Here is a 72,089-nt window from a genome sequence, read left to right on the forward strand (position 1 = left end):
TTGCCTTTATTTTAAAATCCTCGTCTCGAGAAAATAACATGTCATATCCAATACGTTAGGACACAGCGCGTCGAATTCCCGAGAATGGGTTTTTATTGGAAATTTGTATGTGAAATATTCGATTATTTAGATTCGACGAAGAAAATTGGAACCCAATACGTTAGGGCTCAATTCTCTCGAGGATTCCAAACTTCAAGCATTTTCGAAAGTTTTTGAATGAAATAACTTTGATACTTTTAATCTTTTGAATGAATAACGAAATAACATTGTACATCGGGAAAAGCTAATTTACAAACTAAAATCCATGCTAATGAGTTACAAAGAATCAATAAAATACAAATAGACAATGCAACATACATAAGGGCAACAAACCTATATTATACATGAACTTAAAATAAACTTGACATAAAAATGATAATAACATTATAGAACAATATTTTAAAACGAATTCGTAACAACTAATATACATTTATTAATTTCACAAAAATAGTATACAACATAACCATATAAATATACCATACACATACATATATAAATTTCATAAATAAGTAAATTCTTTTCTTTTTAAGGAAAAATAAATTACATATAAGTAAAATCGATTTAAAATACATACATAAACATATTAAAAACTCTTGAAATCCATAATCTTAATAATATCTAATATCCTAGTATTAACACATATCTTTAAAATAATTAATAATTTATGCGTATATGAAGAATAGTATATAAAAATATTATTATGAAAAATTTGAAGCTAAATGTATATATATACATATATGAATTTAAATATATATATATAAGCTATACTAAGATAATATAAAATGTATATAATAAAATGTTTGTGAAAATAAGCAATAATACATAAAAACGTAAAATAATATCATATAATAAAATAACCTATGTAATAAGATTAAGTAAAAAACTAGTAATAATAATAATAATAATAATAATAATAATAATAATATGAAAAGGCTAGAAGTAAATAATAAATAATAAAAAGATACAGTAAGGTAAATATATATATAAAAACTAAAAACTAAAAAACATTATGTAATGTAAAATATAAAAGGTAATGCAAGACTAATTTATATAATAATAATGATGAATAAATAAATAACAAATAAAAGGGGAAATAAAAACTAATAATAAATAATCATAATAATAATAACGTCACATTTATTAATTTAACAATAAAACAAACAAAATAACAAAAAAAGGGCTAAATTAGATTTTAAAACAAAATTCGGGGCCGAATTTATAAATAAATAAAAGGGAAGGACAGGGGACCGAAACAAAACGCGCTCAAAGCGCGAAGGACTTACTGGGAAATATTCCCGGCCCCGCACCGCAGCGTTTCAGCGCGGGTCAAAGTGAAGCAAATGTAAAATTTATGGGCCAAAATAAGAATAAACAGTAGGGACCAGACCGCATTAAGGCGCAAAAGTGGAGGACCTAGCGTGCAAATAGACCAAACGCCCCAAAGTGCGCAGATCCCTCCCTGGATCGGGTCACCGTACGGGTCGCAACCATTAAACGGCGCCGTTTTAGATTCTACTTAAGACTAAGATTAACCCAAAAAAACCCTATCATTTCATTAACCAAATCCTAAGCTAGGACTCTGCGCCGCTCGATGCCTCCGCTTCCTGAACCCCGATCCCCTCTCAACTCCGATGAAGACGGAGAGAACGAGGATACAGATGTCAGGCTCGTCCCCCTCTCCCCTCTTTTCTTTTCTTTATCTATCTGCTCCTATATTGTAATGGTAAACAAAAGGAAAGAAAAAAAGAATCGGAAGACAGAATGGGAAAAAAACCTTTCGTATTGATTTTTGTTACAGTATCTCTCTTCCCCCATTACAGATTCAATTTAATGGCCTATATAGCCAAAAAAAATACAAAAATCGCCCCTTTTTGTTTTTTCTTTTTCTATATTTTTCTTTCGATTTTTGCCTTTTTTTCTGCCTTCTCTGCTTTCTCTCGTGCGTGGTTTGTGTGTAGTTTCTGTCCTCTTTGTCTGCTTGCGTTCGGTGTGTGTTTTGCAGGTATCCTACGAGGACGTGGCACGGCTCGGCTTGGCGCGGCGCATGGACGGAGGTGTGTGGGCGTGGCTCGGCTCGGAGGCGGCTGAGGCTTCTGTGCGCATAGAGGCTAAAGGCTAGGGTTTTGGGGTTTGAGGCATATTTTGGTCTAGGCTTAGGCTAGTTGGGTTAGGGGTTTGTTTAATTTTGGGCTTAGTTTGTTAAGCATTGGGCTGTATTTTGTTTGTAATCTGGACATTATTTTTTTGGACCATTGTTTGTTTTATCCGGTTTATGGGCCGGGCAAAAATGGCCTACTACACTCTCAAATTTATTTTATTCTCTATCTAGAATATTTACAAGATAGTAATTAATCTTTTAATACTTTCAAGTAGTTTTTCCTAATTTGGTGACAACTCTCCTTTGTTTTTTTTTTCAAACATTACTAATCTCTAGAAAATTAGGATTGTGATTTTTCTTGCGATAGAGTAGGAATTTTTTTATGCAAGATTTAGTTTTTTTATTTATTAAATGAGTTTGAGATATTAATTTTGTATGAGATTCCTAACATCTTAACTGGGTAATAATTTTTAAAAGTTGATTAATACAAATCATTGGAAAAAATTAAGATTGATTGTATTTATAGTCTTGAATTTCTTTAAACATTTATTAGAAATTTGTAATGGGTGTAGAGGCCGTCGTTTCCACGTGAGATGCCAATATGGCAAGTTAACGGACCACCTCAGCTTTCTATTGCATTTGTAATGGTAATGACTGATTTGTTATTTTTCGAAAGTTGAATGACTGAATTGAAACCTGTGTGATTATTTTATCAGTTGCATCAAAGCAGAGTACTATTGGTGTAATTTACCGTAGATTTGAATTTTTAAAGATAAAAATATATATATCTTTGTTTACTAACTACTAAACATGATAACGTAGGATATTTTAAGATAAGAAAACTGTTAATAACTATTTAATGATATGGATCAAGATTATATTTTATATATAAAAAAAGGCAAGGATTTGATTTTTTTCTAAATAAAATAAATAAAATATCTTTGCTTACTAATGACTAAAGTTGATGACGTAAGACATATTAAGATGGGAAAAATGTTTCGGAGCATATAAGGTGGAATCTCATTTGCATAAATCATCATTAATTTAATTTGAGTTGATTATTTAATATTTTTCAGTTAAAAATATAAATTTAATTTTAATAAGGGTAAACTACACCCATGGTCACTTTTGTTTACCTTAGGTTACATTTCAGTTACTTATGTTTGAAATGTTACGTTTTAGTCACTTACGTTATTGTGTTGTAACATTTTAGTCACTGAGCCGTTAATTGTCGTTAATGGTGTAATGGTAAGCTGACGTGGCACGCTAAATTATCATTTCAAACAGAAAATTTTAGGTTAAATTATACAATTGGTCCCCATAATTTTTCGTTTTGAGCAATTTAATTCTTTTATGTTCTTTTAACTTTCATTATTTTTCATTCTCTTCTGCTTCTCCCTCTGTTTTCCTACCTTCTTTATTTATTTTAACATACCAGGAAGTCGAATTGGTAGTGAAGAAAGAAGCATGGTATGGGTTTATGGGTTTTGGTTTTAGGGTTTTGGTTATAGGCAAATGATGATGTCGATTTCCTACTTGTTTTTTCACTGCCAATTCGACTTCCTAATATGTTAAAAGAAATGGGAAAGATATGAAAACAGAGGGAGAAACAAAAGAGAAGGGAAAAAAAGAGGAAAGTTTAAAGAACATAAAATAAAAAAATAAATTACTTAAAATGAAAAAATATGGGGATCAATTGTATAATTTAACCTAAAATTTTGTTTGAAATGATGATTTAACGTGCCACGTCAGCTTACCGTTACACCATTAACGACAATTAATGGCTTAGTGACTAAAATGTTACAACATGATAACGTAAATGACTAAAACGTAACATTTCAAACATAAGTGACTAAAACGTAACCTAAGGTAAACAAAAGTGACCATGGGTGCAGTTTACCCTTTTAATAATTAGATTTGAAATTTTTAAAATAATTTTTTTAGTAACGATTAAACGTAATGAGTAGAATATATTATTAAGATAATAAAAATGTCTATTTATTAAGGTTGTAATTTTAAATGATTGGATTTGAATTTTTTAATAAAAAATAGAAAATATATTTGTTTAATCAACGTGATGATATAGGATATATTAAATTCCAATATAGTTGGTCGCAATTATATATGTGTCCTACATTTGGATAATCATTGTTTTATCAAATCAAGTTTAGTGAAAGTAGTGAGTTTTATTTTATTAATTTAATTTAATTTAAAATTTTTACCAACCTAATCTAATAAAATAAAATTTGAATTGAGTTGAATAAATTTTTTTGAGTTAAATTAAAAGAATTTAAATAAGTCAAATTAAAATTTTGTTGACAATTTAACTAAATTTTAAAATAGAGCACATAAATTTAAGACATTTTGAAAACTTCTTTTAAGAAAAAAAATAGCATATATATATTAAAGACTATTTTAAATTTTTTATTTTTATATTTTAAACTTTGAAAATTTGTATAATTTCTTTTGAATTTTTAAATAAAAATCTGTAAGTTTTTTATGTATTTATTTTAATTTTTATAATTTTAATAAATATTTTTGGAAATTATGGTTTTTTATTGAATTATATATACATTTAAAAAAATTTAATATTATATAATTTATATAACTATGATTGATTGAATTTAATAAAAAATAAAGGATCGCTTATTTCTGAAATTGAAAAGGACCCCAAGGGTATTCATAACAAAGAAAAATATATATATAATGCCTAAACTTCAAAACCACACAGTTTTGTTATTTGGATTACTAGATATTCAAGTTGTAATAATCAAACTCCAGTCGATGTTGGATAACTCGAACTAATTATTCAAGTTGATCTAATAACTCAAATTGATTAATTTGAACTTTTTTTTTAAATACTTACAAGTTGAATTGAGTTATACTCCTCCTTAATAGCCATTATAATTAATGGAGTGCACTAAAAAAAAATGTTTGGTATGATGAAAAATGATAATTGGTCAAAATGTAATTCCAATGTTTGACATGAAAAAAAATTAATTTACTTTCTTTGGAATGTAACATTCCATGAGAATTATGTACTTTCTTACAAGTAATACAAAGTGATTCTCTTAATAATTAGTGGGAAAGATATATATAGAAAGTTAAATGAAATTCTTAGGACAAAATTAATTTTCCTTTTATTTGTATTTAGGATATTAATTAACTTATTCAACCTAAAAGAAAAAAGAACAATGCAGTTGTTGCTTGTTTTCTCTTTTTTTTTTTTGATCTTTACAACTTCGATTCATTGTTTCAAAATAAATTTGTTTTTAATATTATTAGATAAATATCTATATTTTACTTTGTTATAAGTAAATTTTGTTTTTTGGCACAGAAAACTTAGAAAACTTGTAGAATTAAGTATTTGTGTGAAAAAAGAAAGAACATTGGCATCACCTAATCTCAAATTCAATTTTTAAACTAATTCATTGTCCAATTTTGTTATCAAGAAAGATACATGACATGCCACTATAACAAAGCTTATATGAAAATTCCTATGCGTTAAAAATGGAAAATCTGGTAACTATTGGGAAAAAAATATTATTAGAAACCTAAATCAAACTACTAATTTAAAAATTATTATTAAGATAATTTCAAGCCATCTATGTAGTAAGGAAAATTTAGAAATCATACATCTTCACAATCTTAGGTTTTTTTAATGTGCCATATAATTGATTAGATCAAAATGAGAGAAAAGCATACATTGTGAATTAATTCAAACAATTGTTAATAATAAAGATTATTGAAAAAGATTGATTTTGCCAAAAAAAAATGTAGATTGTACTAAACATATTCATGTAATTTTCTTAAAATTCTAATCGATACTTTGGAATATATACTAAAAGACACTTTCCCAACATTAACATTTTCACTATTCACATTTACAAAGAGCAATGAAATTCTCATGGAAAGCACCAAACATCCTTTAAATTGAATCTAATAGGGTGCCCAATTTATTGCTCCAATTCCTGTGCGGCTGGGTCATCGGGCAACGTAACTTTCAAACTTCATAGTTTTATGCTTTTTAATGATGTAATTATATTTTGTACGTCGAACACATATAAAGAATTAAGAATTCTTGAAATTACGAGGGCATATAGTTACTTTTTTTTACTAAACCAGAGCACACAAATACTATTAAACATGATGTCATTAATAATAAAAATTAATATTATTTTAAATAAAAATAAAATATCTTTGTTAACCGGGGATAAATATTAAATTTATACGTGAATTTTGGTTCAATGTGTAACTTAATACATTAATTTTGATTTGGAACAATTATATACATAAAATTTGAATTGTGGTTTATATATATACATGAAAGGTTAATTTTGATTCAATTGTACATATTTAAAGAAATGAATACATACATTTATTTTCATATTGAATTAATATAATTGTTTGTGTATGCAATATATGAATATAAAATGATGCTAATTCGATAATGTTATTAGTGATTTGCGAAAATTTAATCAAATTAAAATTTTATGTATAAAATTATATAAAATTAAAATTTATATATGATATTATTCATTGTATCAAAATTTATATATAATTTTAATATTTATGGATGAAATTTTAGGAAGCAGTTTACTGAAGATTAAAGAATGTTAATAATTATTTATTGATATTGATTAAGGTTGTATTTTACACGAAAGGTGTCATCATGCATTGTATTTTTCGAATTAATAGAAGCAATGAATCAAATAAAAAACCTTTTAACGTGGAAAACTAAAAATTAAGAATCTCATTATATTTCGAGAAGATAAATTAAAGTTTTAAATATTAATATATGATAAGTTAGGTGATTGATTTATTATTATTATTATTATTATTTAGAGTACGTTGATTCAAATGTGTTTAAGCGTGTGTTATCTTTTCTTTAAGAATTAAAATTAGATTATGTTTTATTTGGACATTGACTCATATATAATATATATTATGTTTTTAAGTAAATAAAATTAGAGTTAGAATTAAATTATCATGAATGAAAGAATATAGAAATATGATTTAATTTAAGGTATAATAAAAGAATGTAGAATAATCAAAAATATATATATATGTACATGAAACAAATATTAAGTGTTAAAATCTACATAAATGAATGATTAATATGTACAAATTTATCTAAATTTATAATACTTTGAAGGCAAAAAAATAAAAGTAATGTCAATACTATATGAATATATATATATATATTTACAAATTGAATCCGTATGATAAATTATGTAAAATATGATATAAATTTATATATAATACAAACAAAAAAATAATTTCTGTAAATTGAATCCGTATGACAAATTATATAAAATATATTACAAAATGAAAGCAGCATAAACTTGAAACACAAAATGTGCCAAAATATACACACAGCTAATTTCTAATGTGTGGAAATTATATATATTTAAAAAACATAGACACAATAAAGTTATGCGAAATATGGATGAATTGAGGCATAACATACACAAATGAAAATAATTTACATAAATGATATGAGTATAACACCAAATTTATGAATACATCAAAATAAACATAAACTTAATTAGTAGCATATAAAACTTTGAAAAATAACATAAACTCAACATAAAAATTATGAATGCTTAAGGAGGTTGATTTTTGGAGAGATGAATGGATAAAAAACCATGGGAAATTGAATATGGTATGTTTGAATCCATATTTACTACCCGACGAAACTCTGTCAGTTTGTAGTATGGTTAACAATAAAGGAGAATGAGATATGGATGTCTTAAAAACCATGTTGCCATCATTCTCTATTGCATATATTACTACAATTAAACCACCTATGGCAAATGATGATTTCGAGGATAAACTTGGTTGGAAATGGAACAAAAGAACTGCCTTCACTTCTAAGTCGGAATATGAGTTGTTGAGTGAGGAATCTGATCGGCAAATTGATAAGAGGTGGCAGGTGATTTGGAAGATTAAGGGGCCACAACGAGTGTCTTTGGCTCGTGGTTCATGGAAAATTGCTAACCAATGTGGAACGATGGAGATGACATATTACAGTAGACCCTTCGTGTAATCAATGTATTGGAGAACATAGATCATGTTCTGCGAAAATGTTTTCCAACGGCTGGCCATTGGAGTTGCGTGGTGAAGAGTGGCAGATTGAATGAATTCTTTGGCCTTAACTTAGCTGATTGGGTTCATTTCAACTTATCAAGGCCAGAATACTTTGCTCTAAATGATGAAAACTGGGAGGTGTTTTTTGGGCTGGCATGCTGGAGCCTTTGACTGTGAAGAAATCAAGTTATCTTCAATGATAATTTTTTTAAGTGGGAAAGCACGCTGGATAAGGCAAGGCGTTTAAGCCAAGAGTTTTGTGATGCGGCTCAAGCTAAAAATGGGAAAGATGATAGGGGAATGGAGAAGATATGGCAACATATTTGTTGGCAAAGCCCTGAATCAGGATGGCTCAAAGTGAACATAGACGATGCTAGACAACTCAAGAGTGGTTTTGCAACAGCTGGAGGATCAGTCAGAGATGAAAATGGTGTTTGGCACTCAGGATTTGCAAGAAATATAAGGATATGTAGTACTGTCGATGCTAAATTATAGGGTATCCATGATGGGTTGATATTAGCAAGGAAGATGGCGGGAAGAAGAGTGATCTTAGAACCAGGCAGCTTGGCAGCATTAGACCTTTTTCGTGGAAAGAGTGAGATGGATTACGATAGTGCTGTTCGACGAAATGTCAAAAGAATAATTGCCGGTGATTGAGAAATTGATCTCAAACATGTGTTTCATGAAAGAAATCAACTAGTGGATAATATGGAGGCTATGGCTTTTAATTTGGAACCGGGTCTTACTGTCTTCTCATAGCCACTTAATGCAATTCTTCAAATTCTACATGATTTAGATGGCTTTGTAGTGCCTAGAATGGTTATAGTTTAAATACCGGTGGTTTTCTACATTTACCAAAAAAAAAAGTTTAAAAGATAGATAAGTTTACATTAAAAAATAATCAAGTAAACTCCTAATATATATACATATCTTTTCTCCTAATATTTTTTCAAAAAATACGTTTCTTAAATTTTTTAAAATACCATAAATGCTCCTCATAAAATTTTTAAGGATGTTATTAATGTTGCTAAAAATTAGCCCTCTTTAATGTTCAATTAAACTATCCCATGCATTGTGATAGCTTTTATATATAGTTATAAATAAGATTCATAAGTTCAAATGTTACATGATATTATAAAATGAATCATCAATAGAACTCATATATATATTGCATTGTGAAGTAAATTACTCTACATATTTTACTACAAGTTATGAATAAATGACATCTTTTTTACTTAAAAAATAATAGTAATTGTATCACATGCGTATGTGATACGATTCGTGTACCAAAGCTCGTGATAAAAATGTGCTCTATTGATTCAAGTTGTTCTTATAGAAGATTTGAGCTTACTTTAATCCACTAGGATTGACCTAATACTTAGAAAGTTCTAAAAGATTCATCTATTTAAAGTCAAGTGATCTAGTAAACACTTTAGTAACTTGTATTTTACTAGGATAATTTGTATTCTAAGGATAAGAGTTTAAATTCCTTAGGATTCTGTATTGTAGATAGGTTTGAATTTGAGCTATTGATGTAATTTAATTTGTACAATTGATGTATGGGGAGCTAAAGGCCTTCCTCAACCCTATTTTTATCATTCACAATTGAGTAAGCAAATTGAAAGCATTTACTTTAAAAGATTTCTTGTCTTGTTGGTTGTTTCACTTAGTATCTTTCTAACTTCGGCGCTTTAGATAATTCTTTAAAATTCTCACCTTCGAGGTTTTAGGTTGAATTCGGCAATTTGAAGCAAATTCTCCACCTAAGGTTGCATGATTTGCTCGGTTAAAGCTTATACTTGTGCCAATTGGTGTTAGAGCAAGGTTCGGTTAGGGTGTTGAATTGAGATGGCGACTCAGGTAGATGATCAGAATGTCCTACTAGAGACCTAGAGGATATGTTGTTAGCGATGGATGATAGAGTTGCCAAACTTAAGGAATCCATGGGGAGTATGAAGGAAAGCCTCAAAATGGTTTAAGGCAACATCGAAGAGTTGGACTTTGCAAGAAAGGAGTCCAAGGGTGAGATGTAGGGTGCTTTTAATGCCATTAAGAACATGTTGACCTAGAAGAACAATGTTCTTAAAGTCGTGGTGGAGGCTTTGAAAAAAGAAATAGACGAGCTCAAGGGGAAGCTTATTTTATACAAAGCAACTATGGGTAATGCTTTACTAGCTGTGACACCCAAGCACAAAATTGAGGTCCTAAGCTGAAAAAATTTAAGGGGACTAAGTCTGTGAGGGATGTGAACAATTTTTTGTGTGGAATGGAGCAATACGTTCGAGTTATTGGCATCAAGGATGATGCGACTAAGGTAAATATTACTTCTATGTATTTTACTAATGTTGCTCCTTTGTGGTGGCATTGTATGTGTACAAATAAGAAACATGGTGCCATCGCTATTGGGACTTTGGTAGAGTTCCAATCATAATTAAGTAATAGTTTTACCCAGAATATGCTAAAGATGAGGCTCGTGCCAAGTTATAACAACTTACAAAATAAGGCACTATTCGAAAATATGTATAGAAGTTTAGTGAGTTAATGCTCCATATTTCTGACTTAGGTAAAAAAGAGGCATTATTTTTATTCATATGAACTTAAACCTTGGGCCAAGTAAGAGATGTGGTGGAGAAGTGTTCAAGATCTTACCAAATTCATGACTTACCTAAGTCCTTGATCGAGGTTAAAATGAAAAGTCAAACAAGTATGAGTCTTCCAAACCAATGATAAGGACAATAGAAGTGAAGGCTAAGAAGGAAAGTCCAAAAATGGCAATGAGAAGCTATCGATAGGGAAGTGGAAGTCCAACAAGCCATGGGAGAAAAAGATAAATAATAAGCTAGTGTAATGCTTCTTATGTGATGGTTTGCACAAGATACAAGATCGCCTAAAATGAGACAAGCTAACCGCCACCAATAAATAGAATGCAGAGCTTGAGAGTGAGTGGTATTCAATTCTACTAAGTTAAAGAGGGGTTGAAAGAAGAAAGAGTTGATGTTCGTAGATACCAACATTGCAAACAAATGAAAGAGGGCTCCAGTTAACACTAGAGCATTTGATCTATTTATATTCGAAAATACTATTAGTAAACTTGATCATAAGGTTCATAAGACAACTAGGTTGTTCAAAACTGTCAACTCTAATGAGGTTGTAATTGAGGGAGTGGCACAATGAGTTCAACTACAAATTAGAGATTGGAAGGACAAAGAAAACTTTGAGGCAATCCATTTGGAAGACTATGATTTTGTCTTAGGTTAAATTTCCTTGATCGGATTAATGCTCTTTTTGTTACTTTTATGTCTATAAATCAAGAAATAAGTGCTAGAACTATAACACCCTTCACTCGTCTCGATGTACGCTATGACTGAGAGATGTTATAGAGTGGATACGGAACAAAAACCTTAAAGATCCTTAAAATATTAAAATTTTAATACTTTTTATAAAATTACTAAATCAAATTTAGAATTGTTAGAAGGAAATAGAAACATTTTAAAATCATTTAGAAGAGGTTTAAGGATGATTGGAGGTGTCTAAAGCCTAAAAACGAGATCCCAAAAGTCAAAATAGACAAAAATAGTGTAGTGGGCCAAGTTTGGCCTAGATGTATCAGTAGCTTTTGGGAGAAGTATAAATTTTCTTTAGAATACCTCGATTTTGCTATTTGAATTAGTTGTTTTGAAAAAATTGTGCCAAGTACCGATATCTGGACCCTTAGAGTTGAAAATCAGTCCAAAAAAACACTTTTAAACATCCTCAAACACCTCCAATACATATCAATAAGTTTCAATTCATTATAACAAAAATTCTATACTTCTTAAGCTCAAAATACAAGACATACATACATTCAAAATAAATAATGAATCAAAGCTCAATTGATGACGTAAAAAGGGTTTGAAATACAAATCAAATTTACATTTTACAAACTCATATCTAAGTCTCCATGTACATTCCTAAGTCTTAATACAAATGATACTGAATAAATGAACTACCATATCAAAAATTAAAAAGGGTGATACGATGCTCCCAAGACGAAGTTCAAGCTTCTCGACAAGTCCACAACCTATGTGTTTAAACAACTAACGTATGGGCTCAATGAGCTTAGTTAGTACACAAGGATAATCTTATTAAACCTATTCCACTATTAGTGTTGAGCCCTTTAAATGTATTCATCACTAAGTTCACGCATGCCACATTTTTAATGCCACTAACATATTCTTTTTACCAAAGTATAATGGCTCAACTTGCATATTAATGGTTTATTAGTCAATCAAATTATGAAGTTCAGACTTGGGACTCTTATGTAGAGCTCAAATAATGTTTAATCAAACATATATCCTTATTTTGTTGTAGTTCTTAACACATTCACACATAAATTCCACTTTTTATCAAAGTTTTCTTAACACAGTCACACATAGGTTTGTTCTTCATATACCCAAGCATTCATTGGTTACATTTAGGAGTTAAACATTATGTTTTTATTTCCTCCATTAGGAGTATATGGTTTCAAAAGTTTTGTTTCTCGTATCGTGTTCTTATGGACTTAATGCTTATGAAGAATTAGTCTATAGTTTTTCCATTATTGAGGAACATTTGATCTATTGAATTAATTTACTTAAGATAAAACCCAATTATGCCACAAATGACCAAAATATGATATCACAACAAATTTATAATTATCATATTTATTTATTCCCGCCTTTTTTTTAACTCATTTAGCTCTTAGCACATACCACTTTAGTTCACATTTAACAATATATATATTCATAGACAAGTCTCATTATTGAGATTTTTAATTCATTTTACCCAAAGTAAACTCTAGTAAAATGTGGCTTTTATACTTGAGACCCATCTAGACACATCAAATAGAACATAAGTGCTTATCTATAAGGTTTCATATCACATCCCTCCAAACACACTAGAAAGCACATAAGTGCTAATCCTCCAAAACACCAGATAGCATCGAAGTGCTAAGACTGAAAGCATCAGAAAATATACATGAGTGCACAGCCCGAACACAATAGAGAGTGCACATAATAAATGCAAGGCCCAAAGGCAACGAAGCTCCAAATATCAACTCTTGGACCAAAAATGCATCTAATCCCTATTAGCAAGTCAATTATATATTAAACATTTCACTAAGTCTATTAAGACACCTTTTAACCACAATTAACTTATATAAATAAAAACCGATAACATATTCATCAATCATACAAAGGTAGATTTCGGAGTTTACAAAATTTAAGGTATTTATGATATTCATATGGAGATAGATTCAGAGTTTCAAAATTAAAATTTTTTCTAGAAAACTCATTGTTTAAGTACACATATAAGCACTTTGAGTGCTTTGCATATAAACAATTCATAAATGTTAGGCCTTTTATACAAATTCACTTTTCTTATTATAGTTCTGAATAAACGGAGGGTCAAAATTCCGTTTATTATTATCTCACACATGGTCAAATCCTATATTGGTCATTATGACATCATATATAAAAACTCCATTTAAGGTCACACACATGTTACCACATAAAAATTATGTTTGAAACAACATGTCGACTTTATCGACAATCTTTGTAGAATTAACAAATTATTCACATAATCAACTATTGTGACATATTAGTATGTTTTCTCATTAATGACACATTTCTTACTTAATCACAAGTCCCCAAATCACATTTATTAGTCATTCCATTGCATTCAAGTATTCTTAGCTTATTAATGGTTAACACTTAACTTATAACCAAGGCTTATTTAGCCAAAATCTTACAAAGCAAATAACATGAACACTTTAAGCATGAAATTTACACATATTTATTTTATAATCAATTTCATAATTTATTTCACAATTTTATTAATTTCCTAAAAATATAAGGATAGGAAAAATATGAATATCCAATGGTACATACCTCTTGGATGTATTATTACTCAAATTCCAACCTCTAATCATAAGAATCCATCATCATCCTAGCTTGAGATACCATTATCAATCATCACCTCATTATCTCATACACAACAATATAACCATATATTAGTACCTAAAATTTCCAAAGTTTCCCAAAGCAACCAATATCAAATAACAAATTAGGAGAGTTGGAAAATACCATTCCTTACCTTATTAAAGCTTTTTCTCACTAGCTTCAACTTTCTCTCTCAAGACCCCCGTAAACCCTAACTAAACAATAAAGGATTATAGAGTAGATTCAAGCTTAAAGATGCGTTTTCTAGTTTATTTATGCAAAAGTAAAAATTTTGGGTGTTGAGTTTTTGGTAACATTTGAATAAAAATAGTAGAGAAAAAAGAAAGATTTTTTCCCACAGAACAGAAGGGATTGGCAACAAGGGCCAATGAGCGTGAGGGTGATTTCCACCACTTTTACCAACTTAAGACACTAATTTGCATCCCAGCATAATGGGGATTAAAAAACGTCTTATTTTCACAAATTTGCATCTAGCACAAATGTATTGATACGATTGATCAGATTGAATATCATCATGGGTTAGGTGTTACGAATGCCATTAGAATTGAATAAGTTACTTGTCATTACTTCATCGATATTTTTCTTCACAAGGGTGAGGAGATCCAGGATGAATCCTATCAGGCATTCATACTCATGTTACTGATGGCATGAACAACTTCTTAAGGTTAGAGTTCAAATATGATATTATAACAATATGCACCTTACAAGAGCACTGGGAAATGGCTTTTTTACCAAAAATATTGGTATATTTTTGGTGATGAAGTTAGTAAATTTTTTTTAGCAATTCTAAATAATGGTTTATCAATTTCTGACATCAATCATACCAATATAGTCTTAATTCCTAAGCAAGCTAATCCTCGAAATATGACATATCTTTGACCAATTAGTCTATGTACTATTTTGATTAAAATTATTTCCAAGGCTATTGTTCATAGATTGCAGGTGATTATGCCCCATTGTATAGATGAATCACAACGTGCATTTATGCCTGGATGGCTAATTATAGATAATATTGTGGTGGCTTTTGAGTTGTTACACTCTTTCAAGAAAAGAAGAGTAGGATGGAGGGGTTCGTTTGTGCTTAAGCTCTATATGAGTAAGGTGTATGATTGTGTAAAATAACACTTTGTCGAGGAGGTCATGATTAAGATGAGCTTTGTAGCTGCATGGGTCGCGTTAATTATGAGATGAGTTAAACCAGTTAGTTACTCTATGGTATTGAATGGTAAAGCTAAGGCGTATATCTCTCCTTCTAGAGGGCTAAGGCAAGGAGACCCACTGAGTCCTTTACTATTTCTATTTTGCAGTGAAGGTAGGTTGAAAGGGGCCAAAGTTAGTAGACCTGGACACCTATTCTTTGTAGATGATAGTTTAATTTTTGGGGAAGTGACGCCGAATGGTACGAAAAATGTCAAAAAATCCTTAAGAAATACAAAGGATGTTCGGGACAATTAGTAAACTTTAATAAGTCCCTTATTTACTTTAGCTCAAATGTATAGACAGATGACCAGGATTTGGCCATACAGTTTCTAGCGGTATGGAGTTCTTTGGATCTTGAGAAATATCTAGGCCTTCTTATTATAGCCAAAATAAGAAGAAATATTTTTAGAGCCTTAAGGATAAGATTCGAGAATGGATCAATAGGTGGTGCAATCGAACCCTTTCACAAGGTGGTAAGATGGTATTTATAAAATCGATATTCTAGGCCATTCCCACGTACACAATGTACTATTTTTTTCTTATCGAGTACTTTTTGTAAAGAGCTACAATCAATTTTGTAATGCTATTGGTGGTGAAAATTACAGTTGCAACGTGCTTATTGGGGGTTTGTGCGACTTGAATGAGGTTGGAGGAATGGGTTTTCATGATTTGGCCAAGTTTAATGTTGCGTTATAGGTTAAGTAAGGATGACATCTTCTTTGTAATCCTACTTTGCTAGTGGCACAAATGCTAAAAGCTAAATACGTCACAAAGAAAGATTTCTAAAGTGCTGAGTTAGGAAGTCAACCTTTAGCAATTTGGTGGAGAATTTGGGCAGTAAGGAGCCTCCTTGAAAAAGGAATTAACTAACAAGTGGGAAGTAGAAGCTTAATCTCTATTTAAGATATGTGTTGGCTTCCTGGTGATGGACCCTGTAAAGTGGAATTAGCTCGAGTTAGTGGAATTCAATAGGTAACAGATCTGATTAATGCGCATAATAGGAAATGGAAATAGGGTCAGGTCTTGACCTTATTTCATATTTAGGGTGCAAAGAAAATCTTGAGCATTCCGTTGGTGCAAAATCATCTAAGCAATTGTATGAGATGGTTTCTCGAAAGCTCGAGAGAGTATACAATTCGAAGTGGTTATAGACTGCTAATTAGAGGCTTTCCTACGACTGATGATGATACATACAATCATACCGACCAATATATTTGAGGCCTTTATAGACAGATATGCCAAACACAAGCACTAGAAAAGATGAAACTTACATTATGACGATTCATGAATAATTTTGTGCTTGCTAAAGCTAATTTGTGCCTAAAAATATTAACGGCTAATGCAACTTGTCATCGTTGCCACCTTGGGGTAGAAACTGTTCACGTTAGCAAAGATTTCCCAATAGCTCTACAAATTTGCCAAAATTTAGGGATCAACTGAGGGATGAGCCAAACAAATAATACCACGGTAAATTGGGTTGGAAATCTGTTTAATTAGAGGAGTCATTCTCAAAAGCTACTTATTATTGTAGCGATTTGTGCAATTTGGTTCTTAAGGAATCTGCTAGTACATGAAAGAAAACAACAATCATGCATTGAGGTCTTTACCTTTATAATGGACTATGTGACCGCCTGCGTGCATGTGCGTTAAAATAAATGATTTTGGAAAAAACTATTATGAAGAGTTATAGTAGAACGCTAGAGTATTCCAAGGATCGAACCTAATGGATTGCCAAGTGGGTAAATGTGTTTATCAAGTTAATTACAAGTCAAGCAATTACTAATCTAATCAAGTCAAAAATTATTAGTGCAAGTCCAAATATAAATTAGTTTATGAACTAAAATGAAACTAACTAAGCTAAACTTTCTTCCTAACGTTTTAGATAATGTAAATGACTAAATGATGGTCGATTGATTATTTTTGTGTTAATTAAACTAATGAACCTATACAGATTATATTGGTTGCCACTTTTAGTTAGGAATATCCTCTCAATCTCGTCCTAGAGTAAAATATATCACCTAAGGTTACCTCTTGGTCTCACCTAAGCATATAAATTACCTCTTGATTTCACTACTCGGCACAATTATATCGAACTATTTAAGGATAAACTCTCCTCTTGGTCTCGTTTATCTAGGTTTTCAGCTAGAGGCGTTAATTTTAACATATTAAGCATTTCGATATAATCGAACAACCAATCAATCAAGAATAGACATTAACTTAAGCTAACAAACAACCAAAAAATTAACCATCCAACAAATTTAGCATATACTCAAACTCAAATTCCAAACAAGCATTTTATCAAACGTATGGTAAGCATAAAATGAAAGTAAAGGGTTTAAGAAAATTCTCATTCAATTGATGAAGATCTATTGAATCCCAAGAATTTGTTCATCCTTATTTACAAAATCTTTAACACTAAGGAAGAAAGAAAACTATCACACTAAGATGTAACCTAAAAGAAACAAAGAAAACCTAAACTAAAAATGAAAAGAAAAAGGAAAAGAAAACTTAACCTAAACTACGAAAACCTAAGGAGAGTTTTCCAACCACCAAAATCTAAAGTGAAAGGCTTATAATTTTTTTTATAGCCTACTAACATTTAACCCAACAATGACCATTTTCCCCTTAAGTGAAAAGAAGACATAAGCTTGTTTGGACACAAAATTGCCTTTGCAATTTTTTCACTCGTCGGGCAGCGGTATCACGATACCCAGGATTTTGAATCACAATACCTACAATAGTCTTGAGATTAGAAATCTTGGGGTCTCGGTATTGCAATACCCATAGTTTGGTATCGTGAAACCACAGTAGATGGTCTCTATTCTCCTTATTTCAACACTGTTAAGGGTATCACAACTTCCATGCTTCAATATCGTGATACCCCATTCTAGGTGATGTTTGCTTCATGTCCGGGCTACCGTCGAATCCTTACAACACTCAATCAACTTGTTAGGTTCTCCATGGCATGGTTGGCTAATTTGGGTCTAAAAAATGGCTTAAAACTAATAAAAACAACTTATTAACAACAAAATTAAAAATTGACAAAAACATATAAAAGACACTTAAATTACTTGAGAATAAGCTCCTTAAGTGTAATGGAGAGCCTAGTTTGGCGTATCAAATTATGGCAGATCAAACTGCCTCACACTTAACTCTTTTCTTGTCCTCAAGCAAATACATATAACATGTAAAAATACGACCCTTGGACTAAATTGAACAATTAGGTCACATAGTGGTAAAACATTAAACTTGTACGAGAACTACCTCACATGCAACTTAAGAATGATATTTATGTCACACCCCAAAATAGAGCTTAAAAGTTTTAAGGTTAATTTGGGTATTTTAGCTCATATGTGCTCAGAAATTTCGTAGCATGGTAAACTAGAAATGTGTTCGTCTATGGCTTTTTGAAAATCAAACCAATTTTTGAAAAACATGTTCAAAGAACATTTAATTTCAAAAAGAGGACTGATTTGTAAAAGAGGCTAAATTTTGATTGTTTATAAGCCAGTTAAACCAAAACTTTAAAAATCAACCTATTTCCTTCTTCACCTATAACAACTCATGATACAACTATTCTCTCATCTTTTTGTGTCACCCATTGAAACCTCGAACTTCATTCATTCATTTTAACATTTCAAACTCTAATCTTTTTAATTTTCATCAAGTTTTATACACCAAATCCTTCCAAAATAAAAAAGAAAGCATTAAAAACACCATTTCATTCACTATACTTTGTAGGTTTTCTAGATTTTCAACCAAACGTCCATTTTTATTTAGTCGAAGGTAATGATTCATTTTCTTATTAGTTTTTAATGTTATCAAGCTTTCAAAAATAAGTTTTTAGGAATTAAATCGTATGTTTTGAATAAAAGCCAAAAATTAGGTTGTTAATGGTGGATTTTGGGATTTGGAATAAAAATATGGTTTCAAAGTGTTTTTCAATTAGTTTTGATGTGAATAAAAGGTTTCTAAACCTAGTTTAAATTTTTGCTAAAGACTTCTTAAGTTTTAGTGAATTTTCATGAAAATTATCATAATATGTCAAAAAAATTTTGATACCATAAATTGGGTAATTTTGTGTAGTTTAAAGTTTGGGAATCAGTCGTTGGTGAATAATTAGATGAATGGAATCAGTTTTAGGCAAAAATATTAAGTATAGACCGATATAATTGAGTTTCAAGTTTGCTATGTCGAAAGTTTCGATTACTAGAGAATCTAGCTTAGGCTTGTGTTTTTGTTTGATTTAATAGAGTCTTTGGTTGAATGTTGATTATGCTTGTTGTGTGACTTGTTGAAGCTTCGAATTCGTTAGGACCTTTTACAAGTTAATGAAAAGGTAATTTGAGCTTTCTACATCTAGGTGAAAGCGTGAACGGTCAGTGTTCAGAATCAGTGCTCGTAGACATGATTCATTACATTAATTGGGAATTTAGAAGTGGCCTAAACCCCTACACTAAATTTTTAGTGTAAGCTTTCTTGTACCCATGTTTAATTTGTGAAATATGTGCTTATGTGATTGTAAAAATGAGAAGATGTGATGCTAAGACATCTATGATATGCATGTGATGACTGTTGTGAAAGTTTAAATGTGGGCATGTTATACATGCCAAATGGCAGTGATAATATTATGCTAATGATGCAAATATGAAGTAATAGCGAGTGGAAAATCAGTAAGTAAATGTGTGTTATAATGTGCATATTTTGGCCGTGTGACCAAATGAAACCGTTAGATATAGTTGGTATGCCATAAGATTGTAAGTACTCACCTTTGTGTTGTGTTTTTGGGGCGTTGAGGCTCGAGAAAATTTTGGAGAGATAAGAGAATGTAAGTTAAACTCCATTCACTGGAATATGTTGGTGTATTGGAGAGTGTTAGCTATATGCTACACTTTTGGGATATGTTCAACTCTACGAGTCATTTGGTGTGTTGGAGATTCGTGTATCCAATGTGTAGTGATAAAGCCCCCTTTTATGTTTCATAGTCTCAAGTGTCAAATTATCATAAATGTGATTATGTGTAATGTGATATATGCCTAGATGAGTATGTGACTACTATGTAAATGAACCAATGAATAATGCACGAATAAGTATAACATGAAATTAAAGTTGGAAATGTTGTAATTGTGCTATATGGTTGCTTCGTTAATGCATGATGACATGTTTGCATGGTAGATATTCTGATCATTCATTGAGCTTGTTTAAGCTCACCCATTTCTTTTTAAATATTTGCAGACTGTTAGCGTTGCGGTGTAAGTGGTGCAAAAATTTTCCATGGGATTGATCCCAGTAGTTTAGCATTTGAGTATTTGTTTTATAGATATTATTTTGGAATTGTGGGAACAAGGTAATATGGTAGACTTTTAGCTGATTTTTTTGTCATGATGTTTGGATGTTACATGACTCTATTGCTATTAGGATTTATGGACTTGGATCTTGATATATTGATTTATTGCTTGGACATATTTACAATGTTTTGAACTGTTATTATATTCGTTTTGATGATGGTTTGATGAGGTAATAGATCCATACTGAATAGTTATTAGTTAGAATGGATTAAATGCCTTAATATGTTGTATTTTTGTTGTCTAGAGTAGAGGTATTGATATTCAGGTTTTAAAATTGATACCTCCATGATATTTCTAATGTGCAGAAAGTCAGTAACGCAATTTGGTATCGATACCATGTCACGAGTATCGATACTCAGGGTAATTAAATTGATACCTTTTGAAATGTACCGATAAAATTCTTGTGTTTTAATTTCAAGCGAGAAACAAAATGCTGATTTGGTATCAATTTTCTAGGTGGTATCGATACCATCTATGAGAAATATCGATACCATTGTATTAGTACCGGTCCCTACATGATTTGTTTTGAAATTTTTCTAAGTGGTTCAAATGTATGTTGTAATTGTGTAATAAGCTCGTTTAATGTTTGTTTAGCTAAATTTAATGATGCTTTGAGTATTCATGACTTAGGAACTCTATATATGTTAAGATTAATAATATGATATTATTCCCATATTTGATGAGATGATTTGGCTATGTTGCTGATGATACAGTAATGTAGCGTCCTAATATTCGGGCTAGACGATCGGGCCTAGTATAAGGTGTTACATTTGGTGGTATCAGAGTTAAGTTCACTAACACTCAGACCTAAATGATTGTTGTGTGGATTGGGGTTGCGAAACCCAAGTTTTTAAGTTACTGTGATTGCTTAAAAGTGTTTGAAAATATCTCTATTTGAATTGCATGTGGGGTAGGAATAGGAACACATTGCCTTAATCCTAAAGTTTTCTTGCAAGAATGTAACTTGGATAATTTCCCCTCCACTCACACCTCTTATTTGTTTGAGTATGCTAGATTATTAGATTCGATATGCCTCGTAAACGTGTGAATGTGAATGCTAATGCTCAAGAGGATGGTACATCCTCTGCAACTCCTATTCCGTCGCGTAGGGAGAACATACCTGATGAAGGTATTGGCCCTTTGATGGATGCTATGATTGAAGTGTTTTAGAGGATTGTTGGTGCTAACTCTACTCCTACACTTATGAATCCTACGCCTTTTGATCGAGGGTTGTAGCTTGAACATCTGCGGGCATTGGATGGTAAATAGTTTTTTGGGGTAAAAGGAACTGATCCAACTGTAGCTGAGTGTTAGTTGGAAGAAGTTGAAAGGATCCTTAGTAGATGCCCTATTCTGACAAGGAAAAGTTGGGTTGTATTATGTCCCTACTTGACGGTGAGGCTCATTGTTGGTGGAATACGGTTAAGATAGGTACTATTGCTGATCATTTGACTTGGGGTTATTTTCTTGAGGTTTTTAAGAGGACGTTCATGGGTGAGCAGTACATGATATGTTGGAGGTTTTTAAGAAGAGTTTTTGAGGTTCAAAAGGAAGGGTAAATTGAATCCAAGATATGTTGGACCTTATGAAGTTGTTGAGAGGATTGGACCGGTAGCTTATCGACTCAAGTTGCGGTCGTAACTTGAGAGAATTCATGATGTTTTCCCTGTGTCTATGCATCAAAAGTATCATTTAGATCTGTCGTATATTGCTCTAGTAGAGGAGGTCGAGGTTCGACCTGCTCTCACTTATGAAAAGGAACTGGTTGAGATTCTAGCTCGTGAAGGTAAGGTTTTGTGTAACAAGAGGTTTCCATTGGTTAACGTTTTGTAGAGCAACCACAGGACTGAAGAGGCTACTTCGGAAGCTAAAAAGGCGATGAGACAACAATATCCTTATCTGTTTAGTACAGGCAATTTCGAGATTAAATTCTTTTTAGAGGGGGAGAATTGTAACACCTCAAAATTGGGCTTAGAAGTTTCAATAGTATTTTAGGAATTTTAGCTTATATGTGCTCGGAATATTGCAAGGTTGGTAAACAATAATGTTTTCGACAATGTCAATTAGAAAATTAAGTCAATTTCTGAAAATGAGTTTTAAATACCTCTAATTTTAAAAATATGAATGATTTGTAAAAGAGTCAAAACTGAGAGTTTTTATGAAGTAATTTACACAGAATTTTAAAATCAACCTAAAAACTCCCTATTTTTTCAAATTGTTCATGATAGAGCTCTCCACAGAAGCTCTTGTCATCCCCTTTGTTTTCTTTTGCTATTTTATTCTATTTTTATTTCCAAATCTTAATTACTATTGGTTTCCAACATTCTTTGAACCATAAATCTCCATTGAAAACAAGAAAAACACCCAAAAACCTCACTAATTTCATCATCTTCTTTAAGAGTGGGTTTTCTCGAATTTGCGTCAAGACTCGTATTTCTTCCATCAAAGGTAAGCATTCATCCTTCTAATAGTTTTAAATGATATCTAGTCTTTTAAACTTAATTGTTAGCCTTTAAAACATATGTTTTAAATAAAAGTCAAAAAGTTGGTTGTTAGTGGTGAATTTCGGGATTGTGGATCAAAATGTAGTTTCAAAGTATTTTTCAACTTCTTTTAATATGATTAGAAGGTTTCAAAAGCTACATTGAAGTTTCGTTAAGGATTTCTCCAGTTTTAATGAATTTTCGTCATGATGCCGAAAAGTGTCGATACCTTGAAACGTGTAGTTATGTGTAGTTTAAAGGTTGGAGATTAGTCGTAGATAAATATATAGATGAACATAATTCGTTTTATGTAAAAAGATTAAGTGTAGGCCGAGATATTCAAATTTAAATTTTCTATGTCGAAGGTTTCGGTTAAAAGAGAATGTAGCTTAGACTATTTTTTTACTGTTTAAGGTGAGTTAATGACTAATTGTTGATTATATGTTTGTGTGGTTTGTCTTGTTGAAGTCTCAGAGTCAATAAGACCTTCAACGAGTAGAGACAAAGGCAAAGAAAAGCTTGTCTGAGCTTTTAGCTTTTGGCGAAAGCATATTTTGGTGAGTGTTTCAGAATCGTCACCTGTAGATGATTCATTATGTAATTGGGAATTTAGAGTTAGCCTAAACCCCTATTCTAAATTTCGAGTGTAAGTGTTCTCACGCCTATGACTAAATGTAATATGTGTGTTTGTGCAATTGTGAAAATATGAACATACATGAGATGCTATGAGATGTGCCATAAGCTTGTGATGGTTGTTGTGAAAGAGAATATGTGGGTATGATATTCATGCCATGTGACAGTAAATATGTGGGTATATTTTCATTCCATGTGACAGTGATTATAATGTGATAACGATGTCAATATGCAATGAATATGTGCGAAAAGTCGGTAAGTAAATATGTGATAATAATGTGGATATTTTGGCCTTGTGATTTTATGAGACCGTTAGATATAGTTGGCATGCCATAGGATTGTGAGTACTGACCTTTGTGATGTGATTTTTGGGTGTTGAGGCCCAATGACAGTTTTCAAAGAGATTAGGGAATGTGGGCTAAGCTACATTCACCAGGATATGTGTGTTTGGTGTGTTGGAGAGTGTTAGCTATACGCTTCACTTATGGGACATGTTCGACTCTATGAGTCATCTTGCTGTGTTAGAGATCCATGTATTCGATGTGTGGTGATAGAGTCCACATTATGTTTTATAACCTCAAGAGCCAAACTATCATATAAAATATGACTGGATGTGATTAAATGTGTTTTATATGTACTATGATATATGCTTAAATAATCATGTGATTAATGTCTACTTAGTTGATGCATAATGACTTGTTTGCATAGTGGTTGTTCTAAGCATTCACTGAGCTTGTTAAGCTCACCCACTCCTTTATAACAATTGTAGATAAGTAGTGTTGGTGTGAGCGGTGTGGTCTCAAGGGGTGATCCAAGCCAGAAACTTTAGTTGCTATTAATAGGTGTTCTTTTATTTATTTGTGTTTTGCGAATAAAAGGCAATGTGGTAGATGTTATATTGGTTTTGCTATTAGTTTTGGTTGTTTGCATACCTATTATGGTTAGAAACTTTGTGGACTTTAAATATGGTGTTTAGAAACTATTTGGAATGATCTAAGTGATGATATATGTTATGTTTTTAAGGTTTGGAATAGTGGCATTGATATTCTTATTTTAAAAATGATACCTCTACAATTTTCAAAGTGCAGGAAGTTAGTTTTGCTAGTTGGTATCAATATTTTGCCATGAGTATCGATACTCGAGGTAAAATTATCGATACTTTTTCAATGGTACCGATATTTTTAAAAAGTTGGGTTTTTTAAGATGAGAAATAGTAAGCTAATTTGGTATCGATTTTCCAATCGGTATCTATACCACTTAAGAGAATTATCGATACCACTCTACCAATATCGATACCTATGTAACATTTTTGGGAAATTTTGCTAAATGGTCATAATGCATGTTTAGTGCTTGTCTTATGATTATTCAATAAATGTTTAGCATGATTCAATTTCCTTAGAGTGTGAATGAGCTAAGTTTCATATAAATGTCATAATAATAAAGGAAACAAAAGGATGTATGTTTAATAATGTGTCAACTTCTGTTGTATGCAATGTGAGACGGTGGTGTAGTAACCTGTTATTGGGCTCGGTGAATGGGACGGGTATAAGGTGTTACATTTGGTGATATCAGAGCCTAGGTTCATTAACACTTGAACTTATGAGATTGTTGATGATATGTTGATTAGGGTTTCACAACCCATGGGTTTAGAACTTCAAGTGATTAAATTATTTTGATTGCTTGAATTGCATAAGGGTCTCAAAAATGACTTAAAACTAATAAAAATAATTTATTAACAAAAAAGCTAAAAATTGACAAAAACATATAAAAGACACTTAAATTGCTTGAGAATAAGCTCATTAAGTGCAAAGAAGAGTCTAATTTGACGTATCAAATTATGGCAGATCACTATGCCAGAGAATCAGAAGCACGAATAGAGCATAATTTAGACCATACGCCATGGGAGCTAGTGTGGTAGCGACCTCCTCTGGAACCTTTTGTTCGTGTAAACTTCAATGTGGGCTTCTACAAGGATCTAGAAGCATCAAGTATATGCATTGTTATAAGAAATAGTGATGGACTTATCGTGGGAGTAGCTTGTCTATGAAACCCTCATATACCTGATGCTTTAATAGTAGGAGCCTTAGCTAGCACCCGAGCAATTAGATTTGCTTAAGATATGGGTTTTCAGTTTGTGGAAATAGAAGGCGAGTCCTTGTTAATGATAAAGAAGCTAGAGGCAACATGAATTAACAGATTGATAATAGGTAATATTATTTGAGACGCGAAACAATTCTCTGTGGATTTTGAAAGAATCAAGTTCCAACATATCAAGAGGGGCGAATTGAGCAGCCCACCTACTCGTCAAGGAAGGATTTTATTGTAAACGGGATGTCTGGTGGATTGAAGAAGCCCCAACAGTGATTCAAGAGATGGTAGAGGTAGAATGACAATACCTTTATCATCTCAGATACGTTTCCAGTTATAGGCATTTCAAGAAGCTAGAAAGTCTTTTCTTTTCTCTAGCAGAAGTTCATTTGTCTCAGACTTGAGCCTGGTCATTGTTTCCCCTTGGTGTTATAAGATATATTTACTAACATAGAGATGTACTTAGGGTAAAGAGAAGGAAATGACTTGTTTTTCTAGTCTTTGTTTTTCTTTGATTTCCCAAGGTGTTTCTTGGAACATTTTATGACTGTTTCTATCATCTTTCTTTCTCAATAAAGCCTGCCAGTTTGCATTAAAAAACACTAATAAAAATAACCAAGTCAAAATTTGATCAAACCTCAATTAAAATGTGCAGTCCACTTTTAATCTCTTCATGAAAATCACATCCAATAGTCCAAATTAGTTATACATATAAAATATCTCATAAAAAATAATATTTTCAATATTTAAATCTTGAAAAGTGACCAAAATGCCCTTATGTGGTAAAATTATCATTTTTCCTTTTTTTCACCTTTTAATTACTTTCTTCATTATACATAGAGATTTATCGAACTCGGATCCCATAGATCAAACTTAACCTTTAATACAAGTCCTTGAGAGCTAAAAACCACACTTTTTTTTTATCTTTTCTCAGTAAAAATGTGAAATTTACGATTTAGAGCCTAAACTTTCTAGTATTTTCAATTTGATCCAAAAGAGATTTTTTATCACACCAATATATATTCCAAGTTGTTCCCTTGCCAAATAACCAATAATATCTTACATTGCATTGATAAAAAAATTAATATGCCCATTTTGGTCAAATTGCATTTTAATCCTTCGACTTTTTAGAATTTGCAATTTTATTCTTTTTGCTACATGCTCACCTCCATATTTCTTTTCATTGCTTTTCTTCTTTGAAATCATTTTTTCTTTCATAAGAATCCTCTATTTGACTTATTTTGAAATTTTCTCAAAATTTCACTATATCTGATCTTGAAACAGTGTGAAATATCAAATCAAAATTTTTGAGGCATTACAAGAACCAAGATCTTACCTGCAATCCAACTAGCCAAAGGTGTTCATAGTGACAAAAACATAAAATTGGCAATTTTGAATGTTGATGAGACCCCCTTAGCAGGGCTAGATATGCAATAGTCCTTTACTAATATGAAGTCTATTAAGTTACTAGTGGAACTACCACCTATGAGAGAGGTGGATTTTGCATCAAACTTTATGGGTAAAGAATTGTTGGTGTAACATGGGCGGTCAAACAGACTAAATGCACTAAGGAAGGTACATCTCATACATTATTCTAGTGTTATATAGTGTGATTACCTAAACCATAGAATGTAGGTTACATACAACCAAGTCTAGCAACTTGTGGACTTAATATGACTTGGCAAAGATACAAGGGTCCTTTCGGAGTTCCTAAATGAGTAGGCAAGGAGTCTTACAAGTTGAAGTTACCGAAGATACTCAAGGTTCACCCAATATTCAATTTAAATGCGCCTAAGCATTTTCTTAAGTATTAAGAAGATTGGACCGAGGTAAAATATTTATTTTGATCTTATAATTAGTGTCTAAAATAAGAATGAATTTGTGTTTAGTCTCCAAAGTTTCTAAAGTTTTTTAAATTTGATTTCTTTTATAGAATTTATAATTTTTTTATAAGTTTAGTAACATTTTTAGTTTAGTTTAAGTAACTAATATAGAGTAGTATCTAAATATTAATTTGATAAAAATAAATTTAATAATTGCAATATTTAAATATAAATAATATCTAAATATTAATTAAGTAAAAATAAACTTAATAATTAAAAGGAGGAAAATATCTCATATTTAGAAGTAAGCCGAATTTACTGTAACCATGTTTATTTTATATAAATATCCAAAACCCCCCATTAACATTTCTAGCTTGACCTTGGATACCGGCCAGACCCACAAGTTAAATAATCCATTTCACATCAACAGCAAAAAGTAACGTAAGCCCACAATGATCAGATTGAGAACGATAACAGACAGCAACCCTTCCCTCGAGAAATAGGAGCAAAAGGAAAGAAAAAAAAGGTATCTTCTTCTAACGCCGTAATCTATCCATTTGTGATTTTTCCATTGACGTGGTCCAATCAGAGAACGACCTGCCACTTCAACTTCAATCCTAGAACATTGCTCTTTGCTGTCCCCCTCCCCTGTAATAATAAAAACCTCTTACATACAAATGAAGAAACAGTTTATTTATATGTAATTAATAATAATTTTTGGGTTTTCAGAGAAAAAAAGGCCCTTTTTTTTCTCTCTTATTTTTAAGTTTGGATGTTCATTTTCTATAGACAAAACCTTTATTTTTTTTTATAAGAGTATATAAATATAGTCTTGACGGAAGGTTTCGACACAGTCCACTTAGTATCATCATCAAGCAATAAAGCAGGGTGACATGACGGTGCAATAGTCAATAACCAAATTGTCTATAAATCTTTCATTGATTGGATAGCCTTTCATTCTTGCACTCAAAGAGTGGAAACTTTTCTGGGTTCTTCTCGTTTGTGCTCTTAGTCAGCAGTTGCAGTCCTTTATTGCTCTTTGGAGATTGTATAGTCTTTAGTCATGGCCCTTTGTGCATCTTCATTTCCTGCCATTATCAACTGGGGTGCAGCTTCAGATCCTAAAAAATCCACTCCTTTTGCTTCTCATTTTCTTGGTGGATCAGATCTGGTTTTGCAGCCATTGAAGAAGCTCAATCAGGTTCATATGAAATAACCATAAAAAAAAAAGGAAAACTGGTTTTGTTTATTTTTCTTATCAGAATTTATAGTCGTTCTTTGTTTTAGATAATACTTTGTTTAAGTGTAAGTTTTTGAGTTTTGTTTAATGGGTTTAGTTTAGTTATAAGAAAGGGATAGCTTACCAAAATTTGGGTTTTCTTTTGATTTGAATTCAATTACTTAATACATTTCAGTTAAAATAAATATAAATTGAAAATTTTGGTGGTTTTTTGTTTTGATTTGGTAAAGGTCAAGAAAAGGCCAGGTGGGGTTTATGCATCACTATCAGAAGGAGCTGAATATCACTCCCAAAGACCAGCAACGCCTCTCTTGGACACTATAAACTATCCAATTCATATGAAAAATCTCTCTGTCAAGGTATAAAAACATCCAAAAAAAAAAACATGTTCTTTTCCCTTGCCTTCTAGAAATTATTATGATATGGGAACTTTTCATGCAGGAACTGAAACAACTATCTGAAGAACTGCGGTCTGATGTGATTTTCAATGTTTCAAAAACTGGGGGTCACTTGGGTTCAAGCCTTGGTGTGGTTGAACTCACTGTGGCTCTTCATTATGTCTTCAATGCCCCTAGAGACAAGATATTGTGGGATGTTGGTCATCAGGTTTGGTTCTTGCTTTTCTTGGTTTTATGGGAAAAGAAAGATGTTGACTGATGGTGAATTGATCTTTATTTCGGTAAAATTCTTCATTTGATTTGTAGTCTTACCCTCACAAAATCTTGACTGGGAGAAGACATAAGATGCATACCATGAGGCAAACTAATGGATTGGCCGGATTCACGAAACGGTCGGAGAGTGAATACGATTGCTTCGGGACTGGTCACAGTTCAACCACAATCTCTGCAGGCTTGGGTATTAATCCAGTACTTCTGCATTCTTTTTTGCATATTATATGTATGGTTAAAACATTGAAACAAGATAACTCTTATCGAACCGTTATCAAGTTCTTTGATGTTGCTTTTAGCTAACATGCGATTTTGTTGTTTTTTTAAATGAACTTTTTGCTTTTGATATGGTCAAATACTATTTTCAATTCCGTTATGCAAACCTAGTTTCACTTGGTCTTCAGAGATTTAACTGTCTTGATGTTTCGGGTGGACAGGGATGGCTGTGGGAAGGGATCTGAAAGGTGAAAGGAATCATGTTGTTGCTGTCATAGGTGATGGTGCTATGACTGCAGGACAAGCTTACGAAGCAATGAACAATGCCGGATATCTTGATTCTGATATGATTGTTATTCTTAATGACAATAAACAAGTTTCTCTGCCAACTGCCAATCTCGACGGACCTACACCACCTGTGGGAGCTTTGAGCAGTGCTCTCAGCAGGCTGCAATCAAACAGGCCTCTTAGAGAACTAAGAGAGGTTGCAAAGGTAAGTAGAAATGAATAGAACCCAGAAAACTAGTATAATTTTTACTAGAAACTAAAACTTACTAAGACTGGATGTGGTTTTATTGCAGGGAGTTACCAAGCAAATCGGTGGGCCTATGCATGAACTGGCTGCAAAAGTTGATGAGTATGCTCGCGGAATGATCAGTGGTTCTGGATCAACACTTTTCGAAGAACTTGGACTATATTATATTGGACCTGTTGATGGCCACAACATCGATGATTTAGTTTCTATTCTCAAAGAGGTGAAGACTACTAAAACAACAGGTCCGGTCTTGATCCATGTTGTCACTGAGAAAGGCCGAGGTTATCCATATGCAGAGAGAGCTGCTGACAAGTATCACGGTAACATACAGAATAAGCCTTTTTAGAAGAGAGATCATTTCATATGATTTAATTTACTGGTGCCTCGATATCTGACCTTAGTTTAGGGAATAAAAGAATAAACTGTACCTGGATTTCTTTTCTCAGGAGTGGTGAAGTTCGATCCGGCAACTGGAAAGCAATTCAAAGGCAATTCTGCTACCCAGTCTTACACTACATATTTTGCTGAGGCTTTGATTGCGGAAGCTGAGGCAGACAAAAATATTGTTGCCATCCATGCCGCAATGGGAGGTGGAACCGGATTAAACCTCTTCCTCCGCCGGTTCCCACAAAGATGTTTCGATGTGGGGATAGCCGAACAACATGCTGTCACCTTTGCTGCAGGCTTGGCCTGTGAAGGCTTGAAACCTTTTTGTGCAATCTACTCATCATTCATGCAAAGGGCATATGACCAGGCAAGCTACTAAAGTTACCTCGGGTTTTCTTTTTTACGAATTGTAATCAATTATTATTCCGTGTATTAAGTTAAACATGTTGCTTTTTAAAATCATTACGAATGTGTTGATTTGCTGCAACAGGTCGTACACGATGTGGATCTGCAGAAGCTGCCTGTAAGATTTGCAATGGACAGAGCTGGCCTCGTTGGTGCAGATGGTCCAACACATTGTGGGGCTTTTGATGTCACTTTCATGGCTTGCCTCCCCAACATGGTGGTAATGGCTCCTTCCGATGAAGCTGAACTTTTCCATATGGTTGCGACAGCTGCTGCCATAGATGACCGTCCTAGCTGTTTCCGTTACCCAAGAGGAAATGGGATCGGAGTTCAGTTACCACCTGGGAAAAAAGGGGTTCCACTGGAGGTGACTTTCGAGAAAGCCTCAAAATATTCCTTTTTGTAAAGAAACAAAGACTAAAGGGAAAAAACTAACTCGGAATTCGTATAATATCCTTACAGGTTGGCAAAGGCAGGGTACTGATTGAAGGGGAAAGAGTGGCACTATTAGGCTATGGAAGTGCAGTTCAAAGCTGCTTAGCAGCTGCCTCTTTATTGGAATCGCATGGCTTAAGGCTGACCGTAGCAGATGCACGGTTTTGTAAGCCATTAGATCACGCCTTGATCCGGAAACTGGCAAAGTCACACGAAGTACTGATCACAGTCGAAGAAGGATCAATCGGGGGCTTTGGTTCTCATGTGGCACAGTTCCTAGCACTTGATGGTCTTCTCGATGGCAAAGTAAAGGTATGCGAATCCAAAACCATGTATCCATATACTAATAACTATTTCTTTGCATTAAAATATTTTCCCGATTTGCAGTGGAGGCCATTGGTTCTTCCCGATCGATACATTGACCATGGCTCACCCGTGGACCAGTTGGCTGAAGCTGGTCTTACGCCATCCCACATAGCCGCAACGGTGTTCAATGTGCTTGAACAAAAAAGAGAGGCTTTTGAGGTCATGTCCTCAAGAAACTGAAGAAGTCGTCGACTCTGTACAAAATTTTACCTTTTGTTTTCTTTTCAAATCAATGATGGTTAAATATATAATAATATAAATAATCTTAGTTACCATAAATAATTATTATGTAACCCAACAACCTTACGAGTAATATCACATATCTGAGTTCACATCAACGAATTCTACAATATGTTATCTGTTTATTTATAAAATAAATTTGGTAGGCCTGAGTTATAACATTGGAATCCTAAAACAATTATTTACTCAAAAAGCAAAAGGAAATGAGCTTTATTGACATAAATTGCGTGTCCTGTCGAGAAAAGTTAAAAACAACCCAAATTAGAGGATCCATGTGTCAATTTCCATGTCCAAAGAATGTGGGATTTGGTTGCATTCCTAAAGTAAGTTGGTTCACCAAACATTAAAAATGTTTGTCCACATAACTCAATCACATCTATATATATTATTATAGCTTTTCGGCTTTTAAGAATTTAGTCTATTTACTTCTCGAATTTAAGAAATCAAGTCTAATTATTAATATCTGTAAAATTATTTTGTTAATCTCGTTTGTGTCATGTTCTAATTTTTCTATTAAAAAAATTCATTTGGTAGCCATATGACAAAAATATATATGTATTGTAGTGAACTTGAATTTCATAGAGAATTTTAATGGTGTTAACAATTTTTAAAATTTACATCAACATTTCAATTAGAATTAAGTATTAAGACTAATTAATGACAATATAAGTGTTGAGGTGTCAAATTATGTAAAATAAATTAAAGTATAAAGATTAAATCTTAAATTTAAGCGAAATATACAGACTGAAATTAGAACTTGATTATTTTTATATAATCTAAAAAATAGTATAGGGACCAAAATTAAAAATTGATATTTTTATATAATCTAAAAAGATAGAGAGATTAGAATTGAAATTTAATCCTATGTTAATAATGTCAAAAAGAAAAAGAAGAAAAAAAGTCATGACACTTGTCATAAAAGGAAGGCTTAGGGGGCCTTCTTTTTACGCATAGTTGTGTCGATTTTGAACTATCTAAATGATATATATATTTATTACAATTAATCAATATATAATAAGACATATTGTACTCTTTAGGAGAGAATTTAAGTTCAAAATTTAGAGACGACATTGTTGTGAGAGACAATTATGAACTATGAGTGCAATACGATTCAGTATATTCATAGATTTTGCCTTCCATATTTTTGTTCAGTTGCAATTAAATAAACTTACTAACATCTAAAAAATAGAGATGAACATAAAAGTTTGATTATACAATTTGAAACTTAACTACACCAACAAGGTTTAAGTTAAACTCACTTATCAAATTTAACCCCACTCCTATACTTCAATTTAGAGCACTCTCTTACTAATTTTTTCCCTTGAAAACTTAATTGCAAATTGATAAATAAAACAATTTACTTACAAAATATGCACTATAATTTTTTGTAATTCTTCCTCTCACATACATTAACCCTAAACAAGTTGTTGTATATAAACATAGTATGGCCTACTAAAATATAATCAAGGTCTATATCTAATTCCTTAAAAATAACTTTCAAATATATCTTCAAAGAAGCTTCACTTTACCATGGTATTTTTATTTGACATATTTTTATCACAATAATTGTACCTATCACTACAATAAATTTAGCTTTTCATGACGTTTTTTTTTCGCGACTTTTCCGAAAACATCACAAAAAAGGTACAACTTTGTGACAAATAAAAAAAATGGAAAACTCGATGGCGGAAAATCATAAATATTATAGAAAAGTGTACTTTTAGTGACATTTTTGTATAATGGTCAATGACATTTTAAAACACACCGGAGTGAATATTTTGTGACGCTTTTGAAATTTTCGCCAATGTTAAAATTTTTTGGCGATGTCTTTAACATCGTTTCAATTTTAAAAATGTCACGAAAATATTATTTTGTGTCATGAAAAGTCAATTTTAGTATAGTGCATTAGTAAGTGAAATTATAGTAAATTATTTTGTATCAATCATGTACATATTGTGTTCATATGATATATATTTTAATTATCTAAGTACATCTTCTTCTTTTTTACTTTATAATTATAATTATTTATTATTATGATTTTATAATTGTTTAGGTAATTATTGTTGATCACATAATTAAAAAAATCAATTAACATAATTGATTTATATTTCTTTATAACAATATGGTGGTATGATTGTTATGAATAATGCAATAAAAAAACATCTGCTAAAAAGAATGGAATGAAGTGCAAAACATGTGGTGATTCTAGCCAATGAACATGCAAAAGAGGGGTTTTGAATTTGAAGCAATTGCTTTAATTGAGTTATGCGTGTCCCAAAACCGAAGGCGGAGGAAATTGACGCATGACTCCACTTTCAATTCCAATTAATTATGCTGGGATTAGTTGCGTTGCTAACCACTAAAAATGGGGAAAAGGGAGTTGGTTCATGGAACGTGAAAAATGATAATGGAGATAAGACATTTGTGTCAATTTATTTTCTTTAAATCAATGTAAATAATAGATATCCTATCCATCACAATCAATGGAAAAATTAGGGTAATTTACCTGGTTGGTCATCTGACTTTTAGGCTGTTCTCATTTTGGTCACCCAAAATGAAATCTTGTAATTTTGTCACTCAACTTTTAAAGCACTTTCATTTTAGTCAACCAATCGTTAAATCTTTATAATGCTTAACTATACACGCCGCATCATGTTCTCACTTTTATTTTAGTCACCCAACTTTTAGGTCGCTTTCATTTTGGTCTCTAAAAAAATCGTTTTTTAAAGTATTGATTCGGGTAAAAAAATGATTAAAGTGAAAAAACAGGAAAAAGTAAAATAATGTACTAAAAAAATTATCAAATTGCACTTGTTTATCACATTCTTGAAATTTCTAATTTTTCAATATTGAAAATTTTAATTTTAAAACATAAAAATCAATTAAATAAATTGTTAATTTTTTTATCCCTTGATAATATTAATTGATTTTGTTACTGTAATATTAAAATTAATTAAATTTCTCATTCTAAATTTTAAAATTTTATTTTATATTTCCATATTATCCTTAATGAAACTTCATATTAACCTCATTCTAAATTAAAATTAATTTCATATTTACTAATTGTCTGCAAAACTTAAATTTCTTTTAATTATATAATCTCCAATCTTACAACAAAGCCAAAAACAAAGAAAAATCATTGCAATTAATTAAATTAAATTTCTTGTTTTTCGTTTGAGTAAAGAAGTAATAAAAAAATTTTGGGTTTTGTTTGGCATGGAATATAAAATTAATTAATTTAATTAATTGTAAGGATTTTTCTTTGTTTTTAGCTTAGTATGAAAGACTCGAGATCATATAATCAAAAGAAATTTGGGTTTAATGTATAATTATTAAAGATGATTTATTTGAGTTGATTTTAATTTTAAAAGAAAAAAATAGAATTTTAATATTTAAAAGGAGACTAATTTAATTAATTTTAATATTATAGTAACAAATCGGTTGACACTACCTAATCCCAGCCCAACTGAAAAGTGGGAAAGTTTGAATAAAAATATAGACCCAAAAAATAAGTTTCGAAAAAAAGTAAGGCTTGGCCAGGCCTCAGGTAAGTTTTTTTTGGCTTGAGCCCATCCCGGCCAGAATTTGCAAAAAAAAAAATGATGTTGTTTTGCCACTATTTTTTCATTGTTTTGCTATCATTTCACTATTATATTGTTACTATTTCGTTGTTATTATTTGGATACTTTATAACTCTTGTTTTATTATTAATTTTACTACTATTTTAGAGGAATTTGTTTGCTAAATTGCACCTATCTTAGTGTTATTTAAGTATAATTTTTTTTATTTTTTCTCATTTGTTGGGAAGCATTTATTTTAATATTTTTAGTGTATTTGATGTATTATATTTTTAAAATTTTTATATAAAAATTAATATAATTTTTTTAATACGAGTGGGTTGGGCTCGGGCCTAGAGAACGGGCTTAAATTTTTTACTTGGTTCGGCCCAGCCCATGATCAGCTCTAGTTGATGCTATCAAAGGGTAAAAAATTTTCAATAACTTATTTAATTGATTTTGATGTTTTAAAATTTAAAATTTTAATATTGAAAAAGATAGAAATTTAGAACTTTCGGAAAGGTGGTAAACAAGTGCAATTAAACAATTTTTAAAAAATTATTTTAGTTTCTACTATTTTTCACTTTAATTCTTAGTGTTTCTTTACTCTGATCAATATTATTTTAAAAAAAAGATATTTTTGGGTGATCAAAATGAATGGAACCTAAAAGTTGGGCGACCAAAATGAAAGTGTGAACATGATGTGGTATGTACAAGTTAATTGTTGATACGAGCAGCTTAATCCAATTCAAAGGTTATAATAGAGATAGACTTAGTTTCCCTCAAGGCCCAATCACGAGATCCAAATTCAAGCAGCTAAAGTCAAAACTTAACTTATTTGTTCAAGACTTTATCACAAAAAAATTCAAGAAGAGTTGAAACTTCAAGACAATGGATTTTGGAACAAGGATGAATTAGAAGGGACTAATTTTGTTTGTGGGCCTAAACTCTCGATCTATGATGACAAACCCATGTGGAAAATGTTAACAAGTTTGGCGTTTCATATTGGGTTCGGGTTTTAGGCTTAATTTTTATTATAAATGAGTTTAATATTGTATTTATCAACTCTTATTATTTTATTCCAAATTTTTTATAATTATTAAGTATTTTAAGCTATTTAGGTGTTTTATGTCAACAAGAAAGTTTAGTTTAAAACTACTTTTTGTTTAGGTTAATTAGAGTCCTAGTATACTTAAGAGTTTTATTTAGATTTATTTAGCCAACCTATATAAAGGCCGTAACATTGTACACAAAACTCAATTCATTATTATTCAACTTCTCTTTTGAGTTAATAAATTCTCTTTGAGTTTTTCTTTTTTCAAGAATTTTTCTTGAGTTTCTTTTAGAAGAGTTTTAACAATCTTTTCAGATTGTGGGGATTATCTTCAAACTTTTTCTTGCCAAGTTTTCTTTCTTTAAGGGGAAATTAGAGTCGCTTGAAGGGAGTTGTGGATTCTTCTTATTTCTAAGGTTTCTTAGGACTTCTACATGCTACGTTTCATCTTTTCCATCTATCTTCTTTATTTTTATTCGTTATTATTCTAATCTTTGATTTATTGTTCTATTTTATTTATTGTATTTATTTAAATTATTTTTCTTCAAATATTTATTTGACTTGGATTTAGTTGCGGTTCAGGTTGTGACAAAATTCAAGTTTCATTCCAAATGTCTAGAGCCTTAAGTCAAAACCGCGACTTGAACAAACTTTACGATCCTGTATCTGCATTCATCCTTATCAATTGTCGTAAGAGATTTAACAGTTGTGTGACTAAAATGAAAGCACCCTAAAAGTTGAGTGACGAAATTGTAAGGATTCCATTTTGGTCCAAAATGAAATGCCTTAAAAGTTAAGTGACCCAACTAGGGAATTTACCCTAAAAATTAAAGGGATAATGGTCACACTATTCCTTTCCTCCTATCCATCCATAAAGGGTTAATGTTTATCTTTTTATTTGCAATTTGTATTTAGTTGCTACATAAAATATTTTTGGACTTATTTGACACATGAATTGAGAAATAATTAACTAAGTTGATACATTTTTAAGTATTAATTTTTTATCGTCACATGGCTTAAGAAATTTAAAAAACATATGTTTTTAAAAATTTAATATTTTTTATTTCACATGCATAATAAATTTGGACAAATAAATACCAGATCATACATTTTTTAGTTTTAGTAGTTTTATAAATTTATACTTTTAAAAAATAATAATATAAAAACCTTATATTTTAAGGGTATATTTAGAAAAAATTCGGTGTTTTTAGGTTTTTCCTGATAATTTTAGTATTTTAAATTTTTTTATAAGTTCTATAAGTTCTATAAATTTTAGAAATTTATATATTTTATATAATATTTTTAAAAATTTTAAAATAATACATATCATATTTCATAATTTCAGGCTGCCACGATGTTGTGTTATTGAATATTAATGCCAAATCATCAAAAATTTGACAAAATTAACGAGACACCTAAAATAATTAGCATCTTAATTAACAATTTGAATTAGTATACTTTTTTTTATGAAATGAACAAAAGATTACATATTCATATTTTTCTGTAAATTGCCTCTAGTGTTATCTTCTCTTATGACTTCTTGAATCTCTATAGGGGGATCTTCGATCATGTGCAAACCTTCAACATTAGAGAGAGCCATTTTCGCTAATGCATCTGCAATCTTGTTATTCTCCTTGGGAACATATCTCAAGCACCACCTCTCTTCAACTGATAGAATTTGTCAAATTTGCCTAACCAGGGTAGAGTTTGACCCTTCAAGTTTCCTATTGCTAATAGCAGCAACGACTTCAAGGTTGTCAGATTGAATGATGACTTTATTGTATCCTTGCTTTTAGAGTAGAAGCAAGCCATCTAATATGCCCCACAGCTTAGCCACAAAGACTGTACACTTCCTCCAAGAAACAGTTCTATCCCATGATCCATTTTCCTTTCTCATTACATATTACTCCACCTACAATAGACAAACTAGAGACTGAGTGAACAACACCATCCGTATTAAGGAAAAAAACAAATACCTGAATACGGTTGTATGGGAGTCTGTTGCAGTTCCATCACCAAATCTTCTTTGTAAACTGAAGAAAATTGTTTCTCCCAGTTGTAAGAGATCTTAATAATTCCCTTAGGATTCATAGATTTCCCTTAGAAGATATTCAAGTTTCGATTCTTCCAAATTCGTCAAAGAATTAAACTGAAGAAACAGGCCCATACTGAACCTCTCGTGCTATTATCTGACTGGTCACGTAGATTACAGAGTAACCATTCCGATAGATTACCGTTGAAGAACCATCTATGTTGATTAGAAGGGATGACTTGATTCCAAATATCCTTCGCGAACAGGCAATCTCTAAGGACATGTAAAGCATCCTCAGTATTATAACCACATAAGTGGCATGACTCTTCTTGTCCAATCCCTCTCCGAACTCTTTCAGAGTTAGTTAATAGTCTTTGTTTAAAGACCAACCAGATGAATTGTCCAATCCCTCTCCCAACTGTAAGAGACCTTAATAATTTCCCTCGGATTCATAGATGTTCCTTAGAAGATATTCAAGTTCCAATTCTTCCTAAATTTCCAAAGAATTAAACCGAAGAAATAGGCCCATACTAAACCTCTAGTGCTATTATCCGTCTGGTCACATAGATTAGAGAGTAACCATTCCGATAGATTACCATTAAAGAACCATCTATGTTTATTAGAAGGGATGACTTGATTCCAAATATCCTTTGTGAAAGGGCAATCTCTAAGGACATGTAAAGCATATTCAATATTATAACCACATAAGTGACATGACTCTTCTTGTCCAATCCCTCTCCAGACTCTTTTAGAGTTAGTTAATAGTCTTTGTTTAAAGACCAACTAGATGAACTGTCTGACTCTTTGAAGCCTCGGGGTTATCCAAATGGTGTTCCAAGTATCATCTCTCAGACTCCAACACTCTTCCATAAGCATCCAATAGGTGTTTTTGACTGAAAAAATGCCACTTGTTGTAACCTCTCAAACCCGGCCTAGATGTTATGGTCGAATTGTGAAGGTCACATTGGACACCTTAGTGTCAAACCTATCCTAACGATAGTTAAAAACCTTCAACTACTCCCTTTTATAAAACTGTGGTTTCTATTGTTAGCTTTGGAAAAAAAATCATTTACTTAGTCCAACCATGTTTAGGTCAAATTAGTGAATTAGGTGAATTTTTATAAAACCCAATTGTCGGTGTTGCGTTCAAAAAATCATTTTGTTATCAGCTTAACAGCGAAAATGTACCATTACTAGTCAAATTATTAATTTAGCCATATATCATGCATAGTCCATTTCAACATATTTATAAAAACTGTGTATCTATACCAAATATGTGTGTCATGCATGCATGAAAAACCCCAAAATCTCAAATAGTCTTAAACCACAATTTAAAGAAATTTTACAATCCAAAACCGAATAATAATAAAATAACCTAAAATATAATTAAATTAAAATAATATGACAAAATAAAGTCCAAAGTTCGTCGTACATCCATATGCCAATTCCGATCCTAAGTTCGATCATTACTTGAGAAGTTGAGGTCATGGGGTGAGCTTAACAAGCTTAGTATGAGGCTAAACAAGCAAGTATTAAGCATTCATACAAGCAATTTCATAGAGGTACCAATAGCACAATTAAACATTATCAATAATAATTTCAAATGCACATGCTCGTGAAAAATGCACATGTGAGATCCTACCCATACCATCCGCTACACACCACAAGTTCCCCAGAACCCGTCTACCAAAATCCAACGTATGTGAGCAAAGCTCGATATGGTAAAACAACCAATAATAAATAATGCAGTCTGCCAAAAAATAATGTGATATAATCGCCAATCCCCTCGGTACTCCAAATGCAGTGCACTGAATACAAATATATATAGACTTAATATGCCACCAGTACTCAATGGAACTCCTTCGCCAACCACAAAATCCCTTCCCAATGCACATCAATATGTCATACAAATTCATACGAAATCATATTTCAATACTTTTCACATTTATTCCACCTGTTCAACATGTCCTCAATAATCACATACTTTCAGTAAAAGGAAGTAGTGTTCCAATTTCAAATTACCATTAAGACGGTATCTATCAATATCGCTCAATTCACATACTTTACAAATTTCATTGTGCACCAATAGCAACCTTACGTATATATATCATAACAAATATTTCATGCATTTAAATCATGCATAAACCTAATATCTTAACATTTTATACCATTAAATCAAAAATTCTCATATCACATAATATAATTATGCATAACAATTTTAATTACACATTTATACAGTCAAACTAACAATTTTGCCAACACATCAATTTTTTAAGGCTCGAAACATACTTGATTCGGCCACTCACAAAACTAATATTTTGGCTATTAAGCCAAACCAATCAGCAAGCTAATTTATCAAATATAACATGAGATTTATCATTATCAAACAAATTTTACAAGTTTAGGACCCACACCTTATTTTTCGCTTTCTCACAGCACCTTAGTGAATCTTCCAATTTTCCTTAATAAACCTTTATACGATCCTAAACCAAAATTTAGTATAAATTCAATCAATTTACCATATAGAAAATTCCCAATTACCCACTTATGGGTTCAAACCAATTTTTGAATTAATTACCAATTTTTGAATTAATTACTATTTTATGAAAGCCGTGGCAATTCCAGGAAGACCGAGTCAACACTTAATGCATACCAATTTCAGCCCAACTATACTTGTTGTAGAAAAATCTGCCTAAAAAAAAGGAGAAAATAAACTTGGGTTGTTGGTTTTTATCCTAGAACAAAAAGAATTTAAAAAAGGAGAAGATAATCTTGGGTTGTTGAAAAAAGAATTTAAAAAGAGGAGAAGATAAACATGGGTTGTTGGATTTACCTTAAGAAAAAGCCTATAAAAATCCAAAGGAGGAAACCCAAAAAGGACGAACAAGTAGGAGAGATCCTTCGGCGTGAATAAGGGTTCGGCTGCGCAAAGGAAAAGAAGTCGAAGGCAGTTCTTCTTAGCCATCATAGAACGCTGTGCTATCGAAGTGTGGACTGGGCAAGCGAAAGTTGCTTCCCGAAGTTCTTCAATTATTTCCATTAGTGTTCCTTCGAAAGATTGAATTGAAGTAGTTGAACACAATGTCAGATAATATTTTGGTTTGAAATTTTATTTCCCAACCCATTAGCTAAATCTCATAGGGTTGGGATTACTTTCGATGAAACCTTAAACTATTTTTATGGATGCAGTAAATCTCTAATTTACTTTACTTTTTCATTTGATTGTTCTTATTTCTTAATTAAAATGCAAACGATCTCTAGACATAGAAGACTATTCGTATACTTATAAATTGATTCTAATTGCAAAAAGGTTGGATTGGTTGGATTAAAATTAAATAAAATGAGCAAGTATTCGACAGACACTTGCATTCAACTCTAGACATAGAGTTACGATCATACAGATGCAAGATATCTAAAAAGCCTATAGACACTGGCAATGTAACTTGAGGTTTTTCTTTCGCGAAAGGTAGGCCATTTTAGAACTCTTTTGTCTTGTAAAGTAGATATGATTTTGCGAAGGCATTATTGACCGTAAGGGTCAATTCTGGGTAATCTCGACCTTCCGAATCAACACCACTCTATCCTTATTCTTTTTCGTAGTAACTTTGCCATAATATATTTAGTTGTTTACTTCTTTGTTTACATGCTATTCAGATAATCATTCTCGTTATTGCCATGACATTTCTGCTCTCACTTTTGCTATAGCATTTCTAATTTTTCATCTATTTCGTCTATCGCATACTTCATCATTCCATTGAATTATCACTTCATACTTACCTTAGTTTACCATAGCATCTTATTCGTCAGTCTTGCTATAACATTAACCATATTACAGTAACTTGACCAAATTTGTGCCTCAATTCGATTCACGTGGGAACGATACTCACTCATCACTTTATTACTTGAACCGACGTGTATACTTGCACAAATCGCATATCATTTCACACGTGATAGAGAGCTTATGGATTATCTACCTTTTAAGAGTATTAAGGTGGCCATAAACACATTTTTTTTAATTGTTGAGTTTATCAGTAAAGCCAGCTATCGTACTAATCATGTGTCCTTCAAAATTCCAATTATCCTTTACAAACTCTGAAAAATTCGGATGCTTCAACCAACCAGCTAAAAACAAAAAGGGTCAACCTGAGGAAGAATTAGAGTCAGACTGTAAGCTAAGGAGTGACCAATGATCTGATTTAATTCTTGGCAGATGAGTTACCAAGCAGTTGGGAAAGGTCTTCATCCAAGCTTCATTACCTAGGCCCCGATCAAGTCTCTCAAAAAGATTACCCTGGTGATAGCAATATAAATTCATATTTTTAATATATTTATTTTTGGCTAATTATCAGATAAAATGCTATTAAATTTGGGTTTTTCTTATCAGGAATGAAGTTGGTGTGTTGAATTCAAACTCATACAAAAATGGGGCTAAATTAGAACAAATAAACCAAAGAGGAGGGCTTGATTGAAAGATTGAAGATTTAAAGTTGGCTGGGTAAAAATTGAAGGGTTGAATATTTAAAAAAGTGGCTAGATAAAGATTGAAGGATTTTTTATATTGTTAAAATTCTGTAATTAGTTTAAATTTAATCTCTAGTTTAAATTTAATTTTTAAAATTTTGATTTATTTAGTGATAATATTTAGGAACAATCTAGCTAAATTTTAGCACTAAAAGTGTGTATAAATACCTAGTGGCTACAGCCAACTAAACACACACTTAGCTTCAGGCATTTAATAAAATTCTTTCCTTTTTCCCCTGATTACGTCTGTTCTATTCTACCATTTCAGTTTTCTTTCTTTTGCTTTCAACGTTTTTGGCTTATTTGCCTTTCAAGCCCCCTCTCTTTCCACTTTCTACAATTCCATTTAAACCATTTCTATACACTTTCAAGCTTGACTCTTTTCATGATTAACTAAACCCTTTTTAGCCTTGGCCCGGTAATCGCTCCAACAAAATAATCGTGCCATACGAACCCGTTTAAAAAACCCTCTCAACGTAATATTTTCTATCTCTCAGGTATATGGGATAGTACAAATTCGTCCCTTAAAGTTGATTCAGCGTTGATTCAAAAAGTGCACGTTGGGTTAGAGTTGTTTGGCATATAGTTGGGAAGTCAAATTGCCCGTGATGTGTTAGAATTCCAGCAAATAAATTGGCTTGTCTAGGTGGAAAAAGCCAGTTGGATTCCATCAAGGGAGATAGAGATCGGATTTAAACGACCCACACAATTGAGGCCGTTGATTCGAGTTGGGCTTTTCAGATCGTAAGGCTGTCAAAATCTTAAATTGCGAACACGTGTATCACAGTTAGAAATTTGGCAAAAGTCGATTTGCAGGTCGTACTGGGATCGACTACATAAGGAAAAGTTGGTGATTGAGACGTTCCTGGTCACTATAACCAGCTTATCGTTTGGAAAGAAAAATCTATTTCAAGGATCGATTCAAGATTGAAGTACATCGAGGCTAATGCTAAGCTTTAAAAAATATTTTATTTATCCATTTAATTTTATTTAGCTTAAGTTATTTTGCAATTACGTTTTTACTTTATTTATTATACATATATATATTTCTTTTAATATTATTATCTTTATCCAGTAAAACCCCCTTTTTATTTTTCCAGCATTGCAACTCACTGGTTATGGGCACAACTGTTACCACGACAGTAATTCTGGTCATTAGAAAAGGCAAAATTAGACAGCTAGTCCTTGTGGATTAGACCCTATTGCTCTATATTTCAATTTACTGTTATTATGTCGTAAGAATTTATATTTGGTGGTTTCAACGCCCATCACTTGGTGCCAAGTAAAGGGAGGACCCTAAAATCCCAGATCTTGAAGTTGAGCCTTATCCTTAAAATCACCAAAAAAGGGGCATATACATCCTTTCACAAATCCGCTTTTTTTCTCTTCCGAAGAGAGAATAGCATTAAAATCTGCGATGGCCAACCATGGACTTTGCCCAAATGGAATAGAAAGACTAAGATCCCTCCACAAAGCTTTCCTTTTTTGCCTATTAGGACTACCATACACAAAAGCAATAAAAATCAATTAAGGGTGGAGAGTGGAACGAATGCACACCAGAATAAATTGTGGGAGATTATCAACCACCTTCACATCAATAGATTTTCTCCATCCCAACCAAATACCACCAAAAAAACCAATTGCTTCCACTCTATGTGATTTTTCCAGGCCCAATTTAGCAATAATGGCATCAACTTTAGACCCACTAACTCTTGGCTCAAGAAGACTGACTATATTCGACTTATATTGATTACTATACTCATGAAAGACTCGTAGGAAATTAATAGTCGCGCACCCCTGCGCGTCTCAAAATAGAATAGAGAAATTCATAATAATAATTAAAAAAGCGAAAAAGAAGAAACTTATCTCACTATCGACCATTGATAGAATTGTCTGATTGGTCTCCTCCTCCCAACGACAGTTCATTACCGGCATGCCCATCTAACTCTGATGTAATGAGATACGCTTCTCCCTTCTTAGGATTCGTTTGTTTGATTGAAAATGGTTTCCCAAAAATGATTTATTGGAAAATAGCTTGCCTTTCTGGAAAAGCTAATATTTTTTGGTGTTTGGATGAATCTGTGTAAAATATTTTATGTTGTTTAGCAGATTTTCTGAAAACATTTTATAATAATTGTTTTAAATGAAACAAACATACATTTAAGAATTTATTGTCTTCTCATTGTTTAATTGAGTTTATTTTATATCTATTAAATTTATATTTTATGCAATAATTTATTTATAAATAAATAAATCAAATTAAACATTAAGAACCAATGCCAAAAAAAAAGGATTCAAAGAGAAAAAAAATAATTACAAAAAGAAATCCCCTAGTCTAAGAAAATAGATTACAAAATAATATGTATACACAAGAATACATAGTTTAGACACATCGTCTATGCACAAAAGTCCATAATTCCATTTCCATACCAGTCATTTACATCCAACTACTATGTTAACATGATTATAACTTACAACAAAAGAGGTAAACAGAGAGACAAAGTATACAGATAACTAAAATATTTAACACGCACAATCATTCTTATCGTCAATGGGCGCATTTGGATGGAAGATAGAGAGAGCACGAGCAAACTCTTCCAAAATTAGAATTCCATTATGCTTTGTATCAAACAAGTCAAATATCTGCAGTGAAATCAAAAATATATTGAGAACACTCAAGCAATATTATGCTAACAAGAATTATTCTTTCAAGGATTGAGACATTATAAATTAACATTAGATAAAAATACCCGATTAGCAAGTTTGTTTTGAATAACGGCAATTGGAACTCCTCTTGTCAAAAAGTAATATAAATAAAACTTAAATACTACAAAAATGAGAGAGAAAGAACCAACTCAAGATGAGGAGTGATCATAAAGCTAAAACACTTGACAAACATAACAAAAGATATCAATTATATAACAAAATGGGAACTATGAAAAAACAAAGACCTTGTTGATTAGCCCATCATCTATAATAGCATTGCTTATCTTCTTGAAAAGCTCACAAAGTGCTTTTATTTCACTTACACTAACTGCATGAAGATGAGCAAAAAACAAATTTCAGTGGAATGATTCAAGAATTAAAGTAACACAGGCAAAGACTGAACAAATGTTAAATCAAGCAAAAGCATTTATCACATAAGCAATATAGAATAATATTTAAAAAGAAAAGAAAAAATGATAACATACAAACGATCTCTCTTGCAAGAAGTTTAGGATCAACAAGACCTCTTGATTGCTTGTACAAATCATTATCACATCATTGTAGAATTGAAGCAAATAAATGCTTCAATCTATCTATGCACTGCAACATGATATTCTCTTCACATCAATACACTCCATACCTAGGCAACAGCAAAATTTACCAGAAATCCCATTCATGTCATTCTTTCCATACACTCGATCATTCTAAAAGCAAACAACAGGACTAACCTTTTAACCATTTACTGATTCTGCTGACTGAAGACCAAATATTGGAGTTGGAATCTGATAAAGCTGGAGACCTCAAACTCAAAGTGAAATCAGTATCTGTCTTATAAAATCAAACCATGATATTAACCTTTTAACCTACTTGAATTTTCTTTTGTCCTAACAAATTTAAAAGTATTCCATAAGTGTTTCCCCTTCTTTATTTTTTGTGCAAGGAGGAGCACATAAAGAATTAAGTCCTCAATGTCTATTTCTCATACATGGGAGATCAATTAAATACAATCAGGCAATGCATACAACACTATTCATCATGAATCAAGAAATGCAAAGCAGGGGATAAAAATAAGTAATCCTACCAAATAAAGAATTAGCCATTTCATCCATTTTACAAAATTAAGGATGACCACAAATCACCCATCTTAGCTAATGGATGACCACAAAGCGTTGTAGTATAAAACAGACAATCTAATAAAGAGAAGTGGTTCAAAATCAAATACCCATAAAATCAAACACATCAAAAGGCCCAATTCAAACACAAAATCATTAACTCCATCACAAATTGAACCTGATCAGGATCCCATCTAATCAATTACACAAAAAATAAACTTCATTTAAAAAAAATATACAAACAAACTTAATTGCCAACTTAATAGATCTATTGAAGCGCAGGAATTAATTAAAACTACCTACTTTAATCTCATATCAATTCAAAAAGGTTTCCTTTCTATTATTATCGGAGAACAACCAGATGGAAAAATGAATATATGAAAACAAAAATGTTATTACATTTTGCTAAGAAACAAACAAACAAATCATATAATTCCAAAACGGTTCTCAATTTCTCATTATTTTCCATAGTTAATTGTCTCACTATCTATTTTGACAATTGAGTTTCGAACTTGAATCGACTGATTTCGCTTGAAGTGACAAATTGCTAAAGGGAAATAGACGAAAAAAATTAAAGAGAAAAAAATCACCTAGTTGTTGAGAGTTTCATTTTTGAAAAGACTAGAAATGACTAGAGCTTTTTTTTTATTTTTATCAACGAAACTATTGCTGGTTGTTTTTGATACAGAGATGAATCCTGGGTCAGGGACGCAATGAAGGGAAGGGGAAGGAGGAGAGAGCGTTTAGCAAATTCTGATGGTGGGATGTGAAGAGGAAAAACTTGGGCAATTTACCAATAAAATCCCTTTTTTTCAAAAATTACCGAAATGGGTCAATTATTTTATTATTTACCGGAATGGTCCTTTTTCGGGAAATCGCGTCCACGTCAGTGCAATGTCAGGTACGCGCCAGGAAATCGCGTCCGCGTCAGCAACTCGCGCTGACGTGGACGCGATTTAAACCGCGCGTGAACAGTACCCAACGATCAAAAATTTGACCGTTGCCCCCCCAACGGTAAAAAAACTATAAATACCCCCACCCCTTTTTATTTTTTCACAAACAAATCCTCTCTCATATTTCCTCTCAATTCCTCTCAATTTCCTTCCAAAATTCTCTCAGTTTCCTTCCAAAATTCTCTCAAATCCATATTTAATTTCAATTTCCTTTTTTAAAATAATTTTAAAATTTTTTATATTTTTATAAATCGTAAAAATTTGTACGATTTCATCAATGGCCGCATCATTGACTCGTCTTGATAGGCATCAGATATCGGTGGAACAAATGACAATGGTAAGTGTTAAATTTAATTTTTAAATATTATTTAAGAATTTTTTATTTATGCATTTTTAGATAATTATTAATTTATTATTTGTTATAAAAGTCTGAAGATCGGGTATTGGAATGCAATATCCGGAATATGCATGCTCCTCCATCACCGTTGGTAGAGAACTACCTACGGGAAGCGGGTTTTTGGCATGTGGCGACGGTGGGCCGGGGATGCAAGTTGGACCGAAACTGATCAGTATGTTGATCGAGAGGTGGAGACCCGAGACGCACACATTCCATCTTCCATGTGGAGAGTGCACTATCACTCTAGAAGATGTTAGTCTGCAGTTGGGATTGCCGGTGGACGGGCACCCAATCACCGGGTCTGCCCAATCTAGCAATTGGGAGACGGTGTGCTACGAGCTTTTGGGCACTATTCAGGAGAAAATGGAGGGAGGTAAGGTCGAGATGAGCTGGTTACGTGACACATTCCCTGATCCGGATGAAGATTCAACCGAAATTGAAAGAATCTGATATGCTCGGGCATACATTCTTTAAATAATTAGAGGTTATCTGATGCCCGACACGTCATGGAGCCACGTACATCTAAGATGGCTGCTAAAACTCGTTGATTTTAGAGCAGCCGGTGAATTGAGTGGGGGGTCTATCGTCTTGGCAACATTATATCGGGAGATGTGCGGGGCGACGCGACCGAGGAGAGCAAACATCGGAGGTTGCCTGTCACTACTGCAATCATGGGCACAGTTTCGCTTTCCATTTCTACGTTCTCGAGTGAACCACCCATATACATTCCCACTCATAACGAGGTAAATTTTATTATATTACATTTTACAACTATTATGTAGATTTTTAAAAATAAAAGTATGCTAAAAATTTATTTAATTAGGTGGAACCATCCGGCAAGTTATGCTCGATTACCGTCCTCTCTTGAAGATATACGACTTCTATTGGACCAATGGTCGGAAGCAGAAGTAAGTATTATTGCAAATAGATATTTCCATACATTCGCTATTCGATTGATATTTAGTATTTAGTATTTAGTATTATGTATATAACTAATATTTCTATCATGTTCATATAGTTTCAATGGACACCATACGAGGATCCGGCAATTCGGGCAGCAATCCAGGAAGAGTTTTTACAAAATCCACAAGCTTAGCACGTGAAAGTCGAGTTGGTCAACTACGCAACCGTGGAGCCGCACCAGACAGACAGAGTGCTACGACAGTTTGGAAGTAGACAACCGATTCCGGTGGATCCTAATGAGTTTGACGATCAACACAAAGTCGACCTTCGGCAATTGAATACGGATTGGCCGAGATACTGGTCTGAGTACATGGAAATGTGGGAAGATCGATATGAATATCTACCTACTCGGGAACCAATCATCGTTCCAGAGTTATCGTGCGTTCCAGAATACATGCCATGGTTTAGGATCCATGGCAAGCCGTATTTACTGACACCAGAGGAGAGGCAGCGTCAAATACGTGTCGAAAGGGTAAGGCGTGGGCCTCTAAATCTAAGACGACGAGACGAAGGCAGCCCCTCAACAAGGCCCAGACATTCACCCGGCTCATCATCAGCGGCCATAAGATCAACAGGCCCAACAAGAGCACCGACGCAGTCACCCGACGAAGCAATTCAACCGATGATACCCACGCAACCGCCTTTTCAGATGATGCCAGGTGCGTTTCCTAGCCCTTATATGTATCCTTTTCCGAGTCCTATAGCAGGTTGGAGCCAAATGCCAGGTTCAGCTCTATTTCCTGTTATGCCGAGCGGACCGCCGATGTATAGGCCAGCGGCGCACGAGGGATCGCAAGGGGGGCCGTCGGGGAGCTCTCCTTTTTACCAATCCCCACCAACGTATGAGTTTCAAACACCATCGCCGTTCATGATGCAAACACCTCCACATACACTATTCTTTGAAGGTGGATCATCGTCCCAAGTCCGACAACCAGATGCCGAACCGGAAGAACCAGAATCCCCACCGGAGGAACAACAACCGCCGCCGGAAGTTAGACAAAAGAGGAATCCAGACCGTCGACGGTCGCCATGTGGCACTGAATCCCCCGGGCATAGACATTGATTGCCATATTTAAATTTATTTGTACAAATATTTAGCTCCATTTTGATATTATTTTATGTAAAAAAATAGAAAATTTTTGAGTTATTTTGATATTATTTGATGTAATAAAATAGAAGTTTATTTGATGTAATAAAAACCCTAACCTAATTTAACCTTAAACCCTAACCTAAATTAATTAAAAACCCTAACCTTAACCTAATTTAATTAAAAATCCTAACCTAATTTAATTAAAAACCCTAACCTAATTTAATTAAAAACTCTAAACCCTTAATTAAAACCCTAACCTAATTTAATTAAATACCCTAACCTAATTTAAACCCTAAACCCTAATTTAATTAAAAATCCTAACATTCACCTAATTTAATTAAAAACCCTAACCTAATTTAATTAAAAACCCTAAACCCTTAATTAAAAACTCTAACCTTAACCTAATTTAATTAAAACCCCTAACCTAATTTAATTAAAAACCCTAAACCCTTAATTAAAAACCCTAACCTTAACCTAATTTAATTAAAAACCCTAACCTAATTTAAACCCTAAACCCTAATTTAATAAAAAACCCTAACCTTAACTTAATTTAATTAAAAACCCTAACCTAATTTAATTAAAAACCCTAAACCCTTAATTAAAAATCCTAATCTAATTTAAACCTTAAACCCTAAACCCTAATTTAATTAAAAACCCTAACCTTAACGTAATGTTAGATTTGGAAAAATATTTTGACTGGTACTAACAAATAATAATTTTACATAATTTGATAATTTTATTAACCATTAATACAATTTTTTGACTTAATAATTTTACATTCACATAATGTTAGATTTGGAAAAATGTTTTGATTGGTACTAACAATTAATAATTCTATATAATTTGATAATTTTACTAACCATTAATACAATTTTTTGATGTTATACAATTTATCAATTAATAATTTCACAAACTTAATTTTTTTACAATTACATTCAACTATTGCTATTAGGGCATGATCGACTTGTATGGCTTGGATTCCTACACCATCCGCACAACTTCGTTTGACAGGCTGTTTCTCGGATATCCATATTGTTACGTATTCTAGTCGAGGAAGGTCGACCCTTTGTTTTGCGACGTAATTCTCTATCCGGTAACAGCTTAAAAGGAGCAAGAGATACGGACGGCCACTTACGTTCATCTGGGACCGGTGGAAAAACTTGTCCCCATACATTGTACATGTTTTCTAATTTGTACACTTCGTCCACATAACTCATCGGATCCAGACGGAGTTTCTGACAAGCTGCAATAACATGAGCGCATGGATAACGAAGTGCATCAAATATCCCATAGTCACAAGTCCTATTTTGCAAGTGTACACGATATTGCCCGCCAATAACACCTTGATGCGGTCTGTCAAACTCTGTCACGCGAAACCATAAATTGTCTCGATCGTGACACACTGTGTGCATGGTGTTTGCCCTCGCCTTAGCCTTGTTAATTTCTTGAACTACCTTACTGCACCATACATGGCCTCCCTGCATCTGGCCTGCATAACTTGCTGCTTGCTTTGGAAATAGCACCGCCAAACGAAAATATGTCTCTTACACAACCGATGTTATCGGTAGATGGCGTGTTCCTTTAAGAACAGAATTTATGCATTCTGCCAAGTTCGACGTCATATGGCCATATCGTAGGCCGCCGTCGTATGCTTGTGCCCACTGTTCGAAACGTATGTTACAAAAGTAGTCCTCCACTTCTCCGTTTTGGGATCGTAAAATTGCCAACATCTCGTGAAAATGATCTTTATTTATTTCATACCCTGCCAATATAATATCATAGCGAATAATTTATACCACTTCTACCAATAAAACTAATTCAAATTGACAAACGAAATAACACAGATATAGACTAAATACCCATGTTGGTCACTTGTCGTCATTCGCTCTTAGATGGATATCGCTTGTAGTAGTTCGAAGCAACGTGTCTTAGGTAATATCTATGGTGTGTGCGCTGCCATAAGCTTCTCTCTCGATCAAATGCAGCTAGTATACCGGCGTCCCGATCTGAAATAACACAGATATTAGGTTGAGGGCACACATGCTTCCTTAACCTATAGAGAAAGAAATTCCAGTCATCAGACGACTCCTCCGGTGTTATTGCAAATGCAATTAGAAGAATTCTCCCACCGCCATCCTGTGCCACTGCAAGTAATAGCTGATGAGTATACCTACCGAACATGAAGGTACCGTCAATTTGTACCAACGGCTTGCAGTATGGAAATTCGTCTCGGCATTGCTTACAGGTCCAAAACAGGCGTTTGAACACTTGACATCCACGTAGCAACCGGCCGTTGTAGTACGCATGTTCCGTTTCAAGGTCTGTGATGGCACCGGGGACGTATCTCTCTAGCACCTGACACCACTGCCATATTTCATTATATGAGGCGTCCCACCCACTATGCATCTTCTCTAACGCCTTTTGCTTAGCTATCCAAGCCTTGCGGTAAGAGGGCGTGTACCTCATTTGGCTACGGATATTGGCAATTAACACCAGCGCTGAAGTCCTAGGATCTGCTTTTATCGTGGGCAGTATCAAGCTAGCTAACATAGCTGAATCCATTTTGGGATGATCTTGTGAAACACCTACAAAGGGAGTACATTAAATAATGCAACATTGCATAATAAAAGTATTATTCAGATACAGTCAATACTGTACCTGCAGCACATGTATGTGAACCTTTGTACTTTTTTATCTTCCACAACCCTGTCCTTTTCCTTAACGAGGAGTAGATTTTCCATGAACATGTGCCGTCTTGCACCTCACATTTCGCCTCAAACTTATCAGATTTTGATTTAACAACGTGGTAGTTAACGCCGTTTTTGATGCTATGTTGTTTCTAAGCACCAATAAAACTATCCTTGTTGGTAAACTGATTACCAGCTTCAAGTTCACCAAAATCTACCCCCGAACTTGTAAGATCACGCAACTGGTGTGGTAGATTTGGAAACTCTAACACATCATCTGCAGACAGATCGACATTATGCATGTGGGCTAGAGGTGAGTATGCTCTAAATCGTGGATTTTCTTCCTCATCTGAACTCTTGTCAGCATCTTCAGCTTCTGTTGGAATAGGCTCCGGTTCAGAAAATAAGCCAACTTCTACACCATCCAGCCCGGGCTCTCGAGGTGGATCCACATCCGAGTCATCTTCAATCCCACAATCATCTGTAGTATACGAGGTCCCCTCACCGGTTGACGTCGTAGGGAGTACATCATCCCTTCTTCTTGGCATTTAATAACGTCCCCAATTAGATGTAGATTGCCACCTGCTAGAACTTGATGTCGCTCCCCAGTACGTATTTCCAGCATCAAACATCGAGCCATCGACGTACATGTCCCATCCACCGACAAAGTGTCTTGCAGGGGATGTACAATTGACATCGCTACCGAACATGGGCTGTTCCGTATTTTGTAACCCGCTGACCGAGTGTCGGCCAGGGGTGGGGTATACATCTCGAACACCGATCGCTGGTACATCAGTTGGCGATGTAAATTGTACATATAACTCAATATAAGGTGCTCCACTAGCAAGATGAGTCTGCACCATTGCCTCCAAGCTACGAGCACCTTTTATGTCGAACGAGTCATATGTCACCGGATCAACAGAAGAACAAAATCGATACGTGATAGACAGAACTTTCATTGGCGTCGTTCCAAAAATTTTACGCCTAATCCTTTTACGAAGTTCTGTCAAATCTATGTTTTGGTTAAAAACCAGTCGCACCGTATTCTCCGACAAAAAAATAACACCATTCTCGGTGTGGCAAACCTCACCATCGTAGTAAATAACAGCACTAATACGTTCACTCATATTTGAAACTCTAACCTTTTTAGCTTTTCTAAATTGTTTCTGCTGTGACTTATGCATTCTGAGAACATTTTCTGCCTAATTTATAGCCTCAGCCCAAACATGCTACTGTAGCAAAAGCGCGTCCACGATGGCGCGATTTCACAAATTCTTCTCAAATAGCATCCTGCTAGAAGCGATTTTATATTATTTTCTCAGAAACGTCAAAAAAATAATTATTTCTTCTGTGACCTACTGTAGCAAAAGCGCGTCCACGAGGGCGCGATTTCACAAATTCTTCTCAAATACCATCCTGCTAGAAGCGATTTTATACTATTTTATCAGAAACGTCAACTCGAAATTATTTCTTCCAGGACCTAAAAACCCTTAAAAGCCTGAACCCTAATAGGCAAAAAAACCTAACGTGGGAAAAACGGCAAAATCGTGTCCACGTCAGCGCGATGTCAGTGTACGCGCTAGGAAATCGTGTCCATGTTAGCGCGAGTTGCTGACGTGGCAACAAATCACGCCTTCAAGGACGCGATTTCCTGGCGCGTACACTGACATCCCGCTGACGTGGATGCGATTTCGTGGAAAAAGGACCATTCTGGTAAATAATAAAATAATAGGCCAATTTCGGTAATTTTTGAAAAAAAAAGGCTTTTATTGGTAAATTACCCGAAAAACTTTGGTAAATGTCTTACCGAAATAAAAAGGTAAGACATTTTTCCCAAAAAAAACCTCCTCTTTCTTGTGTTTTGTAAAATGTTTTATAGTGAAAAATCATTTTCAGCCAAACAAACATCAAAAAAGGCTAAAAAACTTTTACAGAAAAATTTTTACAGGTAAAGAAATGGAGCCTTAGATTCAACAAATGATACTCGAGAATTTCCAGAGGACTTGAATTTATTACCCGGGCCTTTTAAAGTTTTATTTATTTTCCACCCGCTTTTCGGTCCGGAAGCATTAATTCACTTCCCTTATTATCCACCAAATTCAGACGATTTTTGGAAATGGTTGAACTGCCTCCCACCTCTTCGCCTAAGGAACTCGATTGAGAAATATTTTTAAACACTACTGCTGTATGTTTTGTAGCATCTAATACACCTTCCTTTACCGCCACATTAATAACATTTGCTTCCTCAAAAGTGGGATTAAAATGTTTTAAGTGCTCCTCTTGAATTTTAGTGGGATTTGAAGGACCTAAAATTGCCTTATCTGTGACAGTAGCAGAGGGGTTAAAGAAAATGAAAGCGGTTCGGGGTTATCTGGAATTGCAGTCTGTTGGGCCTCTCCACTTTCGGCCCGAGAGACGTGAAGATTGCCTGGAGAGCTTGAAGTGTCCCCCCAACTGTTCCATTACTCTTTGGGGCGTTAAATGGCCCAACTTCTTGGCTGTTAATGGTCAGGCCACTAGCTGGTAAATTAGTAACAGATTTTGGCCCATTAGGATGCCCAACAGATTTATGGCCTTTAAGAGGAATTTTGGACTTGGACTTCCGGACCAACCCATTAAAAGGAATCCCCACTGAATGCCTTAATTCCTCCTTCCTTAATACTTCAGCAGAAACGTTTTTATCCGTTGGGGATTTCCCCAAAATCTTGGTTAGGATTCCTTTCCCACGATTCTTATGGATCTGTGAGTTGCCTTTCATTGAATTATCTTCCGAAATTACAGCCTCTAAATCGGCTAGGGATTGGAACCGAGATCCCGATGATTTTTCCCCAGATACAGACTTTCCTATTTTGTTGTCTTCCCGAGAGGCGCGTCTGGTCCTCCTCTCCACCAACATCCAGGGGCCAAAGTCTCCATTTCCGGCCACCGTGTTCTCCTGTAATTTCACCGCCGATGAATCCATTACCTTCGCCGAATCAGAGATGAGGGGAACATGCGGACAAGCTTCAGTATTATGGCCATAACGCCCACATGAGAGACACCACTGGTAGGCTCTCGTATTCAACTCTTTGCATATTTCCATTAATAAGGAGTTTTGAGATCAGTGGCTTCCCCAGGTTAACGTACACTTCCATTCGGGCATAACGACCCCTTGCCCTACTATCAGTATTGAAATCTAATTTGGTAACTTTACCCAGCATTCCCCCAATGTCCCATAGGATCTCCTTTTTGTACAAATGACTGGGAAGGCCTGGAAACCTGATCCACGTAAGAACCGTATTGGGGTAGGGTAATTCCGGGTTAAAATCGATTGTCCAGGGCTGAACTATTAAGTATTACCCAAAAATAAGCCATGGTCCCAGTGACAGAATTTTCTCATAATCTTCAGGACTTTGAAATTTGGCTAAGAAATAACCATTTTCAATGTCCATTAATTGAAATGGCTTAGAGGCTCTCCAGATGCCATACAATCGGTTTTGCAGAGCCGTAAACCCGATATTCCTTCCCAACAATTTGAGGACCACTGAAGTGGACATTTCCTTTTCAAGCAGCTGATGTACTCTCTCCGAGACTTCAATGGAGGGAATACCATTGATTACCGATTTTTTGACATCCCCTTCAGTGAGTGAAAAATCTTCCTCAGATTGTTGAGATCCACTATCTACTTTCTGTTCAATGATTTTATTCCCCATTAACAGGTCTTTCCAAGACAGAGATGGTGCTGGTGTTGGATCCACTACCATCACTTCTTCTGGATTATCCTCCGATTCCTTAAAGCGGACTTTCTTTGTGTTCGGATCATCAGGAGGATTATCTCCTTCACTATTCTTGGGACAGAGAGAAACTGAAGTAGCCATTGTTTTAGAGTAGATTAAATGTTCAATTTTAGTTATCTTTTAAGTAAAAAAAAAAAATACAACCATAAAATAAAAATATACAAAAATCTGAATATTAAGATAATAGTATACTTTCTTTTAGTTAATTCTATCAAAGGAAAAATCGTTGATGATTCCAACAACAAAATGTTATGTGGCAGCTTCAAATTAGGACACATGAGAAGCATCATTTAAAAATAAAAATAAAAAATCTTTAAATATATAAATTTATAGAAATCATATAAAATGAATAAAAAAAATAAAACTATCAAAATTAAGAAAAAATTAAAAAAAATCCAAAAACTGAATTGTTTTTTTTTAGTTCTAGAAAAACCTTTTTTTAAATATCAAGTTTTTATATTAGTTTTTAAAATTATAAAAAATATAAAATTACCAAAAATCGTAGTTGCCAAATGAATCTGCACAAATAGATGTTTAAATTTATTTGAAATCCATATCTACATGTTCATCAAAAACGTTAAATAAAAAAATAAGAATAAAAATTTAAATTTTTATGGGTTAGTATTTGGTAGAGTGTATTTTTTGTATTTCACGTTAGTTTTAAAAAATTGTCATATGTCTATTTATTTTAAATATTTATATTTTTAATGTTATGCTACAGCCTATAAGACACTTGTCAACCCTTTAACATTGCTTATCAAATATTACTTACTTTTTTTAAAAAAACTTTTAAGACATGGGTCACTATTTTATTGGCTTTTAGTACAAAAGTTTGTGAATTACATACCTAAAAAAATACTAAAAAAATACCAACTTGATTAATAATTTTGAAATTCAAGTACTAATTAAGTCCTGGAATACCCCAAACCCGTATTAGAAGTTTAAGTTGAACCTAGATGAGTTACACTAATGCATTGAAAATTGATTTCTTTTCAAGATTTTAACTTTGAAACTAGAAATTCATTTTTGTCGGTTTAGGTGATTTTATAGTTTCGTGTTAGAAATTGATTGATACGGATAAGATTATCAAAAGGAGTGCAAGGCAAATCCAAAGACAATTTACAAACCCAAAAGATCAAATCACATTTATTGCAGTGTAAGACAATCCAAGCTCCCGTACGCCGTCCGATTCCAAATCTAATATTTTCCTGAACAGATAAAGGTAAGACAAAGGGTGAGTTACCAATCACCGCGTATATCCAGACGCAATACAAATAACCAGAGCATACTATATAAATTGTAGTAACGCAAAGAACTTAAGAGCAGTTGTATAACCAGTATGGACAAATCTAAAGCCTCACAGTGAGTTGATCAAAGGTGGTTCAATAGTGCAAAGCAAAAATAGAATAGAGTATAACAAAATAAATCATACAATATAGAATTGAATAGAGCTGAACAGAACAAAATGGTACAGAGTAGAGCAGATTTGAACAGAACAGAACAGAACGGAACAAAGCAGAGCAGACAAAGCATGTATGTTTATGCAGATGCAGTATTTTCAAACAGATCAGAATGGAGATTTATTAGAAACATTCTACCTAACTCCGCTACACACCAACATAGAGTTCTCCTTCGAACTCATCCATCCAAAGCACGCCAACAAAGTCATCTTGAGTTGCCCGGAAACTATAACCTGCCACCCCGGGTTGCTCGGCAACGATGACTTATCAATATACAGTTAAACTGCCAATCAAATATATGTGGTCAAGCCACTATAGTACAGTTGAACTGTCAGAACAGAAGTGTGCATAAACCACCAGATAATGTAGATCATTAAACTATCAGAAACTTCCTCTTTTCACATCAACCTAAGTCCTATGCAGTGTGTCATGGTATGCTTATGCAGAATTAGAGTAATGAGTATGTAAGTCATATTATCCTTCAATAACAAAATCAGAAAAAGTGGGAGTCCATGTTTTGTAAAATAGACTTATCAAACCTCAACAAACCATATCAGATTTTTATGAAGTCACATTCACGGTTATAAATCAGAATCAGTAACAATCAATCTAACATATTCAGATATTGCATATTCTCCATCAACAGAATAATGCAGGGGCGTTCCAGCAAATTTAGAAAAATACAAATCGTACCTGGATAATTGCACACATTAGACAATAACACATTATGTTTTGACAGATCTTATTCACTTGGATTCACACATAGCAGACATACGTACAGATCACAAATAGTTTATCGTCAGACCATCAGATAGTCTTTATACAATCAAATTTAGATCATAAATACATTGTGAAGGCCATTGCTCGTGTTTGGCAACACTCACGGCCTCAAAAATAAGATTCAGATCCTATTCATATGCCACAGGGCCTGAACACACGCCTATGTCCTTGCTCGTGTGGCTCACACAGCCTGGAAACACACTCATGTCCTTGCTCGTATGACTCACACATCTTGGGCACACGCCCATGTCCCTGGCCGTGTGGTCCTAAGTCACAAAACCGTGAGTTACACGTCCTAGACACACACTCGTGTCTGTTGCCCGTGTGAACCCTGCACTAACATGACCACACACAGCTTGGACACACACTCGTGTGCCTTGCCCGTGTGGCTCCAATTCGATGAACAGTGAGTTACACGGCCAACCATACGGCCTGGCACACGGCCTGGATACACGCCCATATCCCTAGTCATGTGGCGTCGATAGTCACGTTTTCCAATGACTAAAAATGCAAAAAAGAGGGTTTTTGGCACCCACCTGATATGGACTTAATGCAGGAGCAATAAGGATGAATTCCCATCCCTAAACGACAAGCAATTGCCCAACGAAACAATTAATTCGCAATCAAATCCCTAAAAACTAACATTCTAAAATCACAGTTACGTCGAAAAACTTTCGACACCAAAGCTTTAAATCGACATACCGGGTTGCGACTTAACTAGAATGAGAAGCCAGACCCCGTACAAAATCGATGTAATGCACATAGCAAAAGAAAGGTCGTTTGAAAATAAGAAACCAAATGAAAAAAATTGAATGACAAAAACAAAATGGTGGAAAACGTTGCAGAAGAGAAAAAAAATAAAAATAAAGCACCGGAGGTTTCTGGAAGGTTTTAATTAACCAACCGAAACTAACTACCTTATAACGAGATTCAAAAATAAAACATTCCCTATTTCTTTCGCCGAGAGTCAAACACAAGACCAAGGATTATATAGAAGCTTAACAATTGAACCAACAATTTTTGACATCAATTGACTGGATTTAATTATAAGCCAAACGTTCAAGGGTAAGGGTTTAAGCAAAATAACAAAAATTTCCCGAAACAAGATTCGAACCCAGAACCTCACACACATACCCAGAACATTTAACTACTCAACCAAATCAATTTACTTGTTAAAATTTCCAAAATCTAAACTCATAATCGAAGGATGTCCACTCTTGGTTTCAAAACCCTATTTCTTCTAATCTGATTTATGGGATGTTACAAGTCCAAAATTAAATTTAGGTACAAATTGCTAAATTAAAGGGTTATTAACCCATCTATTAAACTAGATCATTGAATCCAAGTTTATTATTTGTTTATGAAGAAGAAGAAAAATTATCTAGCTAGTTTGGTGAAACCCAAAGAATTAACATAAAAATCAATGTCCATATATACTTTCTGACAACCCGAAACCTAACACGATCATCAGATCCAAGTTGCGAGATATCACATACGTTGCGGAAGCAACTACGATCAATCACAGTCAATAAACACTATTTAATACTTAAATACAACCAAAACATACAATGAATACAATATATAATCATTTCCAGATCTTACACGAGCTTATGAAAGCTCAAATAGTATCCCAAGATCAAATGACCAAATTGTAAAATTTTCAAAATACAAGGTTGATGTTGTAAAATCAATGTTTCCACGTCATGTCGTTGCCAAATAGTTCGTCACGTCACGACGTCAGCCCACTCGACGTGGTGACATCATTTACTGCATTAGCCTCATCGAGACGACGGGGTTCTTCGTCTCGCTGTGACATTACAGGTCTTTTATTATCGCGACGACATTCAAGCGATGGTGCAATGTCACATTCTATTTCTACATTATTTTCTTTGTTTAACAACTTGAAATATTCTAAACCAAATCCTAAACACATAACCATCACATACATCTCATATCTGTAACATATTAACTTTAAATCATACAAACTAATGTCCTTCCTAATGTTAAATCAAATCCCTATCATCCACAACTATAAATTCAATACCAAATCATTAAAATCCTTACCTCAATTCACCAAGTTCATTAATAATGCAACATTTTAGACCAAATCATACCATATTTAAGTTCATTTACAACTTATATACAACTAACTAGTTACATACATTATCCAACAATATATCTATACCATGTTACTTATAAACTATCTATTTGACATAATTCATTTGATCACATACATACATGTTAAATTCACATTTACCATTTGCCAAAAGTCCCTTTTATTATATACATACATATGATAATTCCCATACTAACTTAGCATTCATATGATTAAAATCCAAATACCTAACATATAAATTCAACATTATCAAATCTACCTAAATACCAAAATGATTTAACTAGGTACATGCCATTTAACTAACAAAAAGGGGTACACAAACATTGTTGAGTTCGAGATTTTGACTAGATGCTAAAGTCAATGCTCTAGATCTCAAATTGAACCTAACCTGCGCATGAAAAAAAATTGTACGCTGAGTGATAAAACTCTGTGATAATTCTATAATTCAAGAAGTAGATTACAAGATATAACAATTAAAACAATTAATTTACATGCCATTATAATAAAATATCTATAATCATACCATGAGTACCATTTTAAACATATGATTTATTCAATTCATGTTCAATTAGTCAATATAAGTATATATCATGTTAACATTCCAATTCCTAAATCAAATTGGTTGAATCATCTCATTTTCATATAAAGTCTTAAGACTTATAATCCGATTCACTTAATATTTCACAAGAGTAGTTTAATTCATATAGAATTATCAATATGTCATTTTAATTCCCTATTAACCTGAGTCAGACTTGAATAAATACACGGATCCAACCATCATACCAAGTTTGGCACCTAGTGTCTCATCGAAAAATTCGAAGTAAATATATTACGCCCAACGCTCAACAATATGACCAAAATGAAAATTGTGCCAAACACTCATTGATGCGTGGTCAAAGTAATCCGTACTTAATCTATCCTATGGCATGCTGATTATATCTGACTCTACCCGAACAATTAATAGGGTAACAATTCATCCCATTCATAATATAGCTCAAATTTGTATTTCATATTCCAAACTCATCAAAATGTATATTGTATAACATGAGTCATCACAATCCCATGCCAATTTCACAATTTCATCAAGTTATAATATTTTTAATTTTATTCAATTTAGTCCTCTATCTCGATAATCAATCAAACTCATACCAATACGATTTGGCCAGTCATATTTAACTTAACTCAATTTCATACTATGAAAAATAACAAAAATATGTAGAAATTTAAGTAATTCGAATTATAGAAATACAAACCGAAAATTTTGAGCTTTTCGTCGACAACTTTAGCTTTTCCTTTCCCTCTCGAGGAATCCGAGTCGATGTCAGCTACGAATTAGCATAAACATGCAGAACCATCCATATTCCACCAAATTCATAACCAATTGTCATTTTATACAAATTTTTTATTTTATTCAATTTAGTCCTTAAAATCGGGACTAACATAACTTTCAATCTAAAGATCCAATTTGTAATCTGATTTCACTATTAACCATTAGGGACCTCCTATTTCTTATTTCTATAGTCAATTTTTCATTTTATTCAATTAGGTTCCTAATGTATAAAACTATAAATTAACTTTACAATTTAATCATTTTTCACATCTAAGCTGAAAACCTATCAATTTAATACCTAAAACTTCAAGATATTATCGATGGTAACTTTCTAAAACTTTAACAGTTTTGCAAATTGTTACATGGGCTAGCTAAATCTAGCTCCCATTACCTAAAAAACATAAAAATTACAAAAAATAGACTAAATTGAACATACCAATTAAGGCTGAACCTTTAACTGTTTCTTAGGTTTTCTTTCTTCTTTTTGTCTTGGGTTTAATAGAAAAGATGATGGAAAATAATGGTTTTTCATCCACTAACATATATATATACACTTAAGTTAACAAAACATGCTTTAATAATTAAATCTTAATTTAATTAAGTTAATGATATCTTAAGCTAACTGTCCACTATATCCCATTTTATTATGTTCTAATTTCTATTTAGACCTTTGTTTAATTGCAATTTGAATCCTCAATCCATTTATTAATTAAAAATTCATAGAGATTATATTTTATAATTTAGTCCTTAGGCCCTAATTAAGCTTAATTTAACTAATTAAACAAACATAAATGGCCTTATTACATAAACAAAAACCAACACAAACTTCAATTTTAAATAAAAGCAAGTGTAACACAGCTGCAGTTGTGTGGCCACCTTCGAGTCCCTCGCAGCACCAAATCGCCTAAGACTGAGGATTATCTGCACGGTTAAAAGGAAAGAGTGAGTTTACGAAACTCAGTGTCTAATCCCCTATCAGTCAATCAGTATACAACAAGAAGTGACAGTCTGGGCCTGAGCCCTATTCAATAACAGTACAGTATGGGCCTTAGCCCAATACAATAATAATGTGGGCCTTAGCCCAATACAGTATTGGTACAGTACAATAATGCAACTCATCCCAATCGAGCCAACACACCACTTCGTACCACCAACACACCATGTGGGGATAAAATCGACCCACCCAGCCAACACACCAATATTGCAGCAAAGCTGCCAGTAAAATAAACAGCATATAGCCATCAGTAAGTCCACAATCGTCTTGGGCGGCCCGTGCAACCTTATCAGTATGGTACAGTTCCTCCAAATATAACAACCCATCCCCATGCAATATGTCGTGACATAATATCGTACGTGTATGCAAAATGTCATGTTCAATCACAGTCATACATATCATAGAGCAAATCAGTCATAACATAAGGTCATAATAGTCATTTTATCTCCTAGGAGTATAACAGTCATTTTACCCTATGGGGGTAATTCAGTCACCTCGAGCGACTCAGGTAACCTAAATGGTCAAACAGTGTAAATGGGCCTCAGGTCTAGTACTCGGCCCAAGTGGGCCCACACGCTCGTGCGACCCGCTCAGCCCATATTTTGCCACGGCTACAGAATCCACATAGCCCAGTGTAGTATTTACCTTAAATCGTAGATTTCATCCATGTAGGGCCCACAAGTCCACCGAGCTCACACGGTCCCTTACGGCCTAAGCCCATGAAAATGCTCATGGAGGCCTCTACAGTCTATTGCCCGTGATTCGTAGGTTTGGCTTACCACACGAGCGTTCTCTCTATGACCAATTCAAGCTCCATTTAGTAGTATTTCAATCCAACTCTACCACCCACACGAATTAGACAGCAAAATAAATATTCCCTTTTTGATGCGCCACCACTCGAACCTTAGACCCAATGCACACTTCACACACCCCTTCCCACTAGACCAATAACTCCTTTGTATTATATTTTAACCACAATAATTTAAGAATCTACTATCTAGATCCAAAGATTTTATTCACTTAAAATAAAAATTTTGCATAAGCCAAGGCTTGAACCCCCCTGACTTCTCAGACACTTGCAAACACTCCTAAATCACTTAACCACTGAGGCAGACATTCATTTATGTCACTTCCTTGCACAACTAAATATTTATGTGCAGTCTCCTAACTGTTCCCTTGTTCAAAACCTATTTCTTCTAGTCCTAAAATTTGGGTGTTACACTTTCGTTCCTTCTTTTGTATTATATGGGGAGAGATCCATTTACATTAGTGTAAAACTAAAGTGGATTTATACCCTTTTGTAACTTGTTATACAACTGATATTTTAACAATCCAACCATTGAATTTATCAAGATATCTGTATTTGTCATACATGTAAAATTTTGATTGGATTCAATATCTCTATCATATCTGTTGATTCAAAGTACAACAAGAGAGGAGAGTAAGAAGGATACAAGGAGGGGATAGTGGTGGTTCTGTGGAGGTCAATTCACCTAAAGAGGCGAAGAGTTAGAAAGGAATAAGAGGATAGACTGATTATGAGAGAGGAATGATTTGCTCAAAGTAACCTTAAGGTTGAAAAGTCGATCCCTTCTTCATCATTGGAAGGGTATTTATAGGAGAGGTCCTCTTGTCCACTAGCATTTGTGGCAAGTTATTATAAGGAAAGTTGTCAACATGCAAAGCGTGAAGGACATGCATCATGGGTCTCATTCTATTATGTCTTCAATTAGTACGAGGTTGTTCTGCTCAAGTGGGCCTCTTATTGAATTAAGAATATGTTCACGCTTGAGGAGTGTTAACACCTAAAAGCAGGTGCCAAGGAAGCGGGCGAGCTTGACACGAGTGCTTATCTAGTGAATAGCATTGAAAACGAAAGGGTGTTGCTCCTTTGACCAGGATGGTTGGTCAACTAGGACATTATCTTAGGTAGAGTTAAAGGGGAGGTCAACACCTTCTGTCTTACTGGCACATGTCTAGGTGGCAAAAGGATATAACAACATCGATCTAAAATATTATTTATTTTAATATATATTTAACAATTAAAAGTTTCTTTTACATAAACCAAATAGTTAGAAAATTTTAATTTACATCAAACTTGACATGCATAATCTATATAAATGAAACATAAAATATAATAGTTGAATTGTTAAAATATTAATCGTATAAAATGTTACGAAAGGGTATAAGACCACTTTGGTTTTACACTGTTATAAGTAGATCCCTCCCCATATAAAGATACATATGATTTGTTATATTACTTATTAAAAAAATCATTCGACTAAAAATCATGATAGAAAATATAATAAAATTGTAGAATAGCAACAAAAAGAATTTTAGTTTAAATTTGTTCCTTTACTATCCTAATTTTTTAATTTTAGTCGTAGTATCTTAATTTTAAGGGTTAAATAAAATTAGTACCGAAACTTGTCCACTTCTCCCAGATTGGTATGCGAACTTTTTTTTCTGTCCATTAGTTTGGTACCTGAGTCTAACAGCGTTAAGATTTTGCTGACGTGGTAGAGCTGGCCTCTCGCATGCTGCCATGTGTCGCACTCCTAAGACCTCTTTGACCCGTGTTTAATTTTTTTACCGGATTTTTTTAAATATTTTTCTTTAAATTTATTTCTTCACCATCGTCTTCAACATTTTTCCTGACTACTTTCTCTTTCGTTTTCTTTGAATTGTCTTCAACATTTTTCATTCATGTCTCTTTCTATATCGTTTTCTTTGCCATCTCTTTCATTTTTTTTCCTATTTTGTTCATCCATTTATTTTTTTCCTTTCACTTCTTCATTTCCTATCTCTTTCATTTTCCATCTCCTTTACGCCTCTACCATGTCTTCTTCTACAAGCAGAAAATCAAGTGTGCACTTGTACTGCCATTGCAGGTTAAGGGCTCCTGTTTGCAATACGAATACTTAAAAGAAAAAAAGGGAGAAAATTATTTGTGTGTTAGAACTTCAAAGAGGTAAATTATGATTTGTGTTTTGATCTGCCATAGTTGGGTTTGTGAGAAACAAAGGGTGTGTGTGTTTTGACATTTTGTTTGCAATTTGGGTTTAAGATGTATTCTTAGATTTTTAATATTTTGATTTTTTTGTTGAATGTGAGAAATGAAGACCGGGGGTTGTGATTTTTTTTGGTGGGTTGAAGGTAACAGTGATGGGACAAATTACAAAAGAACAAGGATGCACAATTGATGAAATAATTCTTCAAAATAAGATTTTATTGACAAAGAATAGGAGATTAAGATTTGAGAACGATGAGCTCAATATTGACAAAATGTGAAGAATGCAATTGAAGGTAACTCATTTGTAAGAGAAGATAAAACTATATAAGGCTAAAATGTCAAGGAACAACAAAGTAATAGTTGCTTATAAGTTGTTAATTCTATCATGGATGATGTTTTTAGGTTTTCTTGCTTGTAGATGGAAAAATGTTGTCCATGTATTTGTTGCATTAGTTGTTAAAAATGAATGGATTGAATTAAATGAAAATTTTTTGTTGTTGTTGTAAAATGTTGTTATAACAGGATAAGCAGATACTAAAATCGACATCAACAAAATAAAATCATCCATTACAACCATCATACATAAAGGATCAACATAAAATGTCCATCAAAATACAACCATCAAAATGATCTAACAAAATAAAACCATTAAATTATCCATCATATGTTAACTAACTAAACCATCAAATTATCCATCGTATGTTAACAAAATAAAACCATCAAATTATCCATGATATGTTAACTAATGAAACCATATTGACATTAACTATCTCCATGACTTACGATTGTGCTTGGGTGGATATTTGGACATAGCTTTTTTTGTGTTCCTACTTTCCTGAGTCCCACCAACAGTTTCCTTGTTGCTTCCATTCCTTTTATTGGTGCACTTGGTTGGAGAAATCACCATGGTTTCCCCTTTTATACCAATCTGCAATGCATAAACTACATAATTAAAAAACGTGTCACTCCCAAAATACAATAAGTAAAATAGTTCAACAATTTGTAACTTACATTCAAAATTTGTTTCCCTATTACTTAGCCTTGTAAGTATTTGTTGTGCTGAAGAGGTTGGCATGGTGAGAGGAGTTGGCTGTGTTGAAGGAGTTGGTGGTGATGATGCAGATGCTTCAGATGCAATTGTTTGAGAAGAGCTAGTAGAGCAGGATCAAAAGGAGTTGGTGGAGTAGTAGAATGTGTACTCTGCAAATTTAACATGTTAGGAGTTCTCAAATTAGCCAACAACTGCATTAAAATTCTTAGTCATCAAAACACTTACACCAGATAAAGTTTGACAACTTATGGAGTTGTGTCCAACCATGGAATACTTCTGGTACTTTATCTTCCTCCCTCTTCTAGACAGTTTATTCTCACTCTTCTTTGCCTCTTCTCTCATTTTATTCTTTTTTGGTGTCTCAGGCATTTTCCTTGGAAGGGGGGGTCAATTGGTCCCTTATCGGTTTTCAACCAAAATTTCTCACTTGGGACAACAAGCAATACAAAGCCATAAAATTTTTCAAACACATCTTTTTTATACCCTTTATAGAAAAAATTAAAAATATAAGCTTTTTTTCACAAAATGGCTGCAACAGCATATGAACATGGGATGCCCGTGAGATCTCATCTCCTACAAATACATGACCACTGAAATAATTCAACAACTACAAGATCACCAAAATTTTCCACTTCAAACCCTTCTGCTCCATTCCATTTAACATGACAGTATGAACTCATTTGGATACTCTTGTGTAACTTCCCACATATCTTAGGACATAATTGATCATTCAAATTTTTTCATTCGTCCAAATTGTTTACAATCCCCCTTATTACATACTGCCTAATTTCTTCTAACGTGGAAATAATAGACATTGACCTAGCTCTTAAAATTGTTGCATTAAAGGACTTGACAAAATTGTTGTCAGTTGCATCACATATAGACCTACCAGAAAAAAAAAACTTTGACCATTACTCAAGATCAGTCCTAAGTAGACTTACCGTGGCACTATGTTTGATACACTCAATCTTTTTGATGTCATCTTCAAAGTCAGCAGTATGTATGATTTGCATGTTCCTCAAAATGCTTGTTGCAAGTCTCTTCCAGAATTTTCTTTCCTCTAGTTGGAATATAAATGCCTTGCACAGAATCCGTGCTCAACCATTGGCAACAATCAGATATCTCCTCTATCAATCCCTGAATGAAAACAAAACTAATGGTATTAGATGGTTGGTTTAATAAATTAAGCATTATGGAAGAATTATTTAAGTAATGTCCCTAACATACCTTTTGTTTATCAGTCATGAATGTGAATCTAGAACCATCACCAATTTGTAAATCTAAAATACGATTCTTAAGAAACCAACACCATGTTTATTTGCTTTCATTCTCTACAATTGCCCATGAAATATGATAGATTTGGTCATCGTCATCTTTCTCCATAGTAGATAGAAGTTTCTCATTGAATCTTTCTTTCAGAAAGCATCCATATAGACAAATAAAATATCTACAACACTTTAGAAACTCTTTTCTCAATGTACTAAACCCTACATAAAATATCTTAAACTTGGGAACCTTAGTAGGGGTTGGTCTTTCTACCATTACCTCTATATTGCCATATGGATCTGCCTTTTTAAGTGCATTTGCATAGTCCCATAGTCTATTAGACTCATAGTTTACCCTTCCATTGATCTCCTTTAGTGCCCATCTCCTAACCTTACTGCATGTACCCCTACTCATATCAAATTTCAACTATTTCTTGGCTAGTTTCTACATCTCAGTTAACTTCAACTTTGGAATCACTCTAATTTTACTTAAGAAATGCTCCCCGACAAACTTGTAAGATGACCTTTTTTTTTCTTAAAAGCTATTGAATACTCATGGGTTTCTATAACAGTTTTTATCTTGTAAAACCCATCACTATTATCTATAACATCATATATTCTAAAAGGGCATCCATCTTCCCTACACCTAGCCCTAGTCCTTCCCTTTTCATTCCTAAGATAGACAATATCAAACCTCTTTTCTACTACGTACTTTACAAAAGTAGTCTTGAATTCCTCTAGTCTCCTAAACACCAAACCAAGCTCTAAATGTGATATTGGATTATTAGGATCGAAACAAACATGTCAAATTCTCCTACAGACTACCTCACCATCTGAATCACTTCCATAAGACCCCAAATCTGATGAATCAGCATAATCAGTTGCCCCACCTGATGGGTCTGAAATGTCACCATTTTTCTCTCTGTTTTCACTACCTTCACTTACCTTTGGATCCTCACTGTTAACCCTATTCGCTCATTCTCTTTGGTTATTTTTATTGCCTTTATATTTTCTATACTAAGCCTTGATATTTCTCACCTCTTCATACTCCCACTAAGCTGTTTCAATCATTGGTCCCACTACTTTTAGAACTTTTCCCACTCTCAGCACATGCATCACTACTCCCACCCAACTTTGGTCCCACATTAGATTCCCCACCTAACTCGGTAAATGGTTCCTTAGCCCCACCATTAACTCTCTCATTAAAATTTAATTCTTCATTACAATTAGGTTCCCCAACCCTAATATCTACTTCCCTTTCCCTAATGGCAAGCAACAGCATGGTATCATTAACAACATCAGGTGTGTCTACCTCGTGTTCAACATATACATGTATGGACCCTTATTTTCTAATATGGTTAATCAATGCTATGAATGATGAATTACCATAGCAAATAATCAGTCCCTTACTAAAACCTATCCCACCCTCACAGAATACAAAGTTTCTCACAGCTTTATACTCAGCTTCCACTACCATATCACACAAAGTGTAATAACACATGAAATTTGGGTCAAAATCCCATTACAGTACTTCCCCTCCTACATAGGTTGCACAAGGGTTTGTGACAAAAGTTCCACCCAAATGCACATGCACTACACATTTATCCCAAGACATGATAAAACACTACACATACATAATATAAACTGTAATATTCATACATGATATACATACATATAATAAACAATAATAAACCTAACATGCATACATACATACATACATACATACATACATACATACATAAACAATTATATACATAACATACATAGTATACATACATAACAAACATACTAATAGACATCCATAAACAACAATATTTGTAACATACATAATATACATACATAACAGACATACTAACATGCATACATAAAAAGTAATATACATAACAGATTGACCTTTCAGCCTCAGTCGGTTTAACCCTAAAAAAAATTCTTTTAGTATGGACTTCTATGCATACACTAATGCTAACAAAAACAAAAACTAGAAATCAATTATAATTCGAATAAAATATCTAAACAAAAAAAAATGACAGAAAGTTATTGATAAAATATCTAAATTAGTTATAATAAGAAAAAGATTGTTAAACATTCTTTAAACCAGAAAACCGAATGTTTCCAATAAGAAAATTGTCACTTTTTGAGAATGAGTCAAAAATGAAAAGCTTCTATTTTTAAAAAGCACACAATAAAAAGAACATCGATGATGAAAAATGCTTTCTATATGGGTAAAAAATTTATCCAGTCAATAAAAAATTATGATGAGTGTCGAAACCATTTTTTGAAAACAAAAATTTAAGTTGTAGACTTTAAAAATAAAAATTGGAGTCGCCACCGATCCTTGATTGAGGTGTGATCGGCTCACCTTAAAAATAATTTCGGTCTGTGAAATTTGAGAAAATAGGTTCGGGAGTCAGTTATGCACGAGGAAGGGTTAGCACCCCGTAACACCCAAAATCGGTATCAAATTGATTATTTAATGTCTTGGTGTCAAAAATTTGAAAAGATTTTAAAAGAAAACTTCTTATCTTGTGAATGAATCAAAATAATATAACATTCTTATTTCAAAGAAATAAAACACCACACCCAGTTAGTTAGGGCACAATATTTTTAAATCTTCAAAATATTGAATATTTCCTTTTGTTTTAGAAATTCTTATTTCGAGATAATAAAATGTCATGACTAGTAAGTTAGGACCCAACATTTTTAAATTATCGAGAATAAGCTTTTATTTGAAATTTGTGAATTTATTGCGAAATGAATACTCGGCTTTCTAAATTCCTCGAAAAATAATCGTAATCCAGTAAGTTAGGATACGATCTTTCTCAAGAATCATAAATGCCAAATATTTTGGAAATTTGTAAAATATGACGATTTTAATGCTTTGACGCAACCAAAGTATATGTTTTCTAAAAGGCATGTTAAAAAGTTAATGTATGACATGAAACAAATACTTTAATTTAAAT

The 72,089-nt window shown here is 33.2% G+C and overlaps 1 protein-coding gene and 1 long non-coding RNA gene across 2 annotated transcripts; one reads left to right on the forward strand and one right to left on the reverse strand.

The window, feature by feature from the left end:
• Positions 1-28,524: 28,524 nt before the first annotated feature.
• LOC107916127 (probable 1-deoxy-D-xylulose-5-phosphate synthase, chloroplastic) lies at positions 28,525-32,432 on the forward strand. Its single transcript, NM_001327127.2, has 10 exons — positions 28,525-28,981; positions 29,251-29,379; positions 29,462-29,626; positions 29,725-29,875; positions 30,126-30,397; positions 30,486-30,759; positions 30,886-31,193; positions 31,317-31,598; positions 31,694-31,978; positions 32,054-32,432. The coding sequence occupies exons 1-10, from the start codon at positions 28,844-28,846 to the stop codon at positions 32,210-32,212; spliced, it is 2,163 nt and encodes a 720-aa protein (NP_001314056.2). The 5' UTR covers positions 28,525-28,843; the 3' UTR covers positions 32,213-32,432.
• A 13,872-nt stretch (positions 32,433-46,304) lies between these two features.
• LOC107915952 (uncharacterized) lies at positions 46,305-47,245 on the reverse strand. Its single transcript, XR_001689326.2, has 3 exons — positions 46,871-47,245; positions 46,628-46,782; positions 46,305-46,470 (listed from the first exon to the last, which is right to left on the reverse strand). It is a non-coding gene; the product is annotated as an uncharacterized lncRNA (long non-coding RNA).
• Between the last annotated feature and the right edge of the window lie 24,844 nt (positions 47,246-72,089).

The sequence above is a fragment of the Gossypium hirsutum genome, chromosome D10, assembly GCF_007990345.1.
Source record: "Gossypium hirsutum isolate 1008001.06 chromosome D10, Gossypium_hirsutum_v2.1, whole genome shotgun sequence".
Lineage (NCBI taxonomy): Eukaryota > Viridiplantae > Streptophyta > Magnoliopsida > Malvales > Malvaceae > Gossypium > Gossypium hirsutum.

Bases quoted from the DNA above. Each gene is read 5' to 3' on its own strand.
- LOC107916127 (NM_001327127.2), top strand. From the start codon at position 28,844: ATGGCCCTTTGTGCATCTTCATTTCCTGCCATTATCAACTGGGGTGCA. The intron at 29,380-29,461 runs GTATAAAAACAT...CTTTTCATGCAG, and splicing joins TGAAAAATCTCTCTGTCAAG to GAACTGAAACAACTATCTGA. The intron at 30,398-30,485 runs GTAAGTAGAAAT...GTTTTATTGCAG, and splicing joins AACTAAGAGAGGTTGCAAAG to GGAGTTACCAAGCAAATCGG.